This window comes from Ambystoma mexicanum, unplaced genomic scaffold (genome assembly GCF_040938575.1).
Source record: "Ambystoma mexicanum isolate Mex_15411 unplaced genomic scaffold, UKY_AmexF1_1 Mex_scaf5, whole genome shotgun sequence".
Lineage (NCBI taxonomy): Eukaryota > Metazoa > Chordata > Amphibia > Caudata > Ambystomatidae > Ambystoma > Ambystoma mexicanum.
In genome coordinates, this window is record NW_027182466.1 from 13,568,276 (window position 1) to 13,640,364 (window position 72,089).

A 72,089-nucleotide genomic window follows, 5' to 3' on the forward strand; every position below is an offset into this window, starting at 1 on the left:
ATCCTGAGACCCTTCCTATAGCATGATATGTGATATCTCAATGCCTCTAATACCAAACCTGAGACCCTTCCTATAGCATGAGATGTGATATCCAACGTCTTCCCATTCCAATCCTGAGACCCTTCCTATAACATGAGATGTAATATCCAACTCCTTCCCATTCCAATCCTGAGACCCTTCCTATAGCATGAGATGTGCTATCTCAATGCTTATACCAAACCTGAGACCCTTCCTAAAGCTTGAGATGTGATATCCAACTCCTTCCCATTCCAATCCTGAGACCCTTCCTATAGCATGATATGTGATGTCTCAATGCTTCTAATACCAAACCTGAGATCTTTCCTATAACATGAGATGTAAAATCCAACTCCTTCCCATTCCAATCCTGAGACCCTTCCTATAGCATGAGATGTGCTATCTCAATGCTTATACCAAGCCTGAGACCCTTCCTAAAGCTTGAGATGTGATATCCAACTCCTTCCCATTCCAATCCTGAGACCCTTCCTATAGCATGATATGTGATATCTCAATGACTCTAATACCAAACCTGAGATCCTTCCTCTAACATGAAATGTGATATCGAACTCCTTCCCTTTCCAAACCTGAGAGCCTACCTATAGCATGAGATGTGATATCCAAGTCCTTCCCATTCCAATCCTTAGACCCTTCCTACAGCATGCAATATGATATCTCAATGATTCTAATAACAAACCTGAGACCCGTCCTATAACATGAGATGTGATATCCAACTCCTTCCCGTTTCAAACCTGAGACCCTTCCTATAACATGAGATGTGATATCCAACTCCTTCCCGTTTCAAACCTGAGACCCTTCCTATAGCATATGTGATATCCAACTCCTTCCCATTCCAAACATGAGACCCTTCCTATAGCAAGAATGTAATATCCAACTCCTTCCCATTCCAATCCTGAGACCATTCCTATAGCATGAGATGTGATATCTCAATGCTTCTAATACCAAACCTGAGATCCTTCCTATGACATGAGATGTGATATCCAATTCCTCCCCATTCCAAACCTGAGAACCTTCCTACAGCATGCGATGTGATATCTCAATGCTTCTAATACCAAACCTGAGACCAGTCCTATAACATGAGATTGGATATCCAACTCCTTCCCCTTCCAAACATGAGACCCTTCCTATAGCATGAGATGTGATATCCAACTTCTTCCCATTCCAATCCTGAGACCCTTCCTATAACATGAGATGTGATGTCTCAATGCTTCTAATACCAAACCTGAGATCTTTCCTATAACATGAGATGTGATATCCAACTCCTTCCCATTCCAATCCTGAGACCCTTCCTATAGCATGAGATGTGCTATCTCAATGCTTATACCAAACCTGAGACCCTTCCTAAAGCTTGAGATGTGATATCCAACTCCTTCCCATTCCAATCCTGAGACCCTTCCTATAACATGAAATGTGATATCCAACTCCTTCCCATTCCAACCTGAGACCCTTCCCATAGCATGAGATGGGATATCCAACTCCTTCCAAATCCAATACTGATACCCTTCCAATAGCATGAGATGTGATATCCCAATGCTTCTACCAAACCTGAGAACCATACTATGGCATGAGATGTGATATCAAACTCCTTCCCATTCCAATCCTGAGACTCTTCCTATAGCTTGAGATGTGATATCCGAAATCCTTCCCATTCCAATTCTGAGACCCTTCCTATACCATGAGACTTGATATCTCAATGCTTCTAATACCAAACCTGAGACCCGTCCTATAACATGAGATGTGATATCAAACTCCTTCCCATTCCAATCCTGAGACTCTTCCTATAGCTTGAGATGTGATATCCGAAATCCTTCCCATTCCAATTCTGAGACCCTTCCTATACCATGAGACTTGATATCTCAATGCTTCTAATACCAAACCCGAGACCCTTCCTTTATCATGAGATGTGATATCCAACTCCTTCCCATTCCAATCCTGAGACCCTTCCGATATCATGAGATTTGTTATCTCAATGCTTCTAATATCAAAATTGAGACCCGCCTATAACATGAGATGTGATATCCAAATCTTTCCCCTTCCAAACCTTAGACCCTTCCTTTATCATGAGATGGGATATCCAACTCCTTCCCATTCCAATCCTGAGACCCTTCCGATAGCAGAGATGTGATATCTCAATGCTTATACCAATCCTGAGACCCTTCCTATGGCCTGAGATGTCATATACAACTCCTTCCCAATCCAATCCTGAGACCCTTCCTATAGCATGAGATGTGATATCTCAATGCTTATACCAAATCTGAGACCCTTCCTATAGCATGAGATGTGATATCCAACTCCTTCCCATTCCAATCCTGAGACCCTTCCTATAGCATGAGATGTGATGTCTCAATGCTTCTAATACCAAACCTGAGATCCTTCCTATAACATGAGATGTGATATCCAACTCCTTCCCATTCCAATCCTGAGACCCTTCCTATAGCATGAGATGTGATGTCTCAATGCTTCTAATACCAAACCTGAGAACCTTCCTACAGCATGCGATGTGTTATCTCAATGCTTCTAATACCAAACCTGACCAGTCCTATAACATGAGATTGGATATCCAACTCCTTCCCCTTCCAAACCTGAGACCCTTCCTATAGCATGAGATGTGATATCCAACTTCTTCCCATTCCAATCCTGAGACCCTTCCTATAACATGAGATGTGATGTCTCAATGCTTCTAATACCAAACCTGAGATCTTTCCTATAACATGAGATGTAATATCCAACTCCTTCCCATTCCAATCCTGAGACCCTTCCTATAGCATGAGATGTGCTATCTCAATGCTTATACCAAACCTGAGACCCTTCCTAAAGCTTGAGATGTGATATCCAACTCCTTCCCATTCCAATCCTGAGACCCTTCCTATAGCATGAGATGTGATATCTCAATGCTTCTAATATCAAACTTGAGACCCTTCCTATAGCATGAGATGTGATATCCAACTCCTTCCCATTCCAATCCTGAGACCCTTCCTATAGCATGAGATGTGATGTCTCAATGCTTCTAATACCAAACCTGAGATCCTTCCTATAACATGAGATGTGATATCCAACTCCTTCCCATTCTAATCCCGAGACCCTTCCTATAGCATGAGATGTGATATCTCGATGCTTATACCAAACCTGAGACCCTTCCTATAGCATGAGATGTGATATCCAACTCCTTCCCATTCCAATCCTGAGACCCTTCCTATAGCATGAGATGTGATATCTCAATGCCTCTAATACCAAACCTGAGATCCTTCCTCTAACATGAAATGTGATATCCAACTCCTTCCCTTTCCAAACCTGAGAGCCTACCTATAGCATGAGATGTGATATCCAAGTCCTTCCCATTCCAATCCTTAGACCCTTCCTACAGCATGCAATATGATATCTCAATGATTCTAATAACAAACCTGAGACCCATCCTATAACATGAGATGGGATATCCAACTCCTTCCTATTCCAATCCTGAGACACTTCCGATAGCAGAGATGTGATATCTCAATGCTTATACCAAACCTGAGACCCTTCCTATAACATGAGATGTGATATCCAACTCCTTCCCGGTCCAAACCTGAGACCCTTCCTATAGCATATGTGATATCCAACTCCTTCCCATTCCAAACATGAGACCCTTCCTATAGCAAGAATGTAATATCCAACTCCTTCCCATTCCAATCCTGAGACCATTCCTATAGCATGCGATGTGATATCTCAATGCTTCTAATACCAAACCCGAGTCCAGTCCTATAACATGAGATTGGATATCCAACTCCTTCCCCTTCCAAACCTGAGACCCTTCCTATAGCATGAGATGTGATATCCAACTTCTTCCCATTCCACTCCTGAGACCCTTCCTATAACATGAGATGTGATGTCTCAATGCTTCTAATACCAAACCTGAGATCTTTCCTATAACATGAGATGTGATATCCAACTCCTTCCCATTCCAATCCTGAGACCCTTCCTATAGCATGAGATGTGATATCTCAATGCTTATACCAAACCTGAGACCCTTCCTATAGCTTGAGATGTGATATCCAACTCCTTCCCATTCCAATCCTGAGACCCTTCCTATAGCATGAGATGTGATATCTCAAGGCCTCTAATACCAAACCTGAGATTCTTCCTCTAACATGAAATGTGATATCCAACTCCTTCCCCTTCCAAACCTGAGAGCCTTCCTATAGCATGAGATATGATATCCAAGTCCTTCCCATCCAATCCTGAGACCCTTCCTATAACATGAAATGTGATATCCAACTCCTTCCCATTCCAACCTGAGACCCTTCCTATAGCATGAGATGGGATATCCAATTCCTTCCAAATCCAATACTGATACCCTTCCGATAGCATGAGATGTGATATCCCAATGCTTCTACCAAACCTGAGACCCATACTATAGCATGAGATGTGATATCAAACTCCTTCCCATTCCAATCCTGAGACCCTACCTATAGCTTGAGATGTGATATCCAACTCCTTCCCATTCCAATTCTGAGACCCTTCCTATACCATGAGTCTTGATATCTCAATGCTTCTAATACAAAACCTGAGACCCGTCCTATAACATGAGATGTGATATCCAAATCCTTCCCCTTCCAAACCTTAGACCCTTCCTTTATCATGAGATGTGATATCCAATTCCTTCCCATTCCAATCGTGAGACCCTTCCGATATCATGAGATTTGTTATCTCAATGCTTCTAATATCAAACTTGAGACCCTCCCTATAGCATGAGATGTGACATCCAAGTCCTCCCCATTCCAATCCTGAGACTCTTCCTATAGCATGAGATGTGATATCTCAATGCTTCTAATACCAAACCTGAGACCCTTCCTATAACATGAGATGGGATATCCAACTCCTTCCCATTCCAATCCTGAGACCCTTCCGATAGCAGAGATGTGATATCTCAATGCTTATACCAAACCTGAGACCCTTCCTATGGCCTGATTTGTCATATACAACTCCTTCCCATTCCAATCCTGAGACCCTTCCTATAGCATGAGATGTGATATCTCAATGCTTATACCAAATCCGAGACCCTTCCTATAGCATGAGATGTGATATCCAACTCCTTCCCATTCCAATCCTGAGACCCTTCCTATAGCATGAGATGTGATGTCTCAATGCTTCTAATACCAAACCTGAGATCCTTCTGATAGCATGAGATGTGATATCTCAATGCTTCTAGTACCAAACCTGAGATCCTTCCTATAACATGAGATGTGATTTCCAAATCCTTCCACTTCCAAACCTGAGACACTCCCTTTAGCATGAAATGTGATATCCAACTCCTTCCCATTCCAATCCTGAGACCCTTCTGATAGCATGAGATGTGATATTTCAATGCCTCTAATACCAAACCTGAGATCCTACCTCTAACATGAAATGTGATATCCATCTCCTTCCCTTTCCAAACCTGAGACCCTGCCTATAGCATGAGATGTGATATCAAAAGTCCTTCCCATTCCAATCCTGAGACCCTTCCTATAGCATGTGATGTGATATCTCAATGCTTATACCAAACCTGAGACCCTTCCTATGGCATGAGATGTCATATACAACTCCTTCCCATTCCAATCCTGAGACCCTTCCTATAGCATGAGATGTGATATCTCAATGCTTATACCAAACCTGAGACCCTTCCTATAGCATGAGACGTGATATCCAACTTCTTCCCATTCCAATCCTGAGACCCTTCCTATAACATGAGATGTGATGTCTCAATGCTTCTAATACCAAACCTGAGACCCTTCCTATAACATGAGATGGGATATCCAACTCCTTCCCATTCCAATCCTGAGACCCTTCCTATAGCAGAGATGTGATATCTCAATGCTTATACCAAACCTGAGACCCTTCCTATGGCCTGAGATGTCATATACAACTCCTTCCCATTCCAATCCTGAGACCGTTCCTATAGCATGAGATGTGATATCTCAATGCTTATACCAAATCTGAGACCCTTCCTATAGCATGAGATGTGATCTCCAACTCCTTCCCATTCCAATCCTGAGACCCTTCCTATAGCATGAGATGTGATGTCTCAATGCTTCTAATACCAAACCTGAGATCCTTCCTATAACATGAGATGTGATATCCAACTCCTTCCCATTCCAATCCTGAGACCCTTAAGATAGCATGAGATGTGATATCTCAATGCCTCTAATACCAAACCTGAGATACTTCTGATAGCATGAGATGTGATATCTCAATGCTTCTAATACCAAACCTGAGATCCTTCCTATAACATGAGATGTGATTTCCAAATCCTTCCCCTTCCAAACCTGAGACCCTGCCTATAGCATGAGATGTGATATCCAACTCCTTCCCATTCCAATCCTGAGACCCTTCTGATAGCATGAGATGTGATATTTCAATGCCTCTAATACCAAACCTGAGATCCTACCTCTAACATGAAATGTGATATCCATCTCCTTCCCTTTCCAAACCTGAGACCCTGCCTATAGCATGAGATGTGATATCCAAGTCCTTCCCATTACAATCCTGAGACCCTTCCTATAGCATGTGATGTGATATCTCAATGCTTATACCAAACCTGAGACCCTTCCTATGGCATGAGATGTCATATACAACTCCTTCCCATTCCAATCCTGAGACCCTTCCTATAGCATGAGATGTGATATCTCAATGCTTATACCAAACCTGAGACCCTTCCTATAGCATGAGATGTGATATCCAACTTCTTCCCATTCCAATCCTGAGACCCTTCCTATAACATGAGATGTGATGTCTCAATGCTTCTAATACCAAACCTGAGATCTTTCCTATAACATGAGATGTGATATCCAACTCCTTCCCATTCCAATCCTGAGACCCTTCCTATAGCATGAGATGTGATATCTCAAGGCCTCTAATACCAAACCTGAGATCGTTCCTCTAACATGAAATGTGATATCCAACTCCTTCCCCTTCCAAACCTGAGAGCCTTCCTATAGCATGAGATATGATAGCCAAGTCCTTCCAATTCCAATCCTGAGACCCTTCCTATAACATGAAATGTGATATCCAACTCCTTCCCATTCCAACCTGAGACCCTTCCTATAGCATGAGATGGGATATCTCAATGCTTCTAATACCAAACCTGAGACTCTTCCTATAACATGAGATGGGATATCCAACTCCTTCCCATTCCAATCCTGAGACCCTTCCGATAGCAGAGATGTGATATCTCAATGCTTATACCAAACCTGAGACCCTTCCTATGGCCTGAGATGTGATATCCAACTGCTTCCCATTCCAATCCTGAGACCCTTCCTATAGCATGAGATGTGATATCTCAATGCTTATACCAAATCTGAGACCCTTCCTATAGCATGAGATGTGATATCCAACTCCTTCCCATTCCAATCCTGAGACCCTTCCTATAGCATGAGATGTGATGTCTCAATGCTTCTAATACCAAACCTGAGATCCTTCCTATAACATGAGATGTGATATCCAACTCCTTCCGATTCCAATCCTGAGACCCTTATGATAGCATGAGATGTGATATCTCAATGCTTCTAATACCAAACCTGAGATCCTTCCTATAACATGAGATGTGATTTCCAAATCCTTCCCCTTCCAAACCTGAGACCCTCCCTTTAGCATGAGATGTGATATCCAACTCCTTCCCATTCCAATCCTGAGACCCTTCTGATAGCATGAGATGTGATATCTCAATGCCTCTAATTCCAAACCTGAGATCCTACCTCTAACATGAAATGTGATATCCATCTCCTTCCCTTTCCAAACCTGAGACCCTGTCTATAGCATGAGATGTCATATACAACTCCTTCCCATTCCAATCCTGAGACCCTTCCTATAGCACGAGATGTGATATCTCAATGCTTATACCAAACCTGAGACCCTTCCTATAACATGAGATGTGATATCCAACTCCTTCCCATTCCAATCCTGAGACCCTTCCTTTAGCATGAGATGTGATATCCAACTCCTTCCCATTCCAATCCTGAGACCCTTCCTATAGCCTGAGATGTGATGTCTCAATGCCTCTAATACCAAACCTGAGATCCTTCCTCTAACATGAAATGTGATATCCAACTCCTTCCCTTTCCAAACCTGAGAGCCTATCTATAGCATGAGATGTGATATCCAAGTCCTTCCCATTCCAATCCTGAGACACTTCCGATAGCAGAGATGTGATATCTCAATGCTTATACCAAACCTGAGACCCTTCCTATAACATGAGATGTGATATCCAACTCCTTCCCGTTCCAAACCTGAGACCCTTCCTTTAGCATGAGATGTGATATCCAGCTCCTTCCCATTCCAATCCTGAGACACTTCCGATAGCATGAGATGTGATATCTCAATGCTTCTAATATCAAAACTGAGACACTCCCTATAGCATATGTGATATCTAAGTCCTTCCCATTCCAATCCTGAGACCCTTCCTATAGCATGAGATGTGATATCTCAATGCTTCTACCAAACCTGAGACCCTTCCTTTAGCATGAGATGTGATAACCAACTCCTTCCCATTCCAATCCTGAGACCCTTCCTATAGCATGAGATGTGATATCTCGATACTTCTAATACCAAACCTGAGATCCTTCCGATAACATGAGATGTGATATCCAAATCCTTCCCCTTCCAAACCTGAGACCCTCCCTTTAGCATGAGATGTGATATCCAACTCCTTCCCATTCCAATCCTGAGACCCTTCTGATAGCATGAGATGTGATATCTCAATGCTTCTATACCAAACCTGAGATCCTTCCGATAGCATGAGATGTGATATCTGAATGCTTCTAATACCAAACCTGAGATCCTTCCTATAACATGAGATGTGATATCCAAATCCTTCCCCTTCCAAACCTGAGACCCTCCCTTTAGCATGAGATGTGATATCCAACTCCTTCCCATTCCAATCCTGAGACCCTTCCGATATCATGAGATTTGTTATCTCAATGCTTCTAATATCAAACTTGAGACCCTCCCTATAGCATGAGATGTGACATCCAAGTCCTCCCCATTCCAATCCTGAGACTCTTCCTATAGCATGAGATGTGATATCTCAATGCTTCTAATACCAAACCTGAGACCCTTCCTATAACATGAGATGGGATATCCAACTCCTTCCCATTCCAATCCTGAGACCCTTCCGATAGCAGAGATGTGATATCTCAATGCTTATGCCAAACCTGAGACCCTTCCTATGGCCTGATTTGTCATATACAACTCCTTCCCATTCCAATCCTGAGACCCTTCCTATAGCATGAGATGTGATATCTCAATGCTTGTACCAAATCCGAGACCCTTCCTATAGCATGAGATGTGATATCCAACTCCTTCCCATTCCAATCCTGAGACCCTTCCTATAGCATGAGATGTGATGTCTCAATGCTTCTAATACCAAACCTGAGATCCTTCTGATAGCATGAGATGTGATATCTCAATGCTTCTAGTACCAAACCTGAGATCCTTCCTATAACATGAGATGTAATTTCCAAATCCTTCCACTTCCAAACCTGAGACACTCCCTTTAGCATGAGATGTGATATCCAACTCCTTCCCATTCCAATCCTGAGACCCTTCTGATAGCATGAGATGTGATATTTCAATGCCTCTAATACCAAACCTGAGATCCTACCTCTAACATGAAATGTGATATCCATCTCCTTCCCTTTCCAAACCTGAGACCCTGCCTATAGCATGAGATGTGATATCAAAAGTCCTTCCCATTCCAATCCTGAGACCCTTCCTATAGCATGTGATGTGATATCTCAATGCTTTTACCAAACCTGAGACCCTTCCTATGGCATGAGATGTCATATACAACTCCTTCCCATTCCAATCCTGAGACCCTTCCTATAGCATGAGATGTGATATCTCAATGCTTATACCAAACCTGAGACCCTTCCTATAGCATGAGATGTGATATCCAACTTCTTCCCATTCCAATCCTGAGACCCTTCCTATAACATGAGATGTGATGTCTCAATGCTTCTAATACCAAACCTGAGACCCTTCCTATAACATGAGATGGGATATCCAACTCCTTCCCATTCCAATCCTGTGACCCTTCCGATAGCAGAGATGTGATATCTCAATGCTTATACCAAACCTGAGACCCTTCCTATGGCCTGAGATGTCATATACAACTCCTTCCCATTCCAATCCTGAGACCGTTCCTATAGCATGAGATGTGATATCTCAATGCTTTTACCAAATCTGAGACCCTTCCTATAGCATGAGATGTGATAACCAACTCCTTCCCATTCCAATCCTGAGACCCTTCCTATAGCATGAGATGTGATGTCTCAATGCTTCTAATACCAAACCTGAGATCCTTCCTATAACATGATATGTGATATCCAACTCCTTCCCATTCCAATCCTGAGACCCTTATGATAGCATGAGATGTGATATCTCAATGCCTCTAATAACAAACCTGAGATACTTCCGATAGCATGAGATGTGATATCTCAATGCTTCTAATACCAAACCTGAGATCCTTCCTATAACATGAGATGTGATTTCCAAATCCTTCCCCTTCCAAACCTGAGACCCTCCCTTTAGCATGAGATGTGATATCCAACTCCTTCCCATTCCAATCCTGAGACCCTTCTGATAGCATGAGATGTGATATTTCAATGCCTCTAATACCAAACCTGAGATCCTACCTCTAACATGAAATGTGATATCCATCTCCTTCCCTTTCCAAACCTGAGACCCTGCCTATAGCATGAGATGTGATATCCAAGTCCTTCCCATTACAATCCTGAGACCCTTCCTATAGCATGTGATGTGATATCTCAATGCTTATACCAAACCTGAGACCCTTCCTATGGCATGAGATGTCATATACAACTCCTTCCCATTCCAATCCTGAGACCCTTCCTATAGCATGAGATGTGATATCTCAATGCTTATACCAAACCTGAGACCCTTCCTATAGCATGAGATGTGATATCCAACTTCTTCCCATTCCAATCCTGAGACCATTCCTATAACATGAGATGTGATGTCTCAATGCTTCTAATACCAAACCTGAGATCTTTCCTATAACATGAGATGTGATATCCAACTCCTTCCCATTCCAATCCTGAGACCCTTCCTATAGCATGAGATGTGATATCTCAAGGCCTCTAATACCAAACCTGAGATCGTTCCTCTAACATGAAATGTGATATCCAACTCCTTCCCCTTCCAAACCTGAGAGCCTTCCTATAGCATGAGCTATGATAGCCAAGTCCTTCCAATTCCAATCCTGAGACCCTTCCTATAACATGAAATGTGATATCCAACTCCTTCCCATTCCAACCTGAGACCCTTCCCATAGCATGAGATGGGATATCTCAATGCTTCTAATACCAAACCTGAGACTCTTCCTATAACATGAGATGGGATATCCAACTCCTTCCCATTCCAATCCTGAGACCCTTCCGATAGCAGAGATGTGATATCTCAATGCTTATACCAAACCTGAGACCCTTCCTATGGCCTGAGATGTGATATCCAACTGCTTCCCATTCCAATCCTGAGACCCTTCCTATAGCATGAGATGTGATATCTCAATGCTTATACCAAATCTGAGACCCTTCCTATAGCATGAGATGTGATATCCAACTCCTTCCCATTCCAATCCTGAGACCCTTCCTATAGCATGAGATGTGATGTCTCAATGCTTCTAATACCAAACCTGAGATCCTTCCTATAACATGAGATGTGATATCCAACTCCTTCCGATTCCAATCCTGAGACCCTTATGATAGCATGAGATGTGATATCTCAATGATTCTAATACCAAACCTGAGATCCTTCCTATAACATGAGATGTGATTTCCAAATCCTTCTCCTTCCAAACCTGAGACCCTCCCTTTAGCATGAGATGTGATATCCAACTCCTTCCCATTCCAATCCTGAGACCCTTCCTATAGCATGAGATGTGATGTCTCAATGCTTCTAATACCAAACCTGAGATCCTTCCTATAACATGAGATGTGATATCCAACTCCTTCCGATTCCAATCCTGAGACCCTTATGATAGCATGAGATGTGATATCTCAATGATTCTAATACCAAACCTGAGATCCTTCCTATAACATGAGATGTGATTTCCAAATCCTTCCCCTTCCAAACCTGAGACCCTCCCTTTAGCATGAGATGTGATATCCAACTCCTTCCCTTTCCAAACCTGAGACCCTGTCTATAGCATGAGATGTCATATACAACTCCTTCCCATTCCAATCCTGAGACCCTTCCTATAGCACGAGATGTGATATCTCAATGCTTATACCAAACCTGAGACCCTTCCTATAGCATGAGATGTGATATCCAACTCCTTCCCATTCCAATCCTGAGACCCTTCCTTTAGCATGAGATGTGATATCCAACTCCTTCCCATTCCAATCCTGAGACCCTTCCTATAGCCTGAGATGTGATATCTCAATGCCTCTAATACCAAACCTGAGATCCTTCCTCTAACATGAAATGTGATATCCAACTCCTTCCCTTTCCAAACCTGAGAGCCTATCTATAGCATGAGATGTGATATCCAAGTCCTTCCCATTCCAATCCTGAGACACTTCCGATAGCAGAGATGTGATATCTCAATGCTTATACCAAACCTGAGACCCTTCCTATAACATGAGATGTGATATCCAACTCCTTCCCGTTCCAAACCTGAGACCCTTCCTTTAGCATGAGATGTGATATCCAGCTCCTTCCCATTCCAATCCTGAGACACTTCCGATAGCATGAGATGTGATATCTCAATGCTTCTAATATCAAAACTGAGACCCGCCCTATAGCATGATATGTGATATCTAAGTCCTTCCCATTCCAAACCTGAGACCCTTCCTATAGCATGAGGTGTGATATCTCAATGCTTATACCAAACCTGAGACCCTTCTTATAGCATGAGATGTGATATCCAACTTCTTCCCATTCCAATCCTGAGACCCTTCCTATAACATGAGATGTGATGTCGCAATGCTTCTAATACCAAACCTGAGATCTTTCCTATAACATGAGATGTGATATCCAACTCCTTCCCATTCCAATCCTGAGACCCTTCCTATAGCATGAGATGTGATATCACAATGCTTATACCAAACCTGAGACCGTCCCTTTAGCTTGAGATGTGATATCCAACTCCCTCCCATTCCAATCCTGAGACCCTTCCTATAGCATGAGATGTGATATCTCAAGGCCTCTAATGCCAAACCTGAGATCGTTCCTCTAACATGAAATGTGATATCCAACTCCTTCCCCTTCCAAACCTGAGAGCCTTCCTATAGCATGAGATATGATAGCCAAGTCCTTCCAATTCCAATCCTGAGACCCTTCCTATAACATGAAATGTGATATCCAACTAATTCCCATTCCAACCTGAGACCCTTCCTATAGCATGAGATGGGATATCTCAATGCTTCTAATACCAAACCTGAGACTCTTCCTATAACATGAGATGGGATATCCAACTCATTCCCATTCCAATCCTGAGACCCTTCCGATAGCAGAGATGTGATATCTCAATGCTTATACCAAACCTGAGACCCTTCCTATGGCCTGAGATGTCATATACAACTCCTTCCCATCCAATCCTGAGACCCTTCCTATAGCATGAGATGTGATATCTCAATGCTTATACCAAATCTGAGACCCTTCCTATAGCATGAGATGTGATATCCAACTCCTTCCCATTCCAATCCTGAGACCCTTCCTATAGCATGAGATGTGATGTCTCAATGCTTCTAATACCAAACCTGAGATCCTTCCTATAACATGAGATGTGATATCCAACTCCTTCTCATTCCAATCCTGAGACCCTTATGATAGCATGAGATGTGATATCTCAATGCCTCTAATACCAAACCTGAGATACTTCCGATAGCATGAGATGTGATATCTCAATGCCTCTAATACCAAACCTGAGAGCCTTCCTATAGCATGAGATATGATATCCAAATCCTTCCCATTCCATCCTGAGACCCTTCCTATAACATGAAATGTGATATCCTACTCCTTCCCATTCCATCCTGGGACCCTTCCTATATCATGAGATGGGAATATCCAACTCCTTCCCATTCCAATCCTGAGACCCTTCCGATAGCAGAGATGTGATATCTCAATGCTTATACCAAACCTGAGATCCTACCTATAACATGAGATGTGATATCCAACTCCTTCCCATTCCAATCCTGAGACACTTCCTATAGCATGAGATGTGATATCTCAATGCTTATACCAAATCTGAGACCCTTCCTATAGCATGAGATGTGATATCCAACTCCTTCCCATTCCAATCCTGAGACCCTTCCTATAGCATGAGATGTGATATCTCAAGGCCTCTAATACCAAACCTGAGATCCTTCCTCTAACATGAAATGTGATATCCAACTCTTTCCCCTTCCAAACCTGAGAGCCTTCCTATAGCATGAGATATTTTATTTATTTATTTTATTTGCATTTGTTAAGCGCACTTGCAGCCCATGAGGCATCGAGGCGCTGTTACAGAGGAAACACAGATTTTTTTTGTCTTAGTTACGTATTTATAACGCGCTTAAACACTCAGAGGTTTCTAAGCGCGGACCCGGGGTTCGAACCTGTTGTTGCTTTGTGTCGTCTTGCTTCCAAGACGCGCACGCTGCCGCTGTGCTATCCTCCCGGGACATCCTATAATATGATAGCCAAGTCCTTCCAATTCCAATCCTGAGACCCTTCCGATAGCAGAGATGTGATATCTCAATGCTTATACCAAACCTGAGACCCTTCCTATGGCCTGAGATGTCATATACAACTCCTTCCCATTCCAATCCTGAGACCCTTTCTTTAGCATGAGATGTGATATCTCAATGCTTATACCAAATCTGAGACCCTTCCTATAGCATGAGATGTGATATCCAATTCCTTCCCATTCCAATCCTGAGACCCTTCCTATAGCATGAGATGTGATATCTCAATGCTTATACCAAACCTGAGAGCCTACCTATAGCATGAGATGTGATATCCAAGTCCATCCCATTCCAATCCTTAGACCCTTCCTACAGCATGCGATGTGATATCTCAATGATTCTAATACCAAACCAGAGACTCTTCCTATAACATGAGATGGGATATCCAACTCCTTCCCGTTCCAAACCTGAGACACTAACTATAGCATATGTGATATCCAACTGCTTCCCATTCCAAACATGAGATCCTTCCTATAGCAAGAAAGTAATATCCAACTCCTACCCATTCCAATCCTGAGACCCTTCCTATAGCAAGAGATGTGATATCCAAATCCTTCCCATTCCAATCCTGAGACCCTTCCTATAACATGAGATGTGATATCCAACTCCTTCCCATTCAAATCCTGAGACCCTTCCTATAGCATGAGAAGGGATATCCAACTCCTTCCCAATCCAATCCTGAGACCCTTCCGATAGCAGAAACGTGATATCTCAATGCTTCTACCAAACCTGAGACCCTTCCTTTAGCATGAGATGTGGTATCCAAATCCTTCACATTCCAATCCTGAGACCCTTCCTATAGCATGAGATGTGATATCTCAATGCTTCTAATACCAAACCTGAGATTCTTCCTATAACATGAGATGTGATATCCAATTCCTTCCCATTCCAAACCTGAGACCCTTCCTATTGGATGAGATGTGATATCCAACTCCTTCCCATTCCAACCCTGAGACCCATCCTATAGCATGAGATGTGATGTCTCAATGCATCTAATACCAAACCTGAGATCCTTCCTATAACATGAGATGTGATATCCAACTCCTTCCATTCCAATCCTGAGACCCGTCCTATAGCATGAGATGTGATATCTCAATGCTTATACCAAACCTGAGACCCTTCCTATAGCATGAGATGTGATATCCAACTCCTTCCATTCCAATCCTGAGACCCGTCCTATAGAATGAGATGTGATATCTCAATGCTTCTAATACCAAACCTGAGATCCTTCCTCTAACATGAAATGTGATATCCAACTCCTTCCCTTTCCAAACCTGAGACCCTTCCTTTAGCATGAGATGTGATATCTCAATGCTTATACCAAATCTGAGACCCTTCCTATAGCATGAGATGTGATATCCAAATCCTTCCCATTCCAATCCTGAGACCCTTCCTATAGCATGAGATGTGATACCTCAATGCTTATACCAAACCTGAGAGCCTACCTATAGCATGAGATGTGATGTCCAAGTCCATCCCATTCCAATCCTTAGACCCTTCCAACAGCATGCGATGTGATATCTCAATGATTCTAATACCAAACCAGAGACTCTTCCTATAACATGAGATGGGATATCCAACTCCTTCCCATTCCAATCCTGAGCCGCTTCCGATAGCAGAGATGTGATATCTCAATGCTTATACCAAACCTGAGACCCTTCCTATAACATGAGATGTGATATCCAACTCCTTCCCGTTCCAAACCTGAGACACTAACTATAGCATATGTGATATCCAACTCCTTCCCATTCCAAACATGAGACCCTTCCTATAGCAAGAAAGTAATATCCAACTCCTACCCATTCCAATCCTGAGACCCTTCCTATAGCAAGAGATGTGATATCCAAATCCTTCCCATTCCAATCCTGAGACCCTTCCTATAACATGAGATGTGATATCCAACTCCTTACCATTCCAACCTGAGACACTTCCTATAGCATGAGAAGGGATATCCAACTCCTTCCCAATCCAATCCTGAGACCCTTCCGATAGCAGAGATGTGATATCTCAATGCTTATACCAAACCTGAGACCCTTCCTATGGCATGAGATGTGATATCCAACTCCTTGCCATTCAAATCCTGAGACCCTTCCTATAGCATGAGAAGGGATATCCAACTCCTTCCCAATCCAATCCTGAGACCCTTCCGATAGCAGAGACGTGATATCTCAATGCTTCTACCAAACCTGAGACCCTTCCTTTAGCATGAGATGTGATATCCAAATCCTTCACATTCCAATCCTGAGACCCTTCCTATAGCATGAGATGTGATATCTCAATGCTTCTAATACCAAACCTGAGATCCTTCCTATAACATGAGATGTGATATCCAATTCCTTCCCATTCCAAACCTGAGACCCTTCCTATTGGATGAGATGTGATATCCAACTCCTTCCCATTCCAACCCTGAGACCCTTCCTACAGCATGAGATGTGATGTCTCAATGCTTCTAATACCAAACCTGAGATCCTTCCTATAACATGAGATGTGATATCCAACTCCTTCCATTCCAATCCTGAGACCCGTCCTATAGCATGAGATGTGATATCTCAATGCTTATACCAAACCTGAGACCCTTCCTATAGCATGAGATGTGATATCCAAGTCCTTCCCATTCCAACCCTTAGACCCTTCCTACAGCATGCAATATGATATCTCAATGATTCTAATAACAAACCTGAGACCCGTCCTATAACATGAGATGGGATATCCAACTCCTTCCCATTCCAATCCTGAGACACTTCGATAGCAGAGATGTGATATCTCAATGCTTATACCAAACCTGAGAACCTTCCTATAACATGAGATGTGATATTCAAATCCTTCCCGTTCCAAACCTGAGACCCTTCCTTTAGCATGAGATGTGATATCCAGCTCCTTCCCATTCCAATCCTGAGACCCTTCCTATAGCATGAGATGTGATATCTCAATGCTTCTAATACCAAACCTGAGATCCTTCCTCTAACATGAAATGTGATATCCAACTCCTTCCCTTTCCAAACCTAAGAGCCTATCTATAGCATGAGATGTGATATCCAAGTCCATCCCATTCCAATCCTTAGACCCTTCATACAGCATGCGATGTGATATCTCAATGATTCTAATACCAAACCAGAGACTCGTCCTATAACATGAGATGGGATATCCAACTCCTTCCCATTCCAATCCTGAGCCACTTCCGATAGCAGAGATGTGATATCTCAATGCTTATACCAAACCTGAGACCCTTCCTATAACATGAGATGTGATATCCAACTCCTTCCCGTTCCAAACCTGAGACACTAACTATAGCATATGTGATATCCAACTCCTTCCCATTCCAAACATGAGACCCTTCCTATAGCAAGAAAGTAATATCCAACTCCTACCCATTCCAATCCTGAGACCCTTCCTATAGCAAGAGATGTGATATCCAAATCCTTCCCATTCCAATCCTGAGACTCTTCCTATAACATGAGATGTGATATCCAACTCCTTCCCATTCCAACCTGAGACACTTCCTATAGCATGAGAAGGGATATCCAACTCCTTCCCAATCCAATCCTGAGACCCTTCCGATAGCAGAGATGTGATATCTCAATGCTTATACCAAACCTGAGACCCTTCCTATAGCATGAGAAGGGATATCCAACTCCTTCCCAATCCAATCCTGAGACCCTTCCGATAGCAGAGACGTGATATCTCAATGCTTCTACCAAACCTGAGACCCTTCCTTTAGCATGAGATGTGATATCCAAATCCTTCACATTCCAATCCTGAGACCCTTCCTATAGCATGAGAAGGGATATCTCAATGCTTCTAATACCAAACCTGAGATCCTTCCTATAACATGAGATGTGATATCCAACTCCTTCCCATTCCAATTCTGAGACCCTTCCTATACCATGAGACTTGATATCTCAATGCTTCTAATACCAAACCTGAGACCCGTCCTATAACATGAGATGTGATATCCAAATCTTTCCCCTTCCAAATATTAGACCCTTCCTTTATCATGAGATGTGATATCCAACTCCTTCCCATTCCAATCCTGAGACCCTTCCGATATCATGAGATTTGTTATCTCAATGCTTCTAATATCAAAATTGAGACCCTCCCTATAGCATGAGATGGGATATCCAACTCCTTCCCATTCCAATCCTGAGACCCTTCCGATAGCAGAGATGTGATATCTCAATGCTTATACCAAATCTGAGACCCTTCCTATAGCATGAGATGTGATATCCAACTCCTTCCCATTCCAATCCTGAGACCCTTCCTATAGCATGAGATGTGATGTCTCAATGCTTCTAATACCAAACCTGAGATCCTTCCTATAACATGAGATGTGATATCCAACTCCTTCCCATTCCAATCCTGAGACCCTTCCTATAGCATGAGATGTGCTATCTCAATGCTTATACCAAACCTGAGACCCTTCCTAAAGCTTGAGATGTGATATCCAACTCCTTCCCATTCCAATCCTGAGATCCTTCCTATAACATGAGATGTGATATCCAACTCCTTCCCATTCCAATCCTGAGACCCTTCCTATAGCATGAGATGTGCTATCTCAATGCTTATACCAAACCTGAGACCCTTCCTAAAGCTTGAGATGTGATATCCAACTCCTTCCCATTCCAATCCTGAGACCCTTCCGATAGCAGAGATGTGATATCTCAATGCTTATACCAAATCTGAGACCCTTCCTATAGCATGAGATGTGATATCCAACTCCTTCCCATTCCAATCCTGAGACCCTTCCTATAGCATGACATGTGATGTCTCAATGCTTCTAATACCAAACCTGAGATCCTTCCTATAACATGAGATGTGATATCCAACTCCTTCCCCTTCCAAACCTGAGAGCCTTCCTATAGCATGAGATATGATATCCAAGTCCTTCCCATTCCAATACTGATACCCTTCCAATAGCATGAGATGTGATATCCCAATGCTTCTACCAAACCTGAGACCCATACTATGGCATGAGATGTGATATCAAACTCCTTCCCATTCCAATCCTGAGACTCTTCCTATAGCTTGGGATGTGATATCCAACTCCTTCACATTCCAATTCTGAGACCCTTCCTATGCCATGAGACTTGATATCTCAATGCTTCTAATACCAAACCTGAGACCCGTCCTATAACATGAGATGTGATATCCAAATCTTTCCCCTTCCAAACCTTAGACCCTTCCTTTATCATGAGATGTGATATCCAACTCCTTCCCATTCCAATCCTGAGACCCTTCCGATATCATGAGATTTGTTATCTCAATGCTTCTAATATCAAAATTGAGACCCTCCCTATAGCATGAGATGGGATATCCAACTCCTTCCCATTCCAATCCTGAGACCCTTCCGATAGCAGAGATGTGATATCTCAATGCTTATACCAAATCTGAGACCCTTCCTATAGCATGAGATGTGATATCCAACTCCTTCCCATTCCAATCCTGAGACCCTTCCTATAGCATGAGATGTGATGTCTCAATGCTTCTAATACCAAACCTGAGATCCTTCCTATAACATGAGATGTGATATCCAACTCCTTCCCATTCCAATCCTGAGACCCTTCCTATAGCATGAGATGTGCTATCTCAATGCTTATACCAAACCTGAGACCCTTCCTAAAGCTTGAGATGTGATATCCAACTCCTTCCCATTCCAATCCTGAGACCCTTCCTATAGCATGAGATGTGATATCTCAAGGCCTCTAATACCAAACCTGAGATCCTTCCTCTAACATGAAATGTGATATCCAACTCCTTCCCCTTCCAAACCTGAGAGCCTTCCTATAGCATGAGATATGATATCCAAGTCCTTCCCATTCCAATCCTGAGACCCTTCCTATAACATGAAATGTGATATCCAACTCCTTCCCATTCCAACCTGAGACCCTTCCTATAACATGAAATGTGATATCCAACTCCTTCCAAATCCAATACTGATACCCTTCCAATAGCATGAGATGTGATATCCCAATGCTTCTACCAAACCTGAGACCCATACTATGGCATGAGATGTGATATCAAACTCCTTCCCATTCCAATCCTGAGATTCTTCCTATAGCTTGAGATGTGATATCCAACTCCTTCACATTCCAATTCTGAGACCCTTCCTATGCCATGAGACTTGATATCTCAATGCTTCTAATACCAAACCTGAGACCCGTCCTATAACATGAGATGTGATATCCAAATATTTCCCCTTCCAAACCTTAGACCCTTCCTTTATCATGAGATGTGATATCCAACTCCTTCCCATTCCAATCCTGAGACCCTTCCGATATCATGAGATTTGTTATCTCAATGCTTCTAATATCAAACTTGAGACACTCCCTATAGCATGAGATGTGACATCCAAGTCCTCCCCATTCCAATCCTGAGACCCTTCCTATAGCATGAGATGTGATATCTCAATGCTTCTAATACCAAACCTGAGACCCTTCCTATAACATGAGATGGGATATCCAATTCCTTCCCATTCCAATCCTGAGACCCTTCCGATAGCAGAGATGTGATATCTCAATGCTTATACCAATCCTGAGACCCTTCCTATGGCCTGAGATGTCATATACAACTCCTTCCCAATCCAATCCTGAGACCCTTCCTATAGCATGAGATGTGATATCTCAATGCTTATACCAAATGTGAGACCCTTCCTATAGCATGAGATGTGATATCCAACTCCTTCCCATTCCAATCCTGAGACCCTTCCTATAGCATGAGATGTGATGTCTCAATGCTTCTAATACCAAACCTGAGATCCTTCCTATAACATGAGATGTGATATCCAACTCCTTCCCATTCCAATCCTGAGACCCTTCCTATAGCATGAGATGTGATGTCTCAATGCTTCTAATACCAAACCTGAGAACCTTCCTACAGCATGCGATGTGATATCTCAATGCTTCTAATACCAAACCTGAGACCAGTCCTATAACATGAGATTGGATATCCAACTCCTTCCCCTTCCAAACCTGAGACCCTTCCTATAGCATGAGATGTGATATCCAACTTCTTCCCATTCCAATCCTGAGACCCTTCCTATAACATGAGATGTGATGTCTCAATGCTTCTAATACCAAACCTGAGATCTTTCCTATAACATGAGATGTGATATCCAACTCCTTCCCATTCCAATCCTGAGACCCTTCCTATAGCATGAGATGTGCTATCGCAATGCTTATACCAAACCTGAGACCCTTCCTAAAGCTTGAGATGTGATATCCAACTCCTTCCCATTCCAATCCTGACACCCTTCCTATAGCATGAGATGTGATATCTCAAGGCCTCTAATACCAAACCTGAGATCCTTCCTCTAACATGAAATGTGATATCCAACTCCTTCCCCTTCCAAACCTGAGAGCCTTCCTATAGCATGAGATATGATATCCAAGTCCTTCCCATTCCAATCCTGAGACCCTTCCTATAACATGAAATGTGATATCCAACTCCTTCCCATTCCAACCTGAGACCCTTCCTATAACATGAAATGTGATATCCAACTCCTTCCCATTCTAAACTGAGACCCTTCCTATATCATGAGATGGGATATCTCAATGCTTCTAATACCAAACCTGAGACTCTTCCTATAACATGAGATGGGATATCCAACTCCTTCCCATTCCAATCCTAAGACCCTTTCGATAGCAGAGATGTGATATCTCAATGCTTATACCAAACCTGAGACCCTTCCTACGGCATGAGATGTCATATACAACTCCTTCCCATTCCAATCCTGAGACCCTTCCTATAGCACGAGATGTGATATCTCAATGCTTATACCAAACCTGAGACCCTTCCTCTAGCATGAGATGTGATATCCAACTCCTTCCCATTCCAATCCTGAGACCCTTCCTATAGCCTGAGATCTGATATCTCAATGCCTCTAATACCAAACCTGAGATCCTTCCTCTAACATGAAATGTGATATCCAACTCCTTCTCTTTCCAAACCTGAGAGCCTATCTATAGCATGAGATGTGATATCCAAGTCCTTCCCATTCCAATCCTGAGACACTTCCGATAGCAGAGATGTGATATCTCAATGCTTATACCAAACCTGAGACCCTTCCTATAACATGACATGTGATATCCAACTCCTTCCCGTTCCAAACCTGAGATCCTTCCTTTAGCATGAGATGTGATATCCAGCTCCTTCCCATTCCAATCCTGAGACCCTTCTGATAGCATGAGATGTGATATCTCAATGCTTCTAATATCAAAACTGAGACCCTCCCTATAGCATGATATTTGATATCTAAGTCCTTCCCATTCCAATCCTGAGACCCTTCCTATAGCATGAGATGTGATATCTCAATGCTTCTACCAAACCTGAGACCCTTCCTTTAGCATGAGATGTGATAACCAACTCCTTCCCATTCCAATCCTGAGACCCTTCCTATAGCATGAGATGTGATATCTCAATACTTCTAATACCAAACCTGAGATCCTTCTGATAACATGAGATATGATATCCAAATCCTTCCCCTTCCAAACCTGAGACCCTCCCTTTAGCATGAGATGTGATATCCAACTCCTTCCCATTCCAATCCTGAGAACCTTCTGATAGCATGAGATGTGATATCTCAATGCTTCTATACCAAACCTGAGATCCTTCCGATAGCATGAGATGTGATATCTCAATGCTTCTAATACCAAACCTGAGATCCTTCCTATAACATGAGATGTGATATCCAAATCCTTCCCCTTCCAAACCTGAGACCCTCCCTTTAGCATGAGATGTGATATCCAACTCCTTCCCATTCCAATCCTGAGACTCTTCTGATAGCATGAGATGTGATATCTCAATGCCTCTAATACCAAACCTGAGATCCTACCTCTAACATGAAATGTGATATCCAACTCTTTCCCCTTCCAAACCTGAGAGCCTTCCTATAGCATGAGATGTGATATCCAAGTCCTTCTAATTCCAATCCTGAGACCCTTCCTATAACATGAGATGTGATATCCAACTCCTTCCCATTCCAACCTGAGACCCTTCCTATAGCATGAGATGGGATATCCAACTCCTTCCAAATCCAATCCTGATACCCTTCCGATAGCATGAGATGTGATATCCCAATGCTTCTACCAAACCTGAGACCAATACTATGGCATGAGATGTGATATCAAACTCCTTCCCCTTCCAAACCTTAGACACTTCCTTTATCATGAGATGTGATATCCAACTCCTTCCCATTCCATCCTTGAGACCCTTCCGATATCATGAGATGTGATATCTCAATGCTTCTAATATCAAACTTGAGACCCTCCTTATAGCATGAGATGTGATATCCAAGTCCTTCCCATTCCAATCCTGAGACCCTTCCTATAGCATGAGATGTGATATCTCAATGCTTCTAATACCAAACCTGAGACCCTTCCTATAACATGAGATGGGAATATCCAACTCCTTCCCATTCCAATCCTGAGACCCTTCCGATAGTAGAGATCTGATATCTCAATGCTTATACCAAACCTGAGATCCTTCCTATAACATGAGATGTGATATCCAACTCCTTCCCATTCCAATCCTGAGACACTTCCTATAGCATGAGATGTGATATCTCACTGCTTATACCAAACCTGAGACCCTTCCTATAGCATGAGATGTGATATCCAACTCCTTCCCATTCCAATCCTGAGACCCTTCCTATAGCATGAGATATGATATCTCAATGCTTCTAATATCAAACTTGAGACCCTCCCTATAGCATGAGATGTGATATCCAAGTCCTTCCCATTCCAATCCTGAGACCCTTCCGATAGCATGAGATGTGATGTCTCAATGCTTCTAATACCAAACCTGAGATCCTTCCTATAACATGAGATGTGATATCCAACTCCTTCCCATTCCAATCCTGAGACCCTTCCTATAGCATGAGATGTGATATCTCAATGCTTATACCAAACCTGAGACCCTTCCTATAGCATGAGATGTGATATCCAACTCCTTCCCATTCCAATCCTGAGACCCTTCCTATAGCATGAGATGTGATATCTCAATGCCTCTAATACCAAACCTGAGATCCTTCCTCTAACATGAAATGTGATATCCAACTCCTTCCCATTCCAATCCTGAGACACTTCCTATAGCATGAGATGTGATATCTAAATGCTTCTAATACCAAACTTGAGACTCTTCCTATAACATGAGATGGGATATCCAACTCCTTCCCATTCCAATCCTTAGACCCTTCCTACAGCATGCAATATGATATCTCAATGATTCTAATAACAAACCTGAGACCCGTCCTATAACATGAGATGGGATATCCAACAGCTTCCCATTCCAATCCTGAGACACTTCCGATAGCAGAGATGTGATATCTCAATGCTTATACCAAACCTGAGACCCTTCCTATAACATGAGATGTGATATCCAACTCCTTCCCGTTCCAAACCTGAGACCCTTCCTATAGCATATGTGATATCCAACACATTCCCATTCCAAACATGAGACCCTTCCTATAGCAGGAATGTAATATCCACTCCTTCCCATTCCAATCCTGAGACCATTCCTATAGCATGAGATGTGATATCTCAATGCTTCTAATACCAAACCTGAGATCCTTCCTATGACATGAGATGTGATATCCAATTCCTCCCCATTCCAAACCTGAGAACCTTCCTACAGCATGCGATGTGATATCTCAATGCTTCTAATACCAAACCTGAGACCAGTCCTATAACATGAGATTGGATATCCAACTCCTTCCCCTTCCAAACCTGAGACCCTTCCTATAGCATGAGATGTGATATCCAACTTCTTCCCATTCCAATCCTGAGACCCTTCCTATAACATGAGATGTGATGTCTCAATGCTTCTAATACCAAACCTGAGATCTTTCCTATAACATGAGATGTGATATCCAACTCCTTCCCATTCCAATCCTGAGACCCTTCCTATAGCATGAGATGTGCTATCTCAATGCTTATACCAAACCTGAGACCCTTCCTAAAGCTTGTGATGTGATATCCAACTCCTTCCCATTCCAATCCTGAGACCCTTCCTATAACATGAAATGTGATATCCAACTCCTTCCCATTCCAACCTGAGACCCTTCCTATAGCATGAGATGTGATATCTCAAGGCCTCTAATACCAAACCTGAGATCCTTCCTCTAACATGAAATGTGATATCCAACTCCTTCTCCATCCAAACCTGAGAGCCTTCCTATAGCATGAGATATGATTTCCAAGTCCTTCCCATTCCAATCCTGAGACCCTTCCTATAACATGAAATGTGATATCCAACTCCTTCCCATTCCAACCTGAGACCCTTCCTATAGCATGAGATGGGATATCCAACTCCTTCCAAATCCAATACTGATACCCTTCCAATAGCATGAGATGTGATATCCCAATGCTTCTATCAAACCTGAGAACCATACTATGGCATGAGATGTGATATCAAACTCCTTCCCATTCCAATCCTGAGACTCTTCCTATAGCTTGAGATGTGATATCCAACTCCTTCCCATTCCAATTCTGAGACCCTTCCTATACCATGAGACTTGATATCTCAATGCTTCTAATACCAAACCTGAGACCCGTCCTATAACATGAGATGTGATATCCAAATCTTTCCCCTTCCAAATATTAGACCCTTCCTTTATCATGAGATGTGATATCCAACTCCTTCCCATTCCAATCCTGAGACCCTTCCGATATCATGAGATTTGTTATCTCAATGCTTCTAATATCAAAATTGAGACCCTCCCTATAGCATGAGATGGGATATCCAACTCCTTCCCATTCCAATCCTGAGACCCTTCCGATAGCAGAGATGTGATATCTCAATGCTTATACCAAATCTGAGACCCTTCCTATAGCATGAGATGTGATATCCAACTCCTTCCCATTCCAATCCTGAGACCCTTCCTATAGCATGAGATGTGATGTCTCAATGCTTCTAATACCAAACCTGAGATCCTTCCTATAACATGAGATGTGATATCCAACTCCTTCCCATTCCAATCCTGAGACCCTTCCTATAGCATGAGATGTGCTATCTCAATGCTTATACCAAACCTGAGACCCTTCCTAAAGCTTGAGATGTGATATCCAACTCCTTCCCATTCCAATCCTGAGATCCTTCCTATAACATGAGATGTGATATCCAACTCCTTCCCATTCCAATCCTGAGACCCTTCCTATAGCATGAGATGTGCTATCTCAATGCTTATACCAAACCTGAGACCCTTCCTAAAGCTTGAGATGTGATATCCAACTCCTTCCCATTCCAATCCTGAGACCCTTCCGATAGCAGAGATGTGATATCTCAATGCTTATACCAAATCTGAGACCCTTCCTATAGCATGAGATGTGATATCCAACTCCTTCCCATTCCAATCTTGAGACCCTTCCTATAGCATGAGATGTGATGTCTCAATGCTTCTAATACCAAACCTGAGATCCTTCCTATAACATGAGATGTGATATCCAACTCCTTCCCCTTCCAAACCTGAGAGCCTTCCTATAGCATGAGATATGATATCCAAGTCCTTCCCATTCCAATCCTGAGACCCTTCCTATAACATGAAATGTGATATCCAACTCCTTCCCATTCCAACCTGAGACCCTTCCTATAACATGAAATGTGATATCCAACTCCTTCCAAATCCAATACTGATACCCTTCCAATAGCATGAGATGTGATATCCCAATGCTTCTACCAAACCTGAGACCCATACTATGGCATGAGATGTGATATCAAACTCCTTCCCATTCCAATCCTGAGACTCTTCCTATAGCTTGAGATGTGATATCCAACTCCTTCACATTCCAATTCTGAGACCCTTCCTATGCCATGAGACTTGATATCTCAATGCTTCTAATACCAAACCTGAGACCCGTCCTATAACATGAGATGTTATATCCAAATCTTTCCCCTTCCAAACCTTAGACCCTTCCTTTATCATGAGATGTGATATCCAACTCCTTCCCATTCCAATCCTGAGACCCTTCCGATATCATGAGATTTGTTATCTCAATGCTTCTAATATCAAAATTGAGACCCTCCCTATAGCATGAGATGGGATATCCAACTCCTTCCCATTCCAATCCTGAGACCCTTCCGATAGCAGAGATGTGATATCTCAATGCTTATACCAAATCTGAGACCCTTCCTATAGCATGAGATGTGATATCCAACTCCTTCCCATTCCAATCCTGAGACCCTTCCTATAGCATGAGATGTGATGTCTCAATGCTTCTAATACCAAACCTGAGATCCTTCCTATAACATGAGATGTGATATCCAACTCCTTCCCATTCCAATCCTGAGACCCTTCCTATAGCATGAGATGTGCTATCTCAATGCTTATACCAAACCTGAGACCCTTCCTAAAGCTTGAGATGTGATATCCAACTCCTTCCCATTCCAATCCTGAGACCCTTCCTATAGCATGAGATGTGATATCTCAAGGCCTCTAATACCAAACCTGAGATCCTTCCTCTAACATGAAATGTGATATCCAACTCCTTCCCCTTCCAAACCTGAGAGCCTTCCTATAGCATGAGATATGCTATCCAAGTCCTTCCCATTCCAATCCTGAGACCCTTCCTATAACATGAAATGTGATATCCAACTCCTTCCCATTCCAACCTGAGACCCTTCCTATAACATGAAATGTGATATCCAACTCCTTCCAAATCCAATACTGATACCCTTCCAATAGCATGAGATGTGATATCCCAATGCTTCTACCAAACCTGAGACCCATACTATGGCATGAGATGTGATATCAAACTCCTTCCCATTCCAATCCTGAGATTCTTCCTATAGCTTGAGATGTGATATCCAACTCCTTCACATTCCAATTCTGAGACCCTTCCTATGCCATGAGACTTGATATCTCAATGCTTCTAATACCAAACCTGAGACCCGTCCTATAACATGAGATGTGATATCCAAATATTTCCCCTTCCAAACCTTAGACCCTTCCTTTATCATGAGATGTGATATCCAACTCCTTCCCATTCCAATCCTGAGACCCTTCCGATATCATGAGATTTGTTATCTCAATGCTTCTAATATCAAACTTGAGACACTCCCTATAGCATGAGATGTGACATCCAAGTCCTCCCCATTCCAATCCTGAGACCCTTCCTATAGCATGAGATGTGATATCTCAATGCTTCTAATACCAAACCTGAGACCCTTCCTATAACATGAGATGGGATATCCAATTCCTTCCCATTCCAATCCTGAGACCCTTCCGATAGCAGAGATGTGATATCTCAATGCTTATACCAATCCTGAGACCCTTCCTATGGCCTGAGATGTCATATACAACTCCTTCCCAATCCAATCCTGAGACCCTTCCTATAGCATGAGATGTGATATCTCAATGCTTATACCAAATGTGAGACCCTTCCTATAGCATGAGATGTGATATCCAACTCCTTCCCATTCCAATCCTGAGACCCTTCCTATAGCATGAGATGTGATGTCTCAATGCTTCTAATACCAAACCTGAGATCCTTCCTATAACATGAGATGTGATATCCAACTCCTTCCCATTCCAATCCTGAGACCCTTCCTATAGCATGAGATGTGATGTCTCAATGCTTCTAATACCAAACCTGAGAACCTTCCTACAGCATGCGATGTGATATCTCAATGCTTCTAATACCAAACCTGAGACCAGTCCTATAACATGAGATTGGATATCCAACTCCTTCCCCTTCCAAACCTGAGACCCTTCCTATAGCATGAGATGTGATATCCAACTTCTTCCCATTCCAATCCTGAGACCCTTCCTATAACATGAGATGTGATGTCTCAATGCTTCTAATACCAAACCTGAGATCTTTCCTATAACATGAGATGTGATATCCAACTCCTTCCCATTCCAATCCTGAGACCCTTCCTATAGCATGAGATGTGCTATCGCAATGCTTATACCAAACCTGAGACCCTTCCTAAAGCTTGAGATGTGATATCCAACTCCTTCCCATTCCAATCCTGACACCCTTCCTATAGCATGAGATGTGATATCTCAAGGCCTCTAATACCAAACCTGAGATCCTTCCTCTAACATGAAATGTGATATCCAACTCCTTCCCCTTCCAAACCTGAGAGCCTTCCTATAGCATGAGATATGATATCCAAGTCCTTCCCATTCCAATCCTGAGACCCTTCCTATAACATGAAATGTGATATCCAACTCCTTCCCATTCCAACCTGAGACCCTTCCTATAACATGAAATGTGATATCCAACTCCTTCCCATTCTAAACTGAGACCCTTCCTATATCATGAGATGGGATATCTCAATGCTTCTAATACCAAACCTGAGACTCTTCCTATAACATGAGATGGGATATCCAACTCCTTCCCATTCCAATCCTAAGACCCTTTCGATAGCAGAGATGTGATATCTCAATGCTTATACCAAACCTGAGACCCTTCCTACGGCATGAGATGTCATATACAACTCCTTCCCATTCCAATCCTGAGACCCTTCCTATAGCACGAGATGTGATATCTCAATGCTTATACCAAACCTGAGACCCTTCCTCTAGCATGAGATGTGATATCCAACTCCTTCCCATTCCAATCCTGAGACCCTTCCTATAGCCTGAGATCTGATATCTCAATGCCTCTAATACCAAACCTGAGATCCTTCCTCTAACATGAAATGTGATATCCAACTCCTTCTCTTTCCAAACCTGAGAGCCTATCTATAGCATGAGATGTGATATCCAAGTCCTTCCCATTCCAATCCTGAGACACTTCCGATAGCAGAGATGTGATATCTCAATGCTTATACCAAACCTGAGACCCTTCCTATAACATGACATGTGATATCCAACTCCTTCCCGTTCCAAACCTGAGATCCTTCCTTTAGCATGAGATGTGATATCCAGCTCCTTCCCATTCCAATCCTGAGACCCTTCTGATAGCATGAGATGTGATATCTCAATGCTTCTAATATCAAAACTGAGACCCTCCCTATAGCATGATATTTGATATCTAAGTCCTTCCCATTCCAATCCTGAGACCCTTCCTATAGCATGAGATGTGATATCTCAATGCTTCTACCAAACCTGAGACCCTTCCTTTAGCATGAGATGTGATAACCAACTCCTTCCCATTCCAATCCTGAGACCCTTCCTATAGCATGAGATGTGATATCTCAATACTTCTAATACCAAACCTGAGATCCTTCTGATAACATGAGATATGATATCCAAATCCTTCCCCTTCCAAACCTGAGACCCTCCCTTTAGCATGAGATGTGATATCCAACTCCTTCCCATTCCAATCCTGAGAACCTTCTGATAGCATGAGATGTGATATCTCAATGCTTCTATACCAAACCTGAGATCCTTCCGATAGCATGAGATGTGATATCTCAATGCTTCTAATACCAAACCTGAGATCCTTCCTATAACATGAGATGTGATATCCAAATCCTTCCCCTTCCAAACCTGAGACCCTCCCTTTAGCATGAGATGTGATATCCAACTCCTTCCCATTCCAATCCTGAGACTCTTCTGATAGCATGAGATGTGATATCTCAATGCCTCTAATACCAAACCTGAGATCCTACCTCTAACATGAAATGTGATATCCAACTCTTTCCCCTTCCAAACCTGAGAGCCTTCCTATAGCATGAGATGTGATATCCAAGTCCTTCTAATTCCAATCCTGAGACCCTTCCTATAACATGAGATGTGATATCCAACTCCTTCCCATTCCAACCTGAGACCCTTCCTATAGCATGAGATGGGATATCCAACTCCTTCCAAATCCAATCCTGATACCCTTCCGATAGCATGAGATGTGATATCCCAATGCTTCTACCAAACCTGAGACCAATACTATGGCATGAGATGTGATATCAAACTCCTTCCCCTTCCAAACCTTAGACACTTCCTTTATCATGAGATGTGATATCCAACTCCTTCCCATTCCATCCTTGAGACCCTTCCGATATCATGAGATGTGATATCTCAATGCTTCTAATATCAAACTTGAGACCCTCCTTATAGCATGAGATGTGATATCCAAGTCCTTCCCATTCCAATCCTGAGACCCTTCCTATAGCATGAGATGTGATATCTCAATGCTTCTAATACCAAACCTGAGACCCTTCCTATAACATGAGATGGGAATATCCAACTCCTTCCCATTCCAATCCTGAGACCCTTCCGATAGTAGAGATCTGATATCTCAATGCTTATACCAAACCTGAGATCCTTCCTATAACATGAGATGTGATATCCAACTCCTTCCCATTCCAATCCTGAGACACTTCCTATAGCATGAGATGTGATATCTCACTGCTTATACCAAACCTGAGACCCTTCCTATAGCATGAGATGTGATATCCAACTCCTTCCCATTCCAATCCTGAGACCCTTCCTATAGCATGAGATATGATATCTCAATGCTTCTAATATCAAACTTGAGACCCTCCCTATAGCATGAGATGTGATATCCAAGTCCTTCCCATTCCAATCCTGAGACCCTTCCGATAGCATGAGATGTGATGTCTCAATGCTTCTAATACCAAACCTGAGATCCTTCCTATAACATGAGATGTGATATCCAACTCCTTCCCATTCCAATCCTGAGACCCTTCCTATAGCATGAGATGTGATATCTCAATGCTTATACCAAACCTGAGACCCTTCCTATAGCATGAGATGTGATATCCAACTCCTTCCCATTCCAATCCTGAGACCCTTCCTATAGCATGAGATGTGATATCTCAATGCCTCTAATACCAAACCTGAGATCCTTCCTCTAACATGAAATGTGATATCCAACTCCTTCCCATTCCAATCCTGAGACACTTCCTATAGCATGAGATGTGATATCTAAATGCTTCTAATACCAAACTTGAGACTCTTCCTATAACATGAGATGGGATATCCAACTCCTTCCCATTCCAATCCTTAGACCCTTCCTACAGCATGCAATATGATATCTCAATGATTCTAATAACAAACCTGAGACCCGTCCTATAACATGAGATGGGATATCCAACAGCTTCCCATTCCAATCCTGAGACACTTCCGATAGCAGAGATGTGATATCTCAATGCTTATACCAAACCTGAGACCCTTCCTATAACATGAGATGTGATATCCAACTCCTTCCCGTTCCAAACCTGAGACCCTTCCTATAGCATATGTGATATCCAACACATTCCCATTCCAAACATGAGACCCTTCCTATAGCAGGAATGTAATATCCACTCCTTCCCATTCCAATCCTGAGACCATTCCTATAGCATGAGATGTGATATCTCAATGCTTCTAATACCAAACCTGAGATCCTTCCTATGACATGAGATGTGATATCCAATTCCTCCCCATTCCAAACCTGAGAACCTTCCTACAGCATGCGATGTGATATCTCAATGCTTCTAATACCAAACCTGAGACCAGTCCTATAACATGAGATTGGATATCCAACTCCTTCCCCTTCCAAACCTGAGACCCTTCTTATAGCATGAGATGTGATATCCAACTTCTTCCCATTCCAATCCTGAGACCCTTCCTATAACATGAGATGTGATGTCTCAATGCTTCTAATACCAAACCTGAGATCTTTCCTATAACATGAGATGTGATATCCAACTCCTTCCCATTCCAATCCTGAGACCCTTCCTATAGCATGAGATGTGCTATCTCAATGCTTATACCAAACCTGAGACCCTTCCTAAAGCTTGAGATGTGATATCCAACTCCTTCCCATTCCAATCCTGAGACCCTTCCTATAACATGAAATGTGATATCCAACTCCTTCCCATTCCAACCTGAGACCCTTCCTATAGCATGAGATGTGATATCTCAAGGCCTCTAATACCAAACCTGAGATCCTTCCTCTAACATGAAATGTGATATCCAACTCCTTCTCCATCCAAACCTGAGAGCCTTCCTATAGCATGAGATATGATATCCAAGTCCTTCCCATTCCAATCCTGAGACCCTTCCTATAACATGAAATGTGATATCCAACTCCTTCCCATTCCAACCTGAGACCCTTCCTATAGCATGAGATGGGATATCCAACTCCTTCCAAATCCAATACTGATACCCTTCCAATAGCATGAGATGTGATATCCCAATGCTTCTATCAAACCTGAGAACCATACTATGGCATGAGATGTGATATCAAACTCCTTCCCATTCCAATCCTGAGACTCTTCCTATAGCTTGAGATGTGATATCCAACTCCTTCCCATTCCAATTCTGAGACCCTTCCTATACCATGAGACTTGATATCTCAATGCTTCTAATACCAAACCTGAGACCCGTCCTATAACATGAGATGTGATATCCAAATCTTTCCCCTTCCAAATATTAGACCCTTCCTTTATCATGAGATGTGATATCCAACTCCTTCCCATTCCAATCCTGAGACCCTTCCGATATCATGAGATTTGTTATCTCAATGCTTCTAATATCAAAATTGAGACCCTCCCTATAGCATGAGATGGGATATCCAACTCCTTCCCATTCCAATCCTGAGACCCTTCCGATAGCAGAGATGTGATATCTCAATGCTTATACCAAATCTGAGACCCTTCCTATAGCATGAGATGTGATATCCAACTCCTTCCCATTCCAATCCTGAGACCCTTCCTATAGCATGAGATGTGATGTCTCAATGCTTCTAATACCAAACCTGAGATCCTTCCTATAACATGAGATGTGATATCCAACTCCTTCCCATTCCAATACTGAGACCCTTCCTATAGCATGAGATGTGCTATCTCAATGCTTATACCAAACCTGAGACCCTTCCTAAAGCTTGAGATGTGATATCCAACTCCTTCCCATTCCAATCCTGAGATCCTTCCTATAACATGAGATGTGATATCCAACTCCTTCCCATTCCAATCCTGAGACCCTTCCTATAGCATGAGATGTGCTATCTCAATGCTTATACCAAACCTGAGACCCTTCCTAAAGCTTGAGATGTGATATCCAACTCCTTCCCATTCCAATCCTGAGACCCTTCCGATAGCAGAGATGTGATATCTCAATGCTTATACCAAATCTGAGACCCTTCCTATAGCATGAGATGTGATATCCAACTCCTTCCCATTCCAATCCTGAGACCCTTCCTATAGCATGAGATGTGATGTCTCAATGCTTCTAATACCAAACCTGAGATCCTTCCTATAACATGAGATGTGATATCCAACTCCTTCCCCTTCCAAACCTGAGAGCCTTCCTATAGCATGAGATATGATATCCAAGTCCTTCCCATTCCAATCCTGAGACCCTTCCTATAACATGAAATGTGATATCCAACTCCTTCCCATTCCAACCTGAGACCCTTCCTATAACATGAAATGTGATATCCAACTCCTTCCAAATCCAATACTGATACCCTTCCAATAGCATGAGATGTGATATCCCAATGCTTCTACCAAACCTGAGACCCATACTATGGCATGAGATGTGATATCAAACTCCTTCCCATTCCAATCCTGAGACTCTTCCTATAGCTTGAGATGTGATATCCAACTCCTTCACATTCCAATTCTGAGACCCTTCCTATGCCATGAGACTTGATATCTCAATGCTTCTAATACCAAACCTGAGACCCGTCCTATAACATGAGATGTTATATCCAAATCTTTCCCCTTCCAAACCTTAGACCCTTCCTTTATCATGAGATGTGATATCCAACTCCTTCCCATTCCAATCCTGAGACCCTTCCGATATCATGAGATTTGTTATCTCAATGCTTCTAATATCAAAATTGAGACCCTCCCTATAGCATGAGATGGGATATCCAACTCCTTCCCATTCCAATCCTGAGACCCTTCCGATAGCAGAGATGTGATATCTCAATGCTTATACCAAATCTGAGACCCTTCCTATAGCATGAGATGTGATATCCAACTCCTTCCCATTCCAATCCTGAGACCCTTCCTATAGCATGAGATGTGATGTCTCAATGCTTCTAATACCAAACCTGAGATCCTTCCTATAACATGAGATGTGATATCCAACTCCTTCCCATTCCAATCCTGAGACCCTTCCTATAGCATGAGATGTGCTATCTCAATGCTTATACCAAACCTGAGACCCTTCCTAAAGCTTGAGATGTGATATCCAACTCCTTCCCATTCCAATCCTGAGACCCTTCCTATAGCATGAGATGTGATATCTCAAGGCCTCTAATACCAAACCTGAGATCCTTCCTCTAACATGAAATGTGATATCCAACTCCTTCCCCTTCCAAACCTGAGAGCCTTCCTATAGCATGAGATATGCTATCCAAGTCCTTCCCATTCCAATCCTGAGACCCTTCCTATAACATGAAATGTGATATCCAACTCCTTCCCATTCCAACCTGAGACCCTTCCTATAACATGAAATGTGATATCCAACTCCTTCCAAATCCAATACTGATACCCTTCCAATAGCATGAGATGTGATATCCCAATGCTTCTACCAAACCTGAGACCCATACTATGGCATGAGATGTGATATCAAACTCCTTCCCATTCCAATCCTGAGATTCTTCCTATAGCTTGAGATGTGATATCCAACTCCTTCACATTCCAATTCTGAGACCCTTCCTATGCCATGAGACTTGATATCTCAATGCTTCTAATACCAAACCTGAGACCCGTCCTATAACATGAGATGTGATATCCAAATATTTCCCCTTCCAAACCTTAGACCCTTCCTTTATCATGAGATGTGATATCCAACTCCTTCCCATTCCAATCCTGAGACCCTTCCGATATCATGAGATTTGTTATCTCAATGCTTCTAATATCAAACTTGAGACACTCCCTATAGCATGAGATGTGACATCCAAGTCCTCCCCATTCCAATCCTGAGACCCTTCCTATAGCATGAGATGTGATATCTCAATGCTTCTAATACCAAACCTGAGACCCTTCCTATAACATGAGATGGGATATCCAATTCCTTCCCATTCCAATCCTGAGACCCTTCCGATAGCAGAGATGTGATATCTCAATGCTTATACCAATCCTGAGACCCTTCCTATGGCCTGAGATGTCATATACAACTCCTTCCCAATCCAATCCTGAGACCCTTCCTATAGCATGAGATGTGATATCTCAATGCTTATACCAAATGTGAGACCCTTCCTATAGCATGAGATGTGATATCCAACTCCTTCCCATTCCAATCCTGAGACCCTTCCTATAGCATGAGATGTGATGTCTCAATGCTTCTAATACCAAACCTGAGATCCTTCCTATAACATGAGATGTGATATCCAACTCCTTCCCATTCCAATCCTGAGACCCTTCCTATAGCATGAGATGTGATGTCTCAATGCTTCTAATACCAAACCTGAGAACCTTCCTACAGCATGCGATGTGATATCTCAATGCTTCTAATACCAAACCTGAGACCAGTCCTATAACATGAGATTGGATATCCAACTCCTTCCCCTTCCAAACCTGAGACCCTTCCTATAGCATGAGATGTGATATCCAACTTCTTCCCATTCCAATCCTGAGACCCTTCCTATAACATGAGATGTGATGTCTCAATGCTTCTAATACCAAACCTGAGATCTTTCCTATAACATGAGATGTGATATCCAACTCCTTCCCATTCCAATCCTGAGACCCTTCCTATAGCATGAGATGTGCTATCGCAATGCTTATACCAAACCTGAGACCCTTCCTAAAGCTTGAGATGTGATATCCAACTCCTTCCCATTCCAATCCTGACACCCTTCCTATAGCATGAGATGTGATATCTCAAGGCCTCTAATACCAAACCTGAGATCCTTCCTCTAACATGAAATGTGATATCCAACTCCTTCCCCTTCCAAACCTGAGAGCCTTCCTATAGCATGAGATATGATATCCAAGTCCTTCCCATTCCAATCCTGAGACCCTTCCTATAACATGAAATGTGATATCCAACTCCTTCCCATTCCAACCTGAGACCCTTCCTATAGCATGAGATGGGATATCCAACTCCTTCGAAATCCAATACTGATACCCTTCCAATAGCATGAATTGTGATATCCCAATGCTTCTACCAAACCTGAGACCCATACTATGGCATGAGATGTGATATCAAACTCATTCCCATTCCAATCCTGAGACTCTTCCTATAGCTTGAGATGTGATATCCAACTCCTTCCCATTCCAATTCTGAGACCCTTCCTATGCCATGAGACTTGATATCTCAATGCTTCTAATACCAAACCTGAGACCCGTCCTATAACATGAGATGTGATATCCAAATCTTTCCCCTTCCAAACCTTAGACCCTTCCTTTATCATGTGATGTGATATCCAACTCCTTCCCATTCCAATCCTGAGACCCTTCCGATATCATGAGATTTGTTATCTCAATGCTTCTAATATCAAACTTGAGACCCTCCCTATAGCATGAGATGTGACATCCAAGTCCTCCCCATTCCAATCCTGAGACCCTTCCTATAGCATGAGATGTGATATCTCAATGCTTCTAATACCAAACCTGAGACCCTTCCTATAACATGAGATGTCATATACAACTCCTTCCCAATCCAATCCTGAGACCCTTCCTATAGCATGAGATGTGATATCTCAATGCTTATACCAAATCTGAGACCCTTCCTATAGCATGAGATGTGATATCCAACTCCTTCCCATTCCAATCCTGAGACCCTTCCTATAGCATGAGATGTGATGTCTCAATGCTTCTAATACCAAACCTGCGATCCTTCCAATAACATGAGATGTGATATCCAACTCCTTCCCATTCCAATCCTGAGACCCTTATGATAGCATGAGATGTGATATCTCAATGCCTCTAATACCAAACCTGAGATACTTCCGATAGCATGAGATGTGATATCTCAATGCTTCTAATACCAAACCTGAGATCCTTCCTATAACATGAGATGTGATTTCCAAATCCTTCCCCTTCCAAACCTGAGACCCTCCATTTAGCATGAGATGTGATATACAACTCCTTCCCATTCCAATCCTGAGACCCTTCTGATAGCATGAGATGTGATATCTCAATGCCTCTAATACCAAACCTGAGATCCTATCTCTAACATGAAATGTGAAATCCATCTCCTTCCCTTTCCAAACCTGAGGCCCTGCCTATAGCATGAGATGTGATATCCAAGTCCTTCCCATTCCAATCCTGAGAGGAAGGATCTCAGGTTTGGTATTAGAAGCATTGAGACATCACATCTCATGCTATAGGAAGGGTCTCAGGGTTGGAATGGGAAGGAGTTGGATATCACATCTCATCCAATAGGAAGGGTCTCAGGTTTGGAATGGGAAGGAATTGGATATCACATCTCATGTTATAGGAAGGATCTCAGGTTTGGTATGAGAAGCATTGAGATATCACATCTCATGCTATAGGAAGGGTCTCAGGATTGGAATGTGAAGGATTTGGATATCACATCTCATGCTAAAGGAAGGGTCTCAGGTATGGTAGAAGCATTGAGATATCACGTCTCTGCTATCGGAAGGGTCTCAGGATTGGATTGGGAAGGCGTTGGATATCCCTTCTCATGCTATAGGAAGGGTCTCAGGATTTGAATGGGAAGGAGTTGGATATCACATCTCATGTTATAGGAAGGGTCTCAGGATTGGAATGGGAAGGATTTGGATATCACATCTCTTGCTATAGGAAGGGTCTCAGGATTGGAATGGGTAGGAGTTGGATATTACTTTCTTGCTATAGGAAGGGTCTCATGTTTGGAATGGGAAGCAGTTGGATATCACATCTCATGTTATAGGAAGGGTCTCAGGTTTGGTATAAGCATTGAGATATCACATCTCTGCTATCGGAAGCGGCTCAGGATTGGAATGGGAAGGAGTTGGATATCCCATCTCATGTTATAGGAAGAGTCTCTGGTTTGGTATTAGAATCATTGAGATATCACATTGCATGCTGTAGGAAGGGTCTAAGGATTGGAATGGGATGGACTTGGATATCACATCTCATGCTATAGGTAGGCTCTCAGGTTTGGTATAAGCATTGAGATATCACATCTCATGCTATAGGAAGGGTCTCAGGATTGGAATGGGAAGGAATTGGATATCACATCTCATGCTGTAGGAAGGGTCTCAGATTTGGTATAAGCATTGAGATATCACATCTCATGCTAAAGGAAGGGTCTCAGGATTGGAATGGGAAGGAGTTGTATATGACATCTCAGGCCATAGGAAGGGTCTCAGGTTTGGTATAAGCATTGAGATATCACATCTCTGCTATCGGAAGGGTCTCAGGATTGGAATGGGAAGGAGTTGGATATCCCATCTCATGTTATAGGAATGGTCTCAGGTTTGGTATTAGAAGCATAGAGATATCACATCTCATGCTATAGGAAGGGTCTCAGGATTGGAATGGGAAGGACTTGGATGTCACATCTCATGCTGTAGGGAGGGTCTCAAGTTTGATATTAGAAGCATTGAGATAACAAATCTCATGATATCGGAAGGGTCTCTTGATTGGAATGGGAAGGAGTTGGATATCACATCTCATGATAAAGGAAGGGTCTAAGGTTTGGAAGGGGAAGGATTTGGATATCACATCTCATGTTATAGGACGGGTCTCAGGTTTGGTATTAGAAGCATTGAGATATCAAGTCTCATGGTATAAGAAGGGTCTCAGAATTGGAATGGGAAGGAGTTGGATATCACACCTCAAGCTATAGGAAGGGTCTCAGGATTGGAATGGGAAGGAGTTTGATATCACATCTCATGCCATAGTATGGGTCTCAGGTTTGGTAGAAGCATTGGGATATCACATCTCATGCTATCGGAAGGGTATCAGTATTGGATTTGGAAGAAGTTGGATATCCCATCTCATGCTATAGGAAGGGTCTCAGGTTGGAATGGGAAGGAGTTGGATATCACATTTCATGTTATAGGAAGGGTCTCAGGATTGGAATGGGAAGAACTTGGATATCATATCTCATGCTATAGGAAGGCTCTCAGGTTTGGAAGGGGAAGGAGTTGGATATCACATTTCATGTTAGAGGAAGGATCTCAGGTTTGGTATAAGCATTGAGATATCACATCTCATGCTATAGGAAGGGTCTCAGGATTGGAATGGGAAGGAGTTGGATATCACATCTCATGTTATAGGAAATATCTCAGGTTTGGTATTAGAAGCATTGAGACATCACATCTCATGTTATAGGAAGGGTCTCAGGATTGGAATGGGAAGAAGTTGGATATCACATCTCATGCTATAGGAAGGGTCTCAGGTTTGGTATAAGCATTGAGATATCACATCTCATGCTATAGGAAGGGTCTCAGGATTGGAATGGGAAGGAGTTGTATATGACATCTCATGCCATAGGAAGGGTCTCAGGTTTGGTATAAGCATTGAGATATCACATCACATGCTATAGGAAGGGTCTCAGGATTGGAATGGGAAGGACTTGGATATCACATCTCATGCTATAGGCAGGGCCTCAGGTTTGGAAAGGGAAGGAGATGGATATCACATTTCATGTTAGAGATAGGATCTCAGGTTTGGTATTAGAGGCATTGAGATATCACATCTCATGCTATCAGAAGGGTCTCAGGATTGGAATGGGAAGGAGTTGTATATCACATCTCATGCTAAATGGAGGGTCTCAGGTTTGGAAGGGGAAGGATTTGGAAATCACATCTCATGTTATAGGAAGGATCTCAGGTTTGGTATTAGAAGCATTGAGATATCACATCTCATGCTATCGGAAGTATATCAGGTTTGGTATTAGAGGCATTGAGATATCACATCTCATGCTATCATAAGGGTCTCAGGATTGGAATGGGAAGGAGTTGGATATCACATCTCATGTTATTGGAAGGATCGCAGGTTTGGTATTAGAAGCATTGAGATATCACATCTCATGCTATAGGAAGGGTCTCAGGATTGGAATGGGGAGGACTTGGATGTCACATCTCATGCTATAGGGAGGGTCTCAAGTTTGATATTAGAAGCATTGAGATAACAAATCTCATGATATCGGAAGGGTCTCAGGATTGGAATGGGAAGGAGTTGGATATCACATCTCATGATAAAGGAAGGGTCTAAGGTTTGGAAGGGGAAAGATTTGGATATCACATCTCATGTTATAGGACGGGTCTCAGGTTTGGTATTAGAAGCATTGAGATATCAAGTCTCATGCCATAGGAAGGGTCTCAGAATTGGAATGGGAAGGAGTTGGATATCACATCTCAAGCTATAGGAAGAGTCTCAGGATTGGAATGGGAATGAGTTTGATATCACATCTCATGCCATAGTATGGGTCTCAGGTTTGGTAGAAGCATTGGGATATCACAATTCATGCTATTGGAAGGGTATCAGTATTGGATTTCGAAGGAGTTGGATATCCCATCTCATGCTATAGGAAGGGTCTCAGGTTGGAATGGGAAGGAGTTGGATATCACATTTCATGGTATAGGAAGGGTCTCAGGATTGGAATGGGAAGGACTTGGATATCATATCTCATGCTATAGGAAGGCTCTCAGGTTTGGAAGGGGAAGGAGTTGGATATCACATTTCATGTTAGAGGAAGGATCTCAGGTTTGGTATTAGAGGCCTTGAGATATCACATCTCATGCTATAGGAAGGGTCTCAGGATTGGAATGGGAAGGAGTTGGATATCACATCTCAAGCTTTAGGAAGGGTCTCAGGTTTGGTATAAGCATTGAGATAGCACATCTCATGCTATAGGAAGGGTCTCAGGATTGGAATGGGAAGGAGTTGGATATCACATCTCATGTTATAGGAAGGATCTCAGGTTTGGTATTAGAAGCATTGAGACATCACATCTCATGCTATAGGAAGGGTCTCAGGATTGGAATGGGAAGGAGTTGGATATCACATCTCATGCTATAGGAAGGGTCTCAGATTTGGTATAAGCATTGAGATATCACATCTCTGCTATCGGAAGGGTCTCAGGATTGGAATGGGAAGGAGTTGGATATCCCATCTCATGCTATAGGGAGGGTCTCAATTTTGATATTAGAAGCATTGAGATAACAAATCTCATGATATCGGAAGGGTCTCAGGATTGGAATGGGAAGGAGTTGGATATCACATCTCATGATAAAGGAAGGGTCTAAGGTTTGGAAGGGGAAAGATTTGGATATCACATCTCATGTTATAGGACGGGTCTCAGGTTTGGTATTAGAAGCATTGAGATATCAAGTCTCATGGTATAGGAAGGGTCTCAGAATTGGAATGGGAAGGAGTTGGATATCACATCTCAAGCTATAGGAAGAGTCTCAGGATTGGAATGGGAAGGAGTTTGATATCACATCTCATGCCATAGTATGGTTCTCAGGTTTGATAGAAGCATTGGGATATCACATCTCATGCTATTGGAAGGGTATCAGTATTGGATTTGGAAGGAGTTGGATATCCCATCTCATGCTATAGGAAGGGTCTCAGGTTGGAATGGGAAGGAGTTGGATATCACATTTCATGTTATAGGAAGGGTCTCAGGATTGGAATGGGAAGGACTTGGATATCATATCTCATGCTATAGGAAGGCTCTCAGGTTTGGAAGGAGAAGGAGTTGGATATCACATTTCATGTTAGAGGAAGGATCTCAGGTTTGGTATTAGAGGCCTTGAGATATCACATCTCATGCTATAGGAAGGGTCTCAGGTTGGAATGGGAAGGAGTTGGATATCACATTTCATGTTATAGGAAGGGTCTCAGGATTGGAATGGGAAGGAGTTGGATATCACATCTCAAGCTTTAGGTGGGTCTCAGGTTTGGTATAAGCATTGAGATAGCACATCTCATGCTATAGGAAGGGTCTCAGGATTGGAATGGGAAGGAGTTGGATATCACATCTCATGTTATAGGAAAGATCTCAGGTTTGGGATTAGAAGCATTGAGACATCACATCTCATGTTATAGGAAGGGTCTCAGGATTGGAATGGGAAGAAGTTGGATATCACATCTCATGCTATTGAAAGTGTTAAGACGGATTTCTGAACTCTGTCCTGGTGGCGCAGAAGTTCAGAAGGCCAACCTAATTACTTGGAACAGGGTAACCTCTGGACAAGCCAGACCAATCAAGGTAGCGATCGCGGCGGTCAAGACTAGGTCTCAAGAGGGGTGAGGGTGACTGAAAGCCCGCAATGAGCACACAAAGCACGAGCGCTTACAAACTACTCCAAACAGTTGTTTATATCAAAAATAGATACACATTTATTATAAGGCCTTGAAACTAATAACCACAGTAAAAGCAGCAATATACAACGATATTAAACCAACACATACACTATCCACCCAATATATATACAGAATACACAGTTTCACAGCATTAGCAGCACGAAATATGTTATCCACCTGCAGGGGAAGGAAAACAGGCAGTGCGAACCAATGCGTGTGGTATGTCCGCCTTCTGAGGCCCCTAACTAGATGGTAGTCCAATCCCTACGAAGAGTGGAGCCTAGCGCTCAAAAGTACCTGCACACGCCGGTGCCAATGGGCAGAAGGTGAAGCTCTTCGGAGGACGTTGGACAGCTCTGTAGGGTGCCCTAATGAAGGAGAACACGGTCCGCGACTCTAGCGCAGCCTCCACTGTGAGGCAGAAGTAGGGCGCGAGTACGGACAAGGGGAGCTGTATTTACAGCGGGGAAAAGCAAGGGGCACTGCAGGAGGGCGACCAGATCCTAGCTAATCTACTCACCGGTCCCCGAAGCAAGCAGGCCCGAGCTTCTCCTCGATAGATGCAGCTTCTGGCAGGTTCTGAAGAGCAGGGAACGTCTCGTCGTCGTGCAGAGTAAAAAGACGTCCCGATCGAAGAATCCTGCACAGTTTTGTCGCCACGGCAGGGCAACGGAACGGCCGGGTGTATTCAAGCCAAGCGAGCACCGTTCACCTCTAGCTTAGGGTTGCTAAGCAAACGAAGCGTGTGAGCGTGCCCCGGACTCAGAATACCACCCAACCTGTCGGCGATTACAGAGCAGGACTCCTTAGTAAGCTGGTCAGTCAACTGGATGGCCCAGAGACACTTCCGAAGGCTTACTGCAGGAGTTGATGAAGGTGCCGGGAATAGCTGGTCCTGCTATTCCAATAGGTCGAAGCGCCAGTACAGGCCTTCTTGTTCGATCTTAGGTGGAAAGGGCTTCACCGGACGACAGCAATGAGGAGCAGAAGTTCTTCAGGGGGTCACCAGCGATTCCTCGGTCCAGCCTCGTGTTCGCAGGATACTTGGCTCCTGTATCCCTGGGTTCGTAAGAACTCAGGAGATCGACATGGTAGTGGTGTTTCCAGCTCCCTCTTATCCACGGTTCCCTTCGCGCCAAAACGGAGGGGAGCCAATGGGAGATCCGCTCATCAACACACATACCATACGTGGACCAATCACGGACCACAGTGGTCCCAGGCATTCACACCACCCTAGACTCTCTGGCACCCAGGATGTGTATTGGGACCAGACAGCCCAGCCCACATCCTGGGGGCACTCAAACGACATGTAGAAGCCCGCGAAAGCAACCGTGTTTCGCGGGAAACTACATGCCCAAATAAGGAAGGCCCCGGGTCGCCTGACCGGGGGGAAGGTAAAGGGAGCAAGACGGACAGTGGACGAGACAAAGGAGCCTCGTGGTCCGGCCATTTTGGGTAGCCGGGCCACCCTTTTGTGTTCGCGGCAAAAAGGTGCTCAGAACGGCAAAAGGAGCTCAAAATAAACCAAATGATCGCTGCCACCAGCCCAGTCCCTGAATGACTTGCACCGATCCAAAAACCATCCTACAAGAGTGTCTAGGGTCTGTAGAAGGCTAGAGACCCAAGAGAGCTGTAACTTAGCTTACAGTGCCCTCTTGTGTCGTGTTGCACTAAAATGGCGACACGGTAAAAGAAACTACGGGAAACAGCGTTCCCCGGTACTGACTGTCTTAAGGGCATGTCAGTTTCCCCGTAAGAAAGGAGCGAAAGCCCAGAGAAGTGCGGCAGAAGGCTGTACTTCTCTGGCAAAGTCAACAACAAGGTTAAAAACAATAGCAAAAAGTTTAGGGGTTGTCACATGGAAGGAAAGTTCCCTACAATAACGAAATCTTTCCTAACACTCGCCCCTCCCAGACTATGGACAGGGGGAACTAATCCACCCCTGGATGAGTCTCTTGTTCAGGTCGGTAAAACATTCTGGACAACCCATCAGCATTGCTATGTTGGACACCTGGCCTATGCTCAATAGTGAAGTCGAAGCCTTGTAGACTTATGGACCACCTAAGCAACTTTGGATTCTCCCCCTTCATGTTCATTAGCCACTTTAACGGCTTATGGTCAGTCTGCACAGTGAAGTGGGTCCCATAGAGGTAGGGCCGCAGCTTCCTTAGGGCCCACACAACAGAGAAACATTCTTTCTCTACCGTGGACCATCTGAGCTCTCTGTCCTTAAGCTGGCGACTAATAAAACCGATAGGGTGTTCCTTACCCTTCTCATCTACTTGTGATAGTACAGCTCCTATCCCAGTGTCAGAGGCATCCGTCTGCACGATAAAAGGTCTTTGATAATCAGGGGCCCTGAGCACAGGGGCCTGGCACAAGGAGTCTTTCAAGCCATTGAAGGCCTTCTCACACTCGTCAGTCCAAGTTACCTTCTTGGGTTTCTTCGGAGTTGTGAGGGCAGTCAGAGGAGCAGCTATGGTGCCATAGTCTGCTACAAAATTGCGGTAATAACCCGTGAGTCCTAAGAAGGCTCTCACTTGGGTTTGCGTAGTGGGGGTAGGCCAGTCTTGTACTGCTTGTACTTTACTGAGTAGAGGCTGTCTCCTCCCTCCAACTACTTCATGTCCAAGGTAAACCACTGAGCCTTGTCCATTTTGGTGAGGGGCCACTCGGACACCCTCAAAAGAGCTAACTGAAGGACTGCTTGGGAACAGGTCGGGGAGAGGTTCAGACTCCTCTTCCCCAACATCTGAAGCCAGTAGCAGTGCTGCGATTTCGACGCTTGGGCCGAAAGCCTTCAGCCTATTCACGTGAAACACTTTTGGAGCCTGTCCAGGCCTTCCAAGGTCCACTGAATAGCTAACCTCACCCAGGGGCTCCACCACTGGGCAAGGGCCTGACCATTTGTCCTGTAAAGCTCGAGGCCTTATGAGATTCATGATCAGGACTTGCTGACCAAGTGTAAAGTTGATGAGGGAAGCTTTCTGGTCGTACCAATGTTTCACCAGCGCTTGCCCTGCCTTCAATTTATCACTGGCCAAGCCCATCAGAAGTACCATCCGTTTTCTGAGCCCTAGCACATAATCAACTACATTGGTAGTAACAGGGGGAGTGGGCATCTCCCATCCCTCCTTGACAATGGCTAAGGGTCCCCGTACGGGATGACCGAACAGAAGTTCGAAGGGGCTGAAGCCAACACCCTCCTGTGGTACCTCTCGGTAGGCAAACAGTAAGCATGAAACAAGAAGATCCCATTTTCTTCTCTGAGGCTCCTCCAGAGCCCCAATCATGCTCATTAACGTCCTGTTGAGACGCCCCCCCAGACCATTGGTCTGGGGGCGGTATGCAGAAGAGAACCTGTAGGTGTCCCCACATTCTTTCCACATAGCCTGTCTATACTTCGACATAAAGTTGCTGCCATGATCCGACACAACTTCTTTAGGTAAGCCAACCCTAGTAAACATGCCGAGTAAAGCTTCTGCAACTGGCTTGGCAGTTACAGTTGTCAATGGGACGGCCTCAGGATACCTGGTTGCATGGTCGACCAGCACCAGGATAAACCTATTGCCTGAGGATGTTTGCGGGTCAAGGGGACCAACCATGTCGATCCCTACCCTTTCAAATGGTACCCCCACAACTGGGAGCGGTACCAACGGAGCTTGGATTGTCGCGCCAACCTTACCAGACAACTGGCAGGCGGCACAACTCCTGCAGTGACTTTCTACTTGCTCCCCCATCTTGGGCCAGTAGAAGTGCATGGATAACCTTTGCGTGGTCCTCCTCATACCAAGGTGACCAGCAAGGTGAACGACATGCGCCAACTGCAGGAGGAAGGGCCTAACAGCAAGGGAAACCACCAACCTCCTATGGTCTCCTTCTGTAGACTCTGTGGGCTCACTATACAGGAGTCCACCTTCCTGGTAAATCCTTTGCAACCCAGGAGGTTCACCCTCAAGCTGGGAGCAGGCCTGTCTCCTTAGGCCTTCCAGAGATGGGCACTCACGTTGGCCCTTACTGAAGTCGTCCCTATCAGGACCTCCTTCAACTAACAAGTCTTTTAGTTCAGGATGGTCGTTGGGGTCGAACACTTCAGGCATCGCCACCTCCTCGTCAGGCTCGGGCGATTGACCAACTCCCTCCACCGCAGTGGTAGGCGAGCTCGGGGGAATATTCTCTTTCCCTCGTCTTGACTTGTAGACTCCTTTCGCCTTGGGTTTCCCCTTCGGCTGGGGCGGCGTATTGGACTTGGCCAATGCTGCCCGTGCTTGAGACCGTGTGTAGGGTCTTTCGGCAGTGTCTCCTACGAGCCCTAGAGCTCTGAGATCATTGCCCAACAAGACCTTTCCCGGGACGTTTCTCTGAATGCTCACTGGAATCCTAACTGCTGTACCATTTAAAGTTAGATTAACAGGGATCACGGGAAACATACGGAGGGGGCCGTCAGCCAACTTAGTGGGCATCAGAGGAGCTCTGGCAACTTCCTCTGAGTCTACCAAGGTAGAATCCACTACAGTTCGACTGCACCCACTATCCCTAAGAGCTGGAGTATCCACTCCATTGATCAGCACACTGTCTTTAAAGTAGTGCTTGGTATTATCCGGAATCCTAGCATACGCCTCTGCGACTTTAGGCTCCCAGGAACCCAGGGACACTAAAACTACCTCAGCCTCTATTCCGCTGGGAAATGAGTCTGAGGAGAAGGATGCTCCTGTAATCTCTTCTTCCTCGTAGGAGGAGAAGGCCAGATTAGCGGAGTGGACCCCCAGAGGTCTAACCTTACACCGGGGATCCCCCTTCACATGGTCAGTTGCTCCACAAGAAAAACAAGCCCCATTGGGTCTGTTTACGTAGGGAGGCTTATTATAACCAGAGTTCTGTTTCGGAGGCGAACCTCCGCTACCCTGTGAGTTCTCGTATGGCTTACCCTTATTTTTCTTTTTGTGGCCCTTATGGGAAGAAGATTTAGCAGATTCCCCACCCTCCATATCTTTGGACTTTTTCCCTTCCTCCTGCTTACCAGGATGAGTTTTGTCCTTATGGGACACTCGATGTGACACCCATAAGTCTGCTGCAATGGCCAGCTTCTTAGGATCTATCTCCTTCGAATCGGCCAAATGCTGCTTAAGCTCCGGGGAAGAAGAAGCAAAAATGTGTTCCAGCATGACCAGATTGATCATGCCTTCGAAGGTAGAAACCTTATAACCTTCAACCCAGCCAGTCAAGTTTTTCAGGGACTCAGCTACATACGACACCCAAGTACCACCTTCCTTTTTCTTATACTCTCTAAACCTTTTCAAATATTGGGTCGGAGTCTTCCCAAACTTTAAAATGAGAGTCTGCTTCAACATTGCAAAATCAGCGCGCTCAGCCTTCGACATTTCCATAATGGCACTGCAACCAGAATGGGGCAGTCTGCTGAGTAACCATGCAATCTTATCCGCATTATCAACCTCTTGAACCTCGCATGCATACTCAAACGCATTTAACCAGTCCATAATGTCATTTCGTTCCTCATACACACTGAGCAGATCTTTTGGAAACCGTGGATGAGAGGAAGCCCCAGAACCATGTCCAGGACCCTTGGACCCATTTGCGAACTGAAGCTTGGCCAGTTCCAACTGGTGATCCCTGTCTTTTTGTTTTTCTGCCTGGTCGATTTTCAGTTTGGCTATGCTGAATTCAAGCTCCTGCTGCCTAAACCGCAGCTCTTGCTTCTTGAATTCAAGCATAGCCTCCCCATCAACACTGGCAGAGGAAACGTTAGACATTACATCCTCCCTGTCCTCGTGGTCGTGATGGATCAGTGCAGCGGCAGAACCGTCGGTTCTGCCAGTGAGAGCAGCCCCACCACCTTCTGCACTGTCCTCGGAAGTTATAGCGTCAAGCTGCGCTTCTTGCCACGCCACGATTCTCTGGATCATTTCCAATTTAGTGCCTTGAGAGGAAACCCCTCTCTCCGCACACATCTTCTTCAATGTTTCAGATTTCGAAGCATTTAAGGTTAATAAAGTATTCGTTTCCATACTGTTGATAGGACTATGGCCTTTTTAACGTTATATTCAATACTTTACTGCGTGTCCTGGTTGGAATAACCTGAAAACGCCTTAGCTCGTGCGCAACACTGGATACCTTCAGTCGTATCCCACCGCTGTACACCAATTTGTTAAGACGGATTTCTGAACTCTGTCCTGGTGGCGCAGAAGTTCAGAAGGCCAACCTAATTACTTGGAACAGGGTAACCTCTGGACAAGCCAGACCAATCAAGGTAGCGATCGCGGCGGTCAAGACTAGGTCTCAAGAGGGGTGAGGGTGACTGAAAGCCCGCAATGAGCACACAAAGCACGAGCGCTTACAAACTACTCCAAACAGTTGTTTATATCAAAAATAGATACACATTTATTATAAGGCCTTGAAACTAATAACCACAGTAAAAGCAGCAATATACAACGATATTAAACCAACACATACACTATCCACCCAATATATATACAGAATACACAGTTTCACAGCATTAGCAGCACGAAATATGTTATCCACCTGCAGGGGAAGGAAAACAGGCAGTGCGAACCAATGCGTGTGGTATGTCCGCCTTCTGAGGCCCCTAACTAGATGGTAGTCCAATCCCTACGAAGAGTGGAGCCTAGCGCTCAAAAGTACCTGCACACGCCGGTGCCAATGGGCAGAAGGTGAAGCTCTTCGGAGGACGTTGGACAGCTCTGTAGGGTGCCCTAATGAAGGAGAACACGGTCCGCGACTCTAGCGCAGCCTCCACTGTGAGGCAGAAGTAGGGCGCGAGTACGGACAAGGGGAGCTGTATTTACAGCGGGGAAAAGCAAGGGGCACTGCAGGAGGGCGACCAGATCCTAGCTAATCTACTCACCGGTCCCCGAAGCAAGCAGGCCCGAGCTTCTCCTCGATAGATGCAGCTTCTGGCAGGTTCTGAAGAGCAGGGAACGTCTCGTCGTCGTGCAGAGTAAAAAGACGTCCCGATCGAAGAATCCTGCACAGTTTTGTCGCCACGGCAGGGCAACGGAACGGCCGGGTGTATTCAAGCCAAGCGAGCACCGTTCACCTCTAGCTTAGGGTTGCTAAGCAAACGAAGCGTGTGAGCGTGCCCCGGACTCAGAATACCACCCAACCTGTCGGCGATTACAGAGCAGGACTCCTTAGTAAGCTGGTCAGTCAACTGGATGGCCCAGAGACACTTCCGAAGGCTTACTGCAGGAGTTGATGAAGGTGCCGGGAATAGCTGGTCCTGCTATTCCAATAGGTCGAAGCGCCAGTACAGGCCTTCTTGTTCGATCTTAGGTGGAAAGGGCTTCACCGGACGACAGCAATGAGGAGCAGAAGTTCTTCAGGGGGTCACCAGCGATTCCTCGGTCCAGCCTCGTGTTCGCAGGATACTTGGCTCCTGTATCCCTGGGTTCGTAAGAACTCAGGAGATCGACATGGTAGTGGTGTTTCCAGCTCCCTCTTATCCACGGTTCCCTTCGCGCCAAAACGGAGGGGAGCCAATGGGAGATCCGCTCATCAACACACATACCATACGTGGACCAATCACGGACCACAGTGGTCCCAGGCATTCACACCACCCTAGACTCTCTGGCACCCAGGATGTGTATTGGGACCAGACAGCCCAGCCCACATCCTGGGGGCACTCAAACGACATGTAGAAGCCCGCGAAAGCAACCGTGTTTCGCGGGAAACTACATGCCCAAATAAGGAAGGCCCCGGGTCGCCTGACCCGGGGGAAGGTAAAGGGAGCAAGACGGACAGTGGACGAGACAAAGGAGCCTCGTGGTCCGGCCATTTTGGGTAGCCGGGCCACCCTTTTGTGTTCGCGGCAAAAAGGTGCTCAGAACGGCAAAAGGAGCTCAAAATAAACCAAATGATCGCTGCCACCAGCCCAGTCCCTGAATGACTTGCACCGATCCAAAAACCATCCTACAAGAGTGTCTAGGGTCTGTAGAAGGCTAGAGACCCAAGAGAGCTGTAACTTAGCTTACAGTGCCCTCTTGTGTCGTGTTGCACTAAAATGGCGACACAGTAAAAGAAACTACGGGAAACAGCGTTCCCCGGTACTGACTGTCTTAAGGGCATGTCAGTTTCCCCGTAAGAAAGGAGCGAAAGCCCAGAGAAGTGCGGCAGAAGGCTGTACTTCTCTGGCAAAGTCAACAACAAGGTTAAAAACAATAGCAAAAAGTTTAGGGGTTGTCACATGGAAGGAAAGTTCCCTACAATAACGAAATCTTTCCTAACAGAAAGGGTCTCAGGTTTGCAAGGGGAAAGAATTGTATATCCAATCTCATGTTATAGGACTGGTCTCAGGTTTGGTATTAGAAGCATTGAGATATCACATCGCATGCTGTAGGAAGGTTCTCAGGTTTGGAATGGGGAGGAATTGGATATCACATCTCATGTCATAGGAAGGATCTCAGGTTTGGTATTAGAAGCATTGAGATATCACATCTCATGCTATAGGAATGGTCTCAGGATTGGAATGGGAAGGAGTTGGATATTACATTCCTGCTATAGGAAGGGTCTCATGTTTGGAATGGGAATGTGTTGGATATCACATATGCTATAGGAAGGGTCTCAGGTTTGGAACGGGAAGGAGTTGGATATCACATCTCATGTTATAGGAAGGGTCTCAGGTTTGGTATAAGCATTGAGATATCACATCTCTGCTATCGGAAGTGTCTCAGGATTGGAATGGGAAGGTGTTGGATATCCCATCTCATGTTATAGGACGGGTCTCAGGTTTGTTATTAGAATCATTGAGATATCATATTGCATGCTGTAGGAAGGGTCTAAGGATTGGAATGGGAAGGAGTTGGATATCCCATCTCATGTTATAGGAAGAGTCTCAAGTTTGGTATTAGAAGCATTTAGATATCACATCTCATGCTATAGGAAGTGTCTCAGGATTGGAATGGGAAGGAGTTGGATATCACATTTCATGTTAGAGGAAGGATCTCAGGTTTGGTATTAGAGGCATTGAGATATCACATCTCATGCTATAGGAAGGGTCTCAGGATTGGAATGGGAAGGAGTTGGATATCACATCTCATGCTATAGGAAGGGTCTCAGGTTTGGTATAAGCATTGAGATATCACATCTCATGCTATAGGAAGGGTCTCAGGATTGGAATGGGAAGGAGTTGGATATCACATCTCATGGTATAGGAAGGATCTCAGGTTTGGTATTAGAAGCATTGAGACATCACATCTCATGCTATCGGAAGGGTCTCAGGATTGGAATGGGAAGGACTTGGATATCACATCTCATGCTATAGGGAGGGTCTCAAGTTTGATATTAGAAGCATAGAGATATCATATCTCATGCTATAGGAAGGGTCTCAGGATTGGAATGGGAAGGAGTTGGATATCACATCTCATGCTATAGGAAGGGTCTCAGGTTTGGTATAAGCAGTGAGATATCACATCTCATGCTATAGGAAGTGTCTCAGGATTGGAATGGGAAGGAGTTGGATATCACATCTCATGTTATAGGAAGGATCTCAGGTTTGGTATAAGCATTGAGATATCACATCTCTACTATCGGAAGGGTCTCAGGATTGGAATGGGAAGGAGTTGGATATTCCCATCTCATGTTATAGGAAGGGTCTCAGGTTTGGTATTAGAAGCATTGAGATATCACATCTCATGCTATAGAAAGGGTCTCAGGATTGGAATGGGAAGGACTTGGATATCACATCTCATGCTATAAGGAGGGTCTCAAGTTTGATATTAGAAGCATTGAGATATCACATCTCATGATATCGGAAGGGTCTCAAGGATGGAATGGGAAGGAGTTGGATATCACATCTCATGATAAAGGAAGTGTCTAAGGTTTGGAAGGGGAAGGAGTTTGATATCACATCTCATGCCATAGTATGGGTCTCAGGTTTGGTAGAAGCATTGGGATATCACATCTCATGCTATCGGAAGGGTATCAGGATTGGATTTGGAAGGAGTTGGATATCCCATCTCATGCTATAGGAAGGGTCTCAGGTTGGAATGGGAAGGAGTTGGATATCACATCTCATGTTATAGGAAGGGTCTCAGGATTGGAATTAGAAGGACTTGGATATCACATCTCATGCTATAGGAAGGCTCTCAGGTTTGGAAGGGGAAAGAGTTGGATATCACATTTCATGTTAGAGGTAGGATCTCAGGTTTGGTATTAGAGGCATTGAGATATCACATCTCATGCTATCAGAAGAGTCTCAGGATTGGAATGGGAAGGAGTTGGATATCACATCTCATGCTAAAGGGAGGGTCTCAGGTTTGGAAGGGGAAGGATTTGGATATCACATCTCATGTTATAGGAAGGATCTCAGGTTTGGTATTAGAAGCATTGAGATATCACATCTCATGCTATCGGAAGGATCTCAGGTTTGGTATAGAAGCATTGAGATATCACATCTCATGCTATCAGAAGGTTCTCAGGATTGGAATGGGAAGGAGTTGGATATCACATCTCATGCTAAAGGGAGGGTCTCAGGTTTGGAAGGGGAAGGATTTGGATATCATATCTCATGTTATCAGAAGGATCTCAGGTTTGGTATTAGAAGTATTGAGATATCACATCTCATGCTATAGGAAGGGTCTCAGGATTGGAATGGGAAGGAGCTGGATATCACATCTCATGCTAAAGGAAGGGTCTCAGGTTTGGAACGGGAAGGAGTTGGATATCACATCTCATGTTATAGGAAGGGTCTCAGGTTTGGTATAAGCATTGAGATATCACATCTCTGCTATCGGAAGTGTCTCAGTATTGGAATGGGAAGGACTTGGATATCACATCTCATGCTATAGATAGGCTCTCAGGTTTGGAAAGGGAAGGAGTTGGATATCACATTTCATGTTAGAGGAAGGATCTCAGGTTTGGTATTAGAGGCATTGAGATATCAGATCTCAGGCTATAGGAAGGGTCTCAGGATTGGAATGGGAAGGAGTTGGATATCACATCTCATGCTATAGGAAGGGTCTCAGGTTTGGTATAAGCAGTGAGATATCACATCTCATGCTATAGGAAGTGTCTCAGGATTGGAATGGGAAGGAGTTGGATATCACATCTCATGTTATAGGAAGGATCTCAGGTTTGGTATAAGCATTGAGATATCACATCTCTACTATCGGAAGGGTCTCAGGATTGGAATGGGAAGGAGTTGGATATTCCCATCTCATGTTATAGGAAGGGTCTCAGGTTTGGTATTAGAAGCATTGAGATATCACATCTCATGGTATAGAAAGGGTCTCAGGATTGGAATGGGAAGGACTTGGATATCACATCTCATGCTATAAGGAGGGTCTCAAGTTTGATATTAGAAGCATTGAGATATCACATCTCATGATATCGGAAGGGTCTCAAGGATGGAATGGGAAGGAGTTGGATATCACATCTCATGATAAAGGAAGTGTCTAAGGTTTGGAAGGGGAAGGAGTTTGATATCACATCTCATGCCATAGTATGGGTCTCAGGTTTGGTAGAAGCATTGGGATATCACATCTCATGCTATCGGAAGGGTATCAGGATTGGATTTGGAAGGAGTTGGATATCCCATCTCATGCTATAGGAAGGGTCTCAGGTTGGAATGGGAAGGAGTTGGATATCACATCTCATGTTATAGGAAGGGTCTCAGGATTGGAATTAGAAGGACTTGGATATCACATCTCATGCTATAGGAAGGCTCTCAGGTTTGGAAGGGGAAAGAGTTGGATATCACATTTCATGTTAGAGGTAGGATCTCAGGTTTGGTATTAGAGGCATTGAGATATCACATCTCATGCTATCAGAAGAGTCTCAGGATTGGAATGGGAAGGAGTTGGATATCACATCTCATGCTAAAGGGAGGGTCTCAGGTTTGGAAGGGGAAGGATTTGGATATCACATCTCATGTTATAGGAAGGATCTCAGGTTTGGTATTAGAAGCATTGAGATATCACATCTCATGCTATCGGAAGGATCTCAGGTTTGGTATAGAAGCATTGAGATATCACATCTCATGCTATCAGAAGGTTCTCAGGATTGGAATGGGAAGGAGTTGGATATCACATCTCATGCTAAAGGGAGGGTCTCAGGTTTGGAAGGGGAAGGATTTGGATATCATATCTCATGTTATCAGAAGGATCTCAGGTTTGGTATTAGAAGTATTGAGATATCACATCTCATGCTATACGAAGGGTCTCAGGATTGGAATGGGAAGGAGCTGGATATCACATCTCATGCTAAAGGAAGGGTCTCAGGTTTGGAACGGGAAGGAGTTGGATATCACATCTCATGTTATAGGAAGGGTCTCAGGTTTGGTATAAGCATTGAGATATCACATCTCTGCTATCGGAAGTGTCTCAGTATTGGAATGGGAAGGACTTGGATATCACATCTCATGCTATAGATAGGCTCTCAGGTTTGGAAAGGGAAGGAGTTGGATATCACATTTCATGTTAGAGGAAGGATCTCAGGTTTGGTATTAGAGGCATTGAGATATCAGATCTCAGGCTATAGGAAGGGTCTCAGGATTGGAATGGGAAGGAGTTGGATATCACATCTCATGCTAGAGGAAGGGTCTCAGGTTTGGTATAAGCATTGAGATATCACATCTCGTGCTATAGGAAGGGTCTCAGGATTGGAATGGGAAGGAGTTGTATATGACATCTCATGCCGTAGGAAGGGTCTCAGGTTTGGCATAAGCATTGAGATATCACATCTCTGCTATCGAAAGGGTCTTAGGATTGGAATGGGAAGGAGTTGGATATCCCTTCTCATGCTATAGGAAGGGTCTCAGGTTTGGTATAAGCATTGAGATATCACATCTCTGCTATCGGAAGGGTCTCAGGATTGGATTGGGAAGGAGTTGGATATCCCTTCTCATGCTATAGGAAGGGTCTCAGGATTGGAATGGGAAGGATTTGGATATCACATCTCTTGCTATAGGAAGGGTCTCAGGATTGGAATGGGTAGGAGTTGGATATTACTTTCTTGCTATAGGAAGGGTCTCATGTTTGGAATGGGAAGGAGTTGGATATCACATATGCTATAGTTAGTGTCTCAGGTTTGGAACGGGAAGGAGTTGGATATCACATCTCATGTTACAGGAAGGGTCTCAGGTTTGGTATAAGCATTGAGATATCACATCTCTGCTATCGGAAGTGGCTCAGGATTGGAATGGGAAGGAGTTGGATATCCCATCTCATGTTATAGGACGAGTCTCTGGTTTGGTATTAGAATCATTGAGATATCACATCGCATGCTGTAGGAAGGGTCTAAGGATTGGAATGGGATGGACTTGGATATCACATCTCATGCTATAGATAGGCTCTTCGGTTTGGAAAGGGAAGGAGTTGGATATCACATTTCATGTTAGAGGAAGGATCTCAGGTTTGGTATTAGAAGCATTGAGATATCACATCTCATGCTATAGGAAGGGTCTCAGGATTGGAATGGGAAGGAGCTGGATATCACATCTCATGCTAAAGGAAGGGTCTCAGGTTTGGAACGGGAAGGATTTGGATATCACATCTCATGTTATAGGAAGGGTCTCAGGTTTGGTATAAGCATTGAGATATCACATCTCTGCTATCGGAAGTGTCTCAGGATTGGAATGGGAAGGAGTTGGATATCCCATCTCATGTTATAGGACGGGTCTCAGGTTTGTTATTAGAATCATTGAGATATCATATTGCATGCTGTAGGAAAGGTCTAAGGGTTGGAATGGGAAGGACTTGGATATCACATCTCATGCTATAGATAGGCTCCTAGGTTTGGAAAGGGAAGGAGTTGGATATCACATTTCATGTTAGAGGAAGGATCTCAGGTTTGGTATTAGAAGCATTGAGATATCACATCTCATGCTATAGGAAGGGTCTCAGGATTGGAATGGGAAGTAGTTGGATATCACATCTCATGCTATAGGAAGGGTCTCAGGTTTGGTATAAGCATTGAGATATCACATCTCATGCTATAGGACGGGTCTCAGGATTGGAATGGAAGGAGTTGGATATCACATCTCATGTTATAGTAAGGATCTCAGGTTTGGTATTAGAAGCATTGAGACATCACATCTCATGCTGTAGGAAGGGTCTCAGGGTTGGAATGGGAAGGAGTTGGATATCACATCTCATCCAATAGGAAGGGTCTCAGGTTTGGAATGGGAAGGAATTGGATATCACATCTCATGTTATAGGCAGGATCTCAGGTTTGGTATTAGAAGCATTGAGATATCACATCTCATGCTATAGGAAGGGTCTCAGGATTGGAATGTGAAGGATTTGGATATCACATCTCATGCCATAGGAAGGGTCTCAGGTTTGGTATAAGCATTGAGATATCACATCTCTGCTATCGGAAGGGTCTCAGGATTGGATTGGGAAGGAGTTGGATATCCCTTCTCATGCTATAGGAAGTGTCTCAGGTTGGAATGGTAAGGAGTTGGATATCACATCTCATGTTATAGGAAGGGTCTCAGGATTGGAATGGGAAGGATTTGGATATCACATCTCTTGCTATAGGAAGGGTCTCAGGATTGGAATGGGTAGGAGTTGGATATTACTTTCTTGCTATAGGAAGGGTCTCATGTTTGGAATGGGAAGGAGTTGGATATCACATATGCTATAGTTAGTGTCTCAGGTTTGGAACGGGAAGGAGTTGGATATCACATCTCATGTTATAGGAAGGGTCTCAGGTTTGGTATAAGCATTGAGATATCACATCTCTGCTATCGGAAGCGGCTCAGGATTGGAATGGGAAGGAGTTGGATATCCCATCTCATGTTATAGGAAGAGTCTCTGGTTTGGTATTAGAATCATTGAGATATCACATCGCATGCTGTTGGAAGGGTCTAAGGATTGGAATGGGATGGACTTGGACATCACATCTCATGCTATAGGTAGGCTCTCAGGTTTGGTATAAGCATTGAGGTATCACATCTCATGCTATAGGAAGGGTCTCAGGATTGGAATGGGAAGGATTTGGATATCACATCTCATGCTATAGGAAGGGTCTCAGATTTGGTATAAGCATTGAGATATCACATCTCATGCTAAAGGAAGGGTCTCAGGTTTGGAAAGGGAAGGAGTTGGATATCACATCTCATGCTATAGGAAGGGTCTCAGGTTTGGTATAAGCATTGAGATATCACATCTCATGCTATAGGACGGGTCTCAGGATTGGAATGGAAGGAGTTGGATATCACATCTCATGTTATAGGAAGGATCTCAGGTTTGGTATTAGATGCATTGAGACATCACATCTCATGCTATAGGAAGGGTCTCAGGGTTGGAATGGGAAGGAGTTGGATATCACATCTCATCCAATAGGAAGGGTCTCAGGTTTGGAATGGGAAGGAATTGGATATCACATCTCATGTTATAGGAAGAATCTCAGGTTTGGTATTAGAAGCATTGAGATATCACATCTCATGCTATAGGAAGGGTCTCAGGATTGGAATGTGAAGGATTTGGATACCACATCTCATGCTAAAGGAAGGGTCTCAGGTTTGGTAGAAGCATTGAGATATCACGTTTCTGCTATTGGAAGGGTCTCAGGATTGGATTGGGAAGGAGTTGGATATCCCTTCTCATGCTATAGGAAGGGTCTCAGGATTTGAATGGGAAGGAGTTGGATATCACATCTCATGTTATAGGAAGGGTCTCAGGATTGGAATGGGAAGGATTTGGATATCACATCTCTTGCTATAGGAAGGGTCTCAGGATTGGAATGGGTAGGAATTGGATTTTACTTTCTTGCTATAGGAAGGGTCTCATTTTTGGAATGGGAAGCAGTTGGATATCACATATGCTATAGTTAGTGTCTCAGGTTTGGAACGGGAAGGAGTTGGATATCCCATCTCATGTTATAGGAAGAGTCTCTGGTTTGGTATTAGAATCATTGAGATATCACATCGCATGCTGTAGGAAGGGTCTAAGGATTGGAATGGGATGGACTTGGATATCACATCTCATGCTATAGGTAGGCTCTCAGGTTTGGTATAAGCATTGAGATATCACATCTCATGCTATAGGAAGGGTCTCAGGATTGGAATGGGAAGGAATTGGATATCACATCTCATGCTATAGGAAGGGTCTCAGATTTGGTATAAGCATTGAGATATCACATCTCATGCTAAAGAAAGGGTCTCAGGATTGGAATGGGAAGGAGTTGTATATGACATCTCAGGCCATAGGAAGGGTCTCAGGTTTGGTATAAGCATTGAGATATCACATCTCTGCTATCGGAAGGGTCTCAGGATTGGAATTGGAAGGACTTGGCTATCATATTATAGGATGTCCCGGGAGGATAGCACAGCGGCAGCGTGCGCGTCTTGGAAGCAAGACGACACAAAGCAACAACAGGTTCGATCCCCGGGTCCACGCTTAGAAACCTCTGAGTGTTTAAGCGCGTTATAAATACGTAACTAAGACAAAAAAAATCTGTGTTTCCTCTGTAACAGCGCCTCGATGCCTCATGGGCTGCAAGTGCGCTTAACAAATGCAAATAAAATAAATAAATAAAATATCTCATGCTATAGGAAGGCTCTCAGGTTTGGAAGGGGAAAGAGTTGGATATCACATTTCATGTTAGAGGAAGGATCTCAGGTTTGGTATTAGAGGCCTTGAGATATCACATCTCATGCTATAGGAAGGGTCTCAGGATTGGAATGGGAAGGAGTTGGATATCACATCTCATGCTATAGGAAGGGTCTCAGATTTGGTATAAGCATTGAGATATCACATCTCATGCTATAGGAAGTGTCTCAGGATTGGAATGGGAAGGAGTTGGATATCACATCTCATGTTATAGGAAGGATCTCAGGTTTGGTATAAGCATTGAGATATCACATCTCTGCTATCGGAAGGGTCTCAGGATTGGAATGGGAAGGAGTTGGATATTCCCATCTCATGATATAGGAAGGGTCCCAGGATGGAATGGGAAGGAGTAGGATATCACATTTCATGTTATAGGAAGGGTCTCAGGATTGGAATGGGAAGGATTTGGATATCACATCTCATGCTATAGGAAGGCTCTCAGGATTGGAATGGGAAGGAGTTGGATATCACATCTCATGTTATAGGAAGGATCTCAGGTTTGGTATAAGCATTGAGATATCACATCTCTGCTATCGGAAGGGTCTCAGGATTGGAATGGGAAGGAGTTGGATATTCCCATCTCATGTTATAGGAAGGGTCTCAGGTTTGGTATTAGAAGCATTGAGATATCCCATCTCATGATATAGGAAGGGTCCCAGGATGGAATGGGAAGGAGTAGGATATCACATTTCATGTTATAGGAAGGGTCTCAGGATTGGAATGGGAAGGATTTGGATATCATATCTCATGCTATAGGAAGGCTCTCAGGTTTGGGAGGGGAAAGAGTTGGATATCACATTTCATGTTAGAGGAAGGATCTCAGGTTTGGTATTAGAGGCCTTGAGATATCACATCTCATGCTATAGGAAGGGTCTCAGGATTGGAATGGGAAGGAGTTGGATATCACATCTCATGTTATAGGAAAGATCTCAGGTTTGGTATTAGAAGCATTGAGACATCACATCTCATGTTATAGGAAGGGTCTCAGGATTGGAATGGGAAGAAGTTGGATATCACATCTCATGCTATAGGAAGGGTCTCAGGTTTGGTATAAGCATTGAGATATCACATCTCATGCTATAGGAAGGGTCTCAGGATTGGAATGGGAAGGAGTTGTATATGACATCTCATGCCATAGGAAGGGTCTCAGGTTTGGTATAAGCATTGAGATATCACATCACATGCTATAGGAAGGGTCTCAGGATTGGAATGGGAAGGACTTGGATATCACATCTCATGCTATAGGCAGGGTCTCAGGTTTGGAAAGGGAAGGAGATGGATATCACATTTCATGTTAGAGGTAGGATCTCAGGTTTGGAATTAGAGGCATTGAGATATCACATCTCATGCTATCAGAAGGGTCTCAGGATTGGAATGGGAAGGAGTTGGATATCACATCTCATGCTAAAGGGAGGGTCTCAGGTTTGGAAGGGGGAGGATTTGGAAATTACATCTCATGTTATAGGAAGGATCTCAGGTTTGGTATTAGAAGCATTGAGATATCACATCTCATGCTATCGGAAGTATCTCAGGTTTGGTATTAGAGGCATTGAGATATCACATCTCATGCTATCATAAGGGTCTCAGGATTGGAATGAGAAGGAGTTGGATATCACATCTCATGTTATAGGAAGGATCTCAGGTTTGGTATTAGAAGCATTGAGACATCACATCTCATGCTATAGGAAGGGTCTCAGGATTGGAATGGGAAGGAGTTGGATATCACATCTCATGCTATAGGAAGGGTCTCAGATTTGGTATAAGCATTGAGATATCACATCTCATGCTATAGGAAGGGTCTCAGGATTGGAATGGGAAGGAGTTGTATATGACATCTCAGGCCATAGGAAGGGTCTCAGGTTTGGTATAAGCATTGAGATATCACATCTCTGCTATCGGAAGGGTCTCAGGATTGGAATGGGAATGAGTTGGATATCCCATCTCATGTTATAGGAAGAGTCTCAGGTTTGGTATAAGAAGCATTGAGATATCCCATCTCATGCTATAGGAAGGGTCTCAGGTTGGAATGGGAAGGAGTTGGATATCACATTTCATGTTATAGGAAGGGTCTCAGGATTGGAATTGGAAGGACTTGGCTATCATATCTCATGCTATAGGAAGGCTCTCAGGTTTGGAAGGGGAAGGAGTTGGATATCACATTTCATGTTAGAGGAACGATCTCAGGTTTGGCATTAGAGGCCTTGAGATATCACATCTCATGCTATAGGAAGGGTCTCAGGATTGGAATGGGAAGGAGTTGGATATCACATCTCAAGCTAAAGGGACGGTCTCAGGTTTGGTATAAGCATTGTGATATCACATCTCATGCTATAGGAAGGGTCTCAGGATTGGAATGGGAAGGAGTTGGATATCACATCTCATGTTATAGGAAAGATCTCAGGTTTGGTATTAGAAGCATTGCGACATCACATCTCATGTTATAGGAAGGGTCTCAGGATTGGAATGGGAAGAAGTTGGATATCACATCTCATGCTATAAGAAGGGTCTCAGGTTTGGTATAAGCATTGAGATATCACATCTCATGCTATAGGAAGGGTCTCAGGTTTGGAATGGGAAGGACTTAGATATCACATATCATGCTATAGGACGGGTCTCAGTTTTGATATTAGAAGCATTGAGATATCACATCTCATGCTATCGGAAGTATCTCAGGATTGGAATGGGAAGGAGCTGGATATCACATCTCATGCTAAAGGAAGGGTCTCAGGTTTGGAACGGGAAGGAGTTGGATATCACATCTCATGTTATAGGAAGGGTCTCAGGTTTGGTATAAGCATCGAGATATCACATCTCTGCTATCGGAAGTGTCTCAGGATTGGAATGGGAAGGACTTGGATATCACATCTCATGCTATAGATAGGCTCTCAGGTTTGGAAAGGGAAGGAGTTGGATATCACATTTCATGTTAGAGGAAGGATCTCAGGTTTGGTATTAGAAGCATTGAGATATCACATCTCAGGCTATAGGAAGGGTCTCAGGATTGGAATGGGAAGGAGTTGGATATCACATCTCATGCTAAAGGAAGGGTCTCAGGATTGGAATGGGAAGGAGTTGGATATCACATCTCATGCTATAGGAAGGGTCTCAGGTTTGGTATAAGCATTGAGATATCACATCTCGTGCTATAGGAAGGGTCTCAGGATTGGAATGGGAAGGAGTTGTATATGACATCTCATGCTATAGACAGGGTCTCAGGTTTGGAAAGGGAAGGAGATGGATATCACATTTCATGTTAGAGGTAGGATCTCAGGTTTGGAATTAGAGGCATTGAGATATCACATCTCATGCTATCAGAAGGGTCTCAGGATTGGAATGGGAAGGAGTTGGATATCACATCTCATGCTAAAGGGAGGGTCTCAGGTTTGGAAGGGGAAGGATTTGGAAATCACATCTCATGTTATAGGAAGGATCTCAGGTTTGGTATTAGAATCATTGAGATATCACATCTCATGCTATCATAAGGGTCTCAGGATTGGAATCGGAAGGAGTTGGATATCACATCTCATGTTATAGGAAGGATCTCAGGTTTGGTATTAGAAGCATTGAGACATCACATCTCATGCTATAGGAAGGGTCTCAGGATTGGAATGGGAAGGAGTTGGATATCACATCTCATGCTATAGGAAGGGTCTCAGATTTGGTATAAGCATTGAGATATCACATCTCATGCTATAGGAAGGGTCTCAGGATTGGAATGGAAAGCAGTTGGATATCACATCTCAGGCCATAGGAAGGGTCTCAGGTTTGGTATAAGCATTGAGATATCACATCTCTGCTATCGGAAGGGTCTCAGGATTGGAATGGGAAGGAGTTGGATATCCCATCTCATGTTATAGGAAGAGTCTCAGGTTTGGTATTAGAAGCATTGAGATATCCCATCTCATGCTATAGGAAGGGTCTCAGGTTGGAATGGGAAGGAGTTGGATATCACATTTCATGTTATAGGAAGGGTCTCAGGATTGGAATTGGAAGGACTTGGCTATCATAGCTCATGCTATAGGAAGGCTCTCAGGTTTGGAAGGGGAAGGAGTTGGATATCACATTTCATGTTAGAGGAACGATCTCAGGTTTGGTATTAGAGGCCTTGAGATATCACATCTCATGCTATAGGAAGGGTCTCAGGATTGGAATGGGAAGGAGTTGGATATCACATCTCATGTTATAGGAAAGATCTCAGGTTTGGTATTAGAAGCATTGAGACATCACATCTCATGTTATAGGAATGGTCTCAGGATTGGAATGGGAAGAAGTTGGATATCACATCTCATGCTATAGGAAGGGTCTCAGGTTTGGTATAAGCATTGAGATATCACATCGCATGCTATAGGAAGGGTCTCAGGATTGGAATGGGAAGGAGTTGTATATGACATCTCATGCCATAGGAAGGGTCTCAGGTTTGGTATAAGCATTGAGATATCACATCACATGCTATAGGAAGGGTCTCAGGATTGTAATGGGAAGGACTTGGATATCACATCTCATGCTATAGGCAGGGTCTCAGGTTTGGAAAGGGAAGGAGATGGATATCACATTTCATGTTAGAGGTAGGATCTCAGGTTTGGTATTAGAGGCATTGAAATATCACATCTCATGCTATCAGAAGGGTCTCAGGATTGGAATGGGAAGGAGTTGGATATCACATCTCATGCTAAAGGGAGGGTCTCAGGTTTGGAAGGGGAAGGATTTGGAAATCACATCTCATGTTATAGGAAGGATCTCAGGTTTGGTATTAGAAGCATTGAGATATCACATCTCATGCTATCGGAAGTATCTCAGGTTTGTTATTAGAGGCATTGAGATATCACATCTCATGCTATCATAAGGGTCTCAGGATTGGAATGGGAAGGAGTTGGATATCACATCTCATGTTATAGGAAGGATCTCAGGTTTGGTATTAGAAGCATTGAGACATCACATCTCATGCTATAGGAAGGGTCTCAGGATTGGAATGGGAAGGAGTTGGATATCACATCTCATGCTATAGGAAGGGTCTCAGATTTGGTATAAGCATTGAGATATCACATCTCATGCTATAGGAACGGTCTCAGGATTGGAATGGGAAGGAGTTGTATATGACATCTCAGGCCATAGGAAGGGTCTCAGGTTTGGTATAAGCATTGAGATATCACATCTCTGCTATCGGAAGGGTCACAGGATTGGAATGGGAAGGAGTTGGATATCCCATCTCATGTTATAGGAAGGGTCTCAGGTTTGGTATTAGAAGCATTGAGACATCACATCTCATGTTATAGGAAGGGTCTCAGGATTGGAATGGGAAGAAGTTGGATATCACATCTCATGCTATAGGAAGGGTCTCAGGTTTGGTATAAGCATTGAGATATCACATCTCATGCTATAGGAAGGGTCTCAGGATTGGAATGGGAAGGAATTGTATATGACATCTCATGCCATAGGAAGGGTCTCAGGTTTGGTATAAGCATTGAGATATCACATCACATGCTATAGGAAGGGTCTCAGGATTGGAATGGGAAGGACTTTTGATATCACATCTCATGCTATAGGCAGGGTCTCAGGTTTGGAAAGGGAAGGAGATGGATATCACATTTCATGTTAGAGGTAGGATCTCAGGTTTGGTATTAGAGGCATTGAAATATCACATCTCATGCTATCAGAAGGGTCTCAGGATTGGAATGGGAAGGAGTTGGATATCACATCTCATGCTAAAGGGAGTGTCTCAGGTTTGGAAGTGGAAGGATTTGGAAATCACATCTCATGTTATAGGAAGGATCTCAGGTTTGGTACTAGAAGCATTGAGATATCACATCTCATGCTATCAGAAGGATCTCAGGTTTGGTATTAGAAGCATTGAGACATCACATCTCATGCTATAGGAAGGGTCTCAGGATTGGAATGGGAAGGAGTTGGATATCACATCTCATGCTATAGGAAGGGTCTCGGATTTGGTACCAGAGACTCGTCCTATAACATGAGATGGGATATCCAACTCCTTCCCATTCCAATCCTGAGCCACTTCCGATAGCAGAGATGTGATATCTCAATGCTTATACCAAACCTGAGACCCTTCCTATAACATGAGATGTGATATCCAACTCCTTCCCGTTCCAAACCTGAGACACTAACTATAGCATATGTGATATCCAACTCCTTCCCATTCCAAACATGAGACCCTTCCTATAGCAAGAAAGTAATATCCAACTCCTACCCATTCCAATCCTGAGACCCTTCCTATAGCAAGAGATGTGATATCCAAATCCTTCCCATTCCAATCCTGAGACCCTTCCTATAACATGAGATGTGATATCCAACTCCTTCCCATTCCAACCTGAGACACTTCCTATAGCATGAGAAGGGATATCCAACTCCTTCCCAATCCAATCCTGAGACCCTTCCGATAGCAGAGATGTGATATCTCAATGCTTATACCAAACCTGAGACCCTTCCTATAGCATGAGAAGGGATATCCAACTCCTTCCCAATCCAATCCTGAGACCCTTCCGATAGCAGAGACGTGATAGCTCAATGCTTCTACCAAACCTGAGACCCTTCCTTTAGCATGAGATGTGATATCCAAATCCTTCACATTCCAATCCTGAGACCCTTCCTATAGCATGAGAAGGGATATCTCAATGCTTCTAATACCAAACCTGAGATCCTTCCTATAACATGAGATGTGATATCCAATTCCTTCCCATTCCAATCCTGAGACCCTTCCGATAGCAGAGATGTGATATCTCAATGCTTATACCAATCCTGAGACCCTTCCTATAGCATGATATGTGATATCTCAATGCTTATACCAAACCTGAGAGCCTACCTATAGCATGAGATGTGATATCCAAGTCCATCCTATTCCAATCCTTAGACCCTTCCTACAGCATGCGATGTGATATCTCAATGATTCTAATACCAAACCAGAGACTCTTCCTATAACATGAGATGGGATATCCAACTCCTTCCCATTCCAATCCTGAGCCGCTTCCGATAGCAGAGATGTGATATCTCAATGCTTATACCAAACCTGAGACCCTTCCTATAACATGAGATGTGATATCCAACTCCTTCCCGTTCCAAACCTGAGACACTAACTATAGCATATGTGATATCCAACTCCTTCCCATTCCAAACATGAGACCCTTCCTATAGCAAGAAAGTAATATCCAACTCCTACCCATTCCAATCCTGAGACCCTTCCTATAGCAAGAGATGTGATATCCAAATCCTTCATATTCCAATCCTGAGACCCTTCCTATAACATGAGATGTGATATCCAACTCCTTCCCATTCCAACCTGAGACACTTCCTATAGCATGAGAAGGGATATCCAACTCCTTCCCAATCCAATCCTGAGACCCTTCCGATAGCAGAGATGTGATATCTCAATGCTTATACCAAACCTGAGACCCTTCCTATGGCATGAGATGTGATATCCAACTCCTTGCCATTCAAATCCTAAAACCCTTCCTATAGCATGAGATGTGATATCTCTATGCTTATACCAAATCTGAGACCCTTCCTATAGCATGAGATGTGATATCCAATTCCTTCCCATTCCAATCCTGAGACCCTTCCTTTAGCATGAGATGTGATATCCAACTCCTTCCCGTTCCAAACCTGAGACCCTTCCTTTAGCATGAGATGTGATATCCAGCTCCTTCCCATTCCAATCCTGAGACACTTCCGATAGCATGAGATGTGATATCTCAATGCTTCTAATATCAAAACTGAGACCCTCCCTATAGCATGATATGTGATATCTAAGTCCTTCCCATTCCAATCCTGAGACCCTTCCTATAGCATGAGATGTGATATCTCAATGCTTCTACCAAACCTGAGACCCTTCCTTTAGCATGATATGTGATATCCAACTCCTTCCCATTCCAATCCTGAGACCCTTCCTATAGCATGAGAGGTGATATCTCAATACTTCTAATACCAAACCTGAGATCCTTCCGATAACATGAGATGTGATATCTCAATACTTCTAATACCAAACCTGAGATCCATCCTATAACATGAGATGTGATATCCAAATCCTTCCCCTTCCAAACCTGAGACCCGCCCTTTAGCATGAGATGTGATATCCAACTCCTTCCCATTCCAATCCTGAGACCCTTCTGATAGCATAAGATATGATATCTCAATGCTTCTATACCAAACCTGAGATCCTTCCGATAGCATGAGATGTGATATCTCAATACTTCTAATACCAAACCTGAGATCCTTCCTATAACATGAGATGTGATATCCAAATCCTTATCTTCCAAACCTGAGACCCTCCCTTTAGCATGAGATGTGATATCCAACTCCTTCCCATTCCAATCCTGAGACCCTTCCTATAGCATGAGAAGGGATATCCAACTCCTTCCCAATCCAATCCTGAGACCCTTCCGATAGCAGAGACGTGATATCTCATTGCTTCTACCAAACCTGAGACCCTTCCTTTAGCATGAGATGTGATATCCAAATCCTTCACATTCCAATCCTGAGACCCTTCCTATAGCATGTGATGTGATATCTCAATGCTTCTAATACCAAACCTGAGATCCTTCCTATAACATGAGATGTGATATCCAATTCCTTCCCATTCCAAACCTGAGACCCTTCCTATTGGATGAGATGTGATATCCAACTCCTTCCCATTCCAACCCTGAGACCCTTCCTATAGCATGAGATGTGATGTCTCAATGCTTCTAATACCAAACCTGAGATCCTTCCTATAACATGAAATGTGATATCCAACTCCTTCCCTTTCCAAACCTAGGAGCCTATCTATAGCATGAGATGTGATATCCAAGTGCTTCCCATTCCAACCCTTAGACCCTTCCTACAGCATGCAATATGATATCTCAATGATTCTAATAACAAACCTGAGACCCGTCCTATAACATGAGATGGGATATCCAACTCCTTCCCATTCCAATCCTGAGACACTTCCGATAGCAGAGATGTGATATCTCAATGCTTATACCAAACCTGAGACCCTTCCTATAACATGAGATGTGATATCCAAATCCTTCCCGTTCCAAACCTGAGACCCTTCCTTTAGCATGAGATGTGATATCCAGCTCCTTCCCATTCCAATCCTGAGACCCTTCCTATAGCATGAGATGTGATATCTCAATGCTTCTAATACCAAACCTGAGATCCTTCCTCTAACATGAAATGTGATATCCAACTCCTTCCCTTTCCAAACCTAAGAGCCTATCTATAGCATGAGATGTGATATCCAAGTCCATCCCATTCCAATCCTTAGACCCTTCCTACAGCATGCGATGTGATATCTCAATGATTCTAATACCAAACCAGAGACTCGTCCTATAACATGAGATGGGATATCCAACTCCTTCCCATTCCAATCCTGAGCCACTTCCGATAGCAGAGATGTGATATCTCAATGCTTATACCAAACCTGAGACCCTTCCTATAACATGAGATGTGATATCCAACTCCTTCCCGTTCCAAACCTGAGACACTAACTATAGCATATGTGATATCCAACTCCTTCCCATTCCAAACATGAGACCCTTCCTATAGCAAGAAAGTAATATCCAACTCCTACCCATTCCAATCCTGAGACCCTTCCTATAGCAAGAGATGTGATATCCAAATCCTTCCCATTCCAATCCTGAGACCCTTCCTATAACATGAGATGTGATATCCAACTCCTTCCCATTCCAACCTGAGACACTTCCTATAGCATGAGAAGGGATATCCAACTCCTTCCCAATCCAATCCTGAGACCCTTCCGATAGCAGAGATGTGATATCTCAATGCTTATACCAAACCTGAGACCCTTCCTATAGCATGAGAAGGGATATCCAACTCCTTCCCAATCCAATCCTGAGACCCTTCCGATAGCAGAGACGTGATATCTCAATGCTTCTACCAAACCTGAGACCCTTCCTTTAGCATGAGATGTGATATCCAAATCCTTCACATTCCAATCCTGAGACCCTTCCTATAGCATGAGAAGGGATATCTCAATGCTTCTAATACCAAACCTGAGATCCTTCCTATAACATGAGATGTGATATCCAATTCCTTCCCATTCCAATCCTGAGACCCTTCCGATAGCAGAGATGTGATATCTCAATGCTTATACCAAACCTGAGACCCTTCCTATGGCCTGAGATGTCATATACAACTCCTTCCCATTCCAATCCTGAGACCCTTCCTATAGCATGAGATGTGATATCTCAATGCTTATACCAAATCTGAGACCCTTCCTATAGCATGAGATGTTATATCCAACTCCTTCCCATTCCAATCCTGAGACCCTTCCTATAGCATGAGATGTGATGTCTCAATGCTTCTAATACCAAACCTGAGATCCTTCCTATAACATCAGATGTGATATCCAACTCCTTCCCATTCCAATCCTGAGACCCTTATGAAAGCATGAGATGTGATATCTCAATGCTTCTAATACCAAACCTGAGATCCTTCCTATAACATGAGATGTGATTTCCAAATCCTTCCCCTTCCAAACCTGAGACCCTCCCTTTAGCATGAGATGTGATATCCAACTCCTTCCCATTCCAATCCTGAGACCCTTCTGATAGCATGAGATGTGATATCTCAATGCCTCTAATACCAAACCTGAGATCCTACCTCTAACATGAAATGTGATATCCATCTCATTCCCTTTCCAAACCTGAGACCCTGCCTATAGCATGAGATGTGATATCCAAGTCCTTCCCATTCCAATCCTGAGACCCTTCCTATAGCATGTGATGTGATATCTCAATGCTTATACCAAACCTGAGACCCTTCCTATAGCATGAGATGTCATATACAACTCCTTCCCATTCCAATCCTGCGACCCTTCCTATAGCATGAGATGTAATATCTCAATGCTTATACCAAACCTGAGACCCTTCCTATAGCATGAGATGTGATATCCAACTTCTTCCCATTCCAATCCTGAGACCCTTCCTATAACATGAGATGTGATGTCTCAATGCTTCTAATACCAAACCTGAGATCTTTCCTATAACATGAGATGTGATATCCAACTCCTTCCCATTCCAATCCTGAGACCCTTCCTATAGCATGAGATGTGATATCACAATGCTTATACCAAACCTGAGACTGTTCCTATAGCTTGAGATGTGATAACCAACTCCTTCCCATTCCAATCCTGAGACCCTTCCTATAGCATGAGATGTGATATCTCAAGGCCTCTAATACCAAACCTGAGATCCTTCCTCTAACATGAAATGTGATATCCAACTCCTTCCCCTTCCAAACCTGAGAGCCTTCCTATAGCATGGGATATGATATCCAAGTCCTTCCCATTCCAATCCTGAGACCCTTCCTATAACATGAAATGTGATATCCAACTCCTTCCCATTCCAAACTGAGACCCTTCCTATATCATGAGATGGGATATCTCAATGCTTCTAATACCAAACCTGAGACTCTTCCTATAACATGAGATGGGATATCCAACTCCTTCCCATTCCAATCCTAAGACCCTTTCGATAGCAGAGATGTGATATCTCAATGCTTATGCCAAACCTGAGACCCTTCCTACGGCATGAGATGTCATATACAACTCCTTCCCATTCCAATCCTGAGACCCTTCCTATAGCACGAGATGTGATATCTCAATGCTTATACCAAACCTGAGACCCTTCCTCTAGCATGA